General features: G+C 39.2%; 5 protein-coding genes across 6 annotated transcripts in view; 3 read left to right on the top strand and 2 right to left on the bottom strand.

Annotated features, from left to right (window-relative positions):
* QDPR (quinoid dihydropteridine reductase) overlaps positions 1-707 on the bottom strand; it is a 9,106-nt gene extending 8,399 nt beyond the window's left edge. The window contains exons 1-2 of the mRNA XM_066317192.1: positions 594-707; positions 395-487 (exon numbers count right to left, since the gene is read on the bottom strand). Of these exons, the coding sequence (XP_066173289.1) occupies positions 395-487; positions 594-677 (177 nt within the window). The 5' untranslated portion in view covers positions 678-707. The remainder of the gene's footprint in view (positions 1-394; positions 488-593) is intronic.
* Positions 708-1,063: 356 nt separating this feature from the next.
* Positions 1,064-6,690, top strand: CLRN2 (clarin 2). Its single transcript, XM_066316787.1, has 3 exons — positions 1,064-1,889; positions 5,681-5,860; positions 6,269-6,690. The coding sequence occupies exons 1-3, from the start codon at positions 1,637-1,639 to the stop codon at positions 6,532-6,534; spliced, it is 699 nt and encodes a 232-aa protein (XP_066172884.1). The 5' UTR covers positions 1,064-1,636; the 3' UTR covers positions 6,535-6,690.
* Positions 6,691-13,142: 6,452 nt separating this feature from the next.
* Positions 13,143-27,406, top strand: LAP3 (leucine aminopeptidase 3). Of its 2 annotated transcripts, XM_066317190.1 has the most exons (13): positions 13,143-13,311; positions 13,758-13,873; positions 14,216-14,270; positions 15,936-16,041; positions 17,088-17,247; positions 19,828-19,989; positions 20,994-21,152; positions 21,886-22,010; positions 23,351-23,439; positions 24,556-24,658; positions 25,954-26,033; positions 26,671-26,783; positions 26,892-27,406. In XM_066317190.1, the coding sequence occupies exons 1-13, from the start codon at positions 13,189-13,191 to the stop codon at positions 27,088-27,090; spliced, it is 1,590 nt and encodes a 529-aa protein (XP_066173287.1). In that variant the 5' UTR covers positions 13,143-13,188; the 3' UTR covers positions 27,091-27,406. The 2 variants fall into 2 exon arrangements, with proteins under 2 accessions (XP_066173287.1, XP_066173288.1); XM_066317191.1 differs by lacking the exons at positions 13,143-13,311; positions 13,758-13,873; positions 14,216-14,270 and adding an exon at positions 15,042-15,131.
* A 1,067-nt stretch (positions 27,407-28,473) lies between these two features.
* MED28 (mediator complex subunit 28) lies at positions 28,474-30,477 on the top strand. Its single transcript, XM_066317188.1, has 4 exons — positions 28,474-28,629; positions 28,715-28,781; positions 29,592-29,704; positions 30,143-30,477. The coding sequence occupies exons 1-4, from the start codon at positions 28,480-28,482 to the stop codon at positions 30,338-30,340; spliced, it is 528 nt and encodes a 175-aa protein (XP_066173285.1). The 5' UTR covers positions 28,474-28,479; the 3' UTR covers positions 30,341-30,477.
* Positions 30,478-31,890: 1,413 nt separating this feature from the next.
* Positions 31,891-69,037, bottom strand: FAM184B (family with sequence similarity 184 member B). Its single transcript, XM_066317189.1, has 12 exons — positions 68,867-69,037; positions 55,411-56,169; positions 48,127-48,237; positions 43,474-43,686; positions 42,067-42,220; positions 40,799-40,911; positions 40,194-40,378; positions 36,902-37,048; positions 35,314-35,431; positions 35,026-35,130; positions 34,136-34,335; positions 31,891-32,638 (listed from the first exon to the last, which is right to left on the bottom strand). The coding sequence occupies exons 1-12, from the start codon at positions 68,999-69,001 to the stop codon at positions 32,548-32,550; spliced, it is 2,331 nt and encodes a 776-aa protein (XP_066173286.1). The 5' UTR covers positions 69,002-69,037; the 3' UTR covers positions 31,891-32,547.
* Between the last annotated feature and the right edge of the window lie 1,585 nt (positions 69,038-70,622).

The raw sequence follows: 70,622 nt of genomic DNA, 5'->3' as shown, positions 1-70,622 counted from the left end.
TACTCACCTGATTCAGTTTGTAACTTCTAAAAGCCAAGACAAAAACAAAGCAAAACTGCTTTGTGTGCTGAGCCTCCAATATCCCGGATCAAGCTATTTCTGCGTATTCAGTTAAAAGGAATTACAACAAACTGAAAAGTGAGGAGCAGAAGCTGAAGGCCCTTGAGGTTCGCGGTACGGCCGCACGACCGCCACCGACCGCGCTCTTGCTTCCTCTAGGGAGCCGGACCCATCCCTGCAGCCGCCTTGCTCACGGCGGGCGGCAGCCAAAGCGATGCACACGCCGCGGGAAGCTCCGTGCACCGCTGGGCCCCAGGGATGCACACTCCCGGGGAAACTGGCCGCCGCCCCGCCTCACCCGGCGCTGGCCGCCCCGCGCCCGCCGCCGACCCACCTGCTCGGCCTGCTCGGGGAAGGAGTCGGTCGCTCTCACCACCACGTTGGCGCTGGCGTCCGCGTTCTCCGCCAGGTCGATGCTGGCCACCCACTGCCGCGGCGACAGGAACGGCGCGTTAGCGGCCGGCGCCCCCGAGCGCACGGCCCGGCGGGGCTCGGCCGCTCCCCGCCTCGCCACCTCCCGGCCCGGCGCTTACCCAGCTCTTGGACTTGAAGTACCGCACGCACTGGGAGCCCAGCGCCCCTCTGCCGCCGTACACCAGCACCTTGCCCGCCGCCATGGCCGCTGCTCGGCGCCGCTCTGCCCGGCGCGGACAGGCCGCCCCACGGGGCGGGCGAGGGGCGGCGCCGGCCTCCCCCGGGCGGTGTGAGGGGCTGGGCTGCCCGCGCCGGTGCGGAGCGGGGGGACATGCCTCGGCCAGGCCGCGGCGAGGGGCCACGTTACTGGTCCCCAGGGCTCCTGCTGCTGCTAATTAATTCATTAATTAGTGGTTCTGAAGGTCCCCCCAGGGCTCGGGTGGCAGTAATCGTAGAAGTGCAGACAATTACGGCCGGTTTTCTTTAGCGCTCCTGGCTCGCACCTGTCGCTTGAGTTAGACCCCATGAGTGCCGTGGGGTACAGCGCGGCGGGCCAGGCCAGCCCGGCTGCGAGGGGCTCCGTGCTGTAACCCGGCAGATTCCAGAGCCATCGTTTCTGTCCCTCAGATAACTCTGCCTGCAGTGACATTTACAGGCTGGGTGGGAGCAAGCGCCGGGAAGCTCAGCGCAGCTGAGACGACAGCAGAATCCTTCAGCCAAATTATGCTGTTCTGACGCTTTGTCTCTTGCACACAGATAGTTACCCACCTTTTAAAATAATCTAAGAAACTAGATTCTTCTCCAAATTTTCTTCACGAGGTTGCAGTTAAAAACTTGATGTCATTTGAGCAGGACAATTAAACCCCTGAGGAAATATTAGACAGGCCATAGAGATAGGATTACTTGCTGCAGAAAGAAGCATCACTGCACTACAATGTAATGAAGCCGTTACCTGCAACAATTTCAGAATGTTGTTGCAGCAAAATGTATTTTTTGCCTTGATTTTTAACCAAACCGATTAATTACTGGACCTTCAAAATACAAAGAGAAGTATTTTGAAATGCCTGTTATTCGGCTGTGGATTTTGGAGCATGATGAAAAATGGGAAATATGTCTGACTACTGCGGAGAGGCCTTCGAGATGATCTCTTGAAAGCACTAGGATGCCTGGCTGCTTTAAAAAGACATTATTTGCCTTGGCTTCTCTAATAAGTTTTGTGTCTTTTATCTTGATTGTTGTTGCAATGGGGACTCCGAAGTGGATGACTGGAAAGATCCTTTGCAAAACAGGGGCTGATTTGGTCAATGCCACAGATCCAGAGCTGGTCAAATTCATTGGAGAAATTTACTACGGACTGTTTCGGGGCGGCAAAATACGCCAATGTGGCTTGGGCGGGCGGCGTTCCAAATTCACAAGTAAGTACAATTTTGGTTGAATATTTAGTCTAATGTCTAATTCAAGTTCAGCACTTTATTATTTTTGTTTACAGAACTTCAGAATGCAAATTATTATTATTAAATAAATATGCAGTCTTCATGGTTTGAAGTTTTGAGTGCGAATATAAAATTTCTATCATTTCCGGAATGTTTTTTCCTACAGTTACGTTCTGTAATCCTGGAATCAAGTTGGGGGAAAAATCCCTAAGGCTAGATGCAGAGTTTCCTTTCAGCCTTGTGAAGAGGTGAAAGTCATTGGCAATGACCCTGTAAAATCATACTTTCCCCTTGAGTGACTTTTTCCTATGCCAGGTTTTGCTTTGCCATCTCTCTGCCTCTGTCCTTACCTTCTCTGTTGAACTCTTCCAAGGTTTTTTCCCTTTAAGAAGCAGGGATTTTTTTTTAGCTGGACACATTTCTGTATTTCTCTGGCTGTCCTAATGCAAATGTCTACCATAGCACATATCACTAACATTATCATCATGAAGAAATTTTTACCTTCTTTTCTATTAAGCAGGGAGACAAAAAATTGCTGAACTCTTAACAAACTCTTTTAAATATATTCCTTTTAACATAAAATATTTTCTTGGAGTCTTGAAAGCACTGAGCTGTGCACTGGAGGATTCCCAAATTTCACTTATTCTGTTCTGTAGCGAAAATGGTAATTTGCATTGAAAATTTTTAGTTCAGTGTATGGATTTACTGAAATTTAAATCAATGCAAGTTGAAGCTGTTGCAGTCTCACCCTCTCCCTGGCCCACGGCAATGCTGTCCTGTCCCATCCTTTATAATGGCTCTTGTAGTTGAGATGAGGTGAGTTGAGAAGTTAAATGGGCCAAAAAATTTAACCTACAAAAATAAACACTTGTTTTCCCACACAATCATGTCTGACTACACAACTGCACAAGGACTTCTCTAAAAACCTGAAGGCAGGTGTGTCTGTGGGACTTCAGAGGGAATGGAGAAAAGAACCAGAGCAACCTCAACTTAGATCAGCATGACCAGTTGTTAAACTGGATGAATTTGGACTGGTCACTTTTACAGAAACCAAATTATGGCTCGTGCTCTGATTGAAACTGCAACTTCATGACATGGACATAACAGTCACGCTCATCCACTCCCAGTTTTTCCACTCCATCCTGGCAGAGAGAATGAGAAAAAAATAGCCAATCTCCTTTAAAACACTGTACAACTTTCTGGACTATTTAATGAATTTTCTGATTCTTTACTATGCAACCTGAGAGGAAGGCATTATGTTCCAAAGTCACTCTGGAGTACATCAGTATGCAATTGGAGGATGTGAGCTGGCACTCTTTAGACAAACAGAGCTCTCTCTCTCACTGAAGCTAGCAATAATTCTCTGTTAGAACTGTAAAACATTAAGTGCAGTAGGCACAAATACTCATTTTGGTGAACAAGTGTTGCAGAGATTTTCCCTTTTAAGTATTTTAATAACTCTCTGGAATTTGATATTTTCACTGGTTTCAAACAACAATACACAAAGCTGTTACTTTGGCACAGTGGTGAGCAAGACTGGTGGTTGTGGGTTTGACTTGGCTTCTTTTTTTGTTTGAATGTCCCCCTCAATCTCCAAGCATTCTGAACTTAGCAAGAACCATGAGACTTTTCATGGGGAATGTGCTAATGTAAATGGACTTCACTAGCACCATAGGTCAAGACAAAGCTAACACATCATATGGTGCAGTACTGCAGTACCTTTGACACTTCAGAATTCCAAATTTCAACAATTTACTGCTATTGGTACATCCCCTTTCACTCTTAACATTCAGTAGAGTAGACTTATGGCTGGCACAGTCAGTCTCTTTTAGCTGGGACAGTGACAGCATGATTCAGTTGCTATAATAGGTGTCCACCGCTCTTTTGTACTCCTCAAGTTATATCATCTGGCCTCCAGCTGCAGATTCTGGAAATGTCCCATCTATGGTCTGCACTATGCTATAGTGCAGCATGTACATTAGACCCATGGGGTTGTTATGATGGTCCTAAGGCACCTAAATTGGCATAAGATGCTTCAATTGAGACAAGCCCTGAGAACAAGCTGGGGAAGCCACACTTTTTTCCTGTGCATAGCAAACACTGCTGGATTGTGTCAGGAGTCCCCATGGCAATATCGTTCTCATGGATTCTTATTTCTGTGTACTAGGAGTCACTGGGTAGGTCATTGGGACTTGGCTGCAATACTCAGAAAAGAGACCAAACAATCCTTACAACTACCCTAAAATCTCTGATGATTTGTGAGGAGGCTTAATTCCATCTGCTTTGTTGTGACACTGCCAGTTATTTTCCAATGCAACCTAGTTTTTGAATTCCCATTCCTCCTATATACTTCTCATTCTCATTTACTCCCCTCATTTCTTCTTGTCATAGTCTTCTGCAGTTCTTCCGTGCACCAGGCCCAACTACAACCCCAGAATGAGCTACTGAAAGGGTAGATCTGTTGAATCACATAATTTTAGTATGGGATTTGTATAGTATGATTTTTTTCTACAGAATCTACAGTAATTCTGTCATGTCATGATCAAATTATATGCCTGAAGTTCATGGTGACATCTACCAACTATTGCTGCCTACTTTTCAGGTGGCCTGTTTTAGACTTTGGGGGTTTTTGTCAGTTTTGCAGCACAGGGAGGAATTTATTTATTTGTTTATAACATAGTAGACTTCTTTGTAGTAATTTTTTTAGAAATTAGGAAGTGAGTTCTTCAAAACATGTATTAGTGAGCAGTGCTATGCTAGTTAAAGGTCTCCTCTTGACCACCTTGTACTTTAGGGATCCTCTCAATCAGCCTCTCTCCTTCCTATCACTCAACATGTCACCTACAATTCCCTATCACATTTCTTCTGATTATTCTGTTACTAGAGGGCTGCAGGATAAACTAAACACTCAGGTGTACATTTCCTGCTGCTGGCCAATCTGGCCCTCCAACAAAGAAATTGTGTCTGTGAGGACAGAGCCAAGAAAATAACTGTTCCCTAGACACAAGTGAGCAACAGACTATTGAGGGAGAGCTGTGCCTATAGCAAAATGTGGGAGTGCTTCACCTAAAGCCCACCTGACTGCAATACTTTACAAGCTTCCTTGATCTAGCTAAAACACTGCCAGATGCCCAGAAAAATATAAAGGAGCCATAAACACTAGATGAGAAAACCAAGAAGGGAATCTTAAAGGGCAGACCTGTGGGATAAGGACATATGAAATCAGGGCAGATCTTACTGGAGCCAGCAGTAAACAGAGGACTAGAAAAAAAAGAAGAATAACATGAGAAAATAAACACAGAAAAAAGTGATACTATTTTAGGCAGCAAGGGGCTGAACAAGAAAATGGAGACTATCAGACTTCAAATAGATGAGATTAAAAGCATGAGACAGGAATAAGAAGCTCAAAACCAGGAGTTTGGTACACAGAACAGTGGTGAAAAAGAGACAGGAAAGTATGTAGCAGACAACACAGCAGCAGAGATAAAGACATTAAAACCCTAGATAAATAAACAGGACTTAAGCCTAAATCCTTATTCACAGATCCCGTGTAGAGGATTATTCCTGTAGCAAAATATCCCTGGTTTGTCTGATGTACAGAAAAATAAAGCATCAGAAACGGAGATGTGTGCAGCTAGCTGAATTCCACATCTCCGTAAAAAATCATCTTCCTTAAATATAAACTGAATTTGAAGCATCAGCACAGTATGATGTTTTACCATCATAGAGAAAACCTATACACTGAATAGACAATTTATTTTTTTTCTTGACAGTTTTCCCACACATGGTGAAAAAGTTGAATACAGGTCTGCATGTGATGATCATAATATTCCTCTGTGTGGCCATTTTCTTTTCTCTGGTCAGTTTTGGATTCTGCATTCTTAACGCAATAAAAGTTCCTTATCGGGCTATTAACGGTCCAGCAGGAGCATGCCTTTGGAACTTCCTTGCAGGTAAAGTAATTTTCCAGTGTTTTTCTCTAGCCACATTCATAGAAAATTATACAAGTTCCTTCTTATGCCTTACTAAATACCTCTTTGACTTAAATAGTTGTGAATGCCATGGAGTTGATGGTGAATTCACACCTTTTAAAACAGAACTTCCAGGTGGCATCTTGGCTTATTGTGCCTAGTCAACATTTAACAGGACCTATGAATGCCGGCCTTTAGGCTTTATGTCACAGATTAAAGTATGTTTGCCCATATAATAAAGCCTAAGCATTTTGAAGGTATTTAGGCCATGCCTTTGTCTATCCCTACTCTGTATAGTGCTCACTGTTGTATTTAGTAAGTCTTTTGAAGCATGATCAAAACATCTGTCTTGATTTGATAACGGTGAATATTTATTTCATTTTGTTGCAGGTGGATTTGTGGTACTTGCAGTCACCAGCTTCATGGCTGCTGTGAAACTTCATCACCTCACAGAAAGAATTGCCAATTTCCGGGAAAATGTCTTTCAGTTCGTTATCTTAGAAGAACGCTTCGAAGACTGTTTTTGGATTTGTGTGGCAAGTGCCACAGCACATGCTGTGAATTTGCTGCTAATAGCCATTAGTGAGATTCATTTCCCTGAAATTAAGACTAAAACAGAAGAAGTGAATGTTACTGCAGAAGATATCATGTACTAACAAATCTATACAAAACTATTTTGGTCAAGTGAACTGTTGTGACAGGAACAGTTTCTTCGCTCCTCAGCCTTTGTTTTGGATAAACAATTTACATATAAACCCGAGTAAAGATGTCATTCTACAATACCAGCATCTAATATGTCTGTGAGAAAATAACCCCCAAAATCTATAAATATCATTATTCTCAAAACAGACTAATATTGGCAGTGAATATATGCGGTTTCTCAGTTTTTAGAAAATTTGTACTTTGGGGTATTTTAGAAAACTAAGGAAAAATATTTCATCAAACCAAATGTCTTCTTTATTTAAAAAGACAACATGTTTATCACAAGTCTTTGAAACTATAACTTTATTTCAAAACAGAAAGAATGTATATTTGGCATTTACTTTTGCAGAATTATGCAGAGCATATTGAGAGGAACATATATGCTTGATGATGTTAGACAGTATTGAAAAAGAAAACATCACCTGCGAGGCTAAAGTTAAGGGACATCAAAGGCTTAGTGTGTGCATGAAATGTTTTTAAAACAGAAATTTCTAATACCACAAGACAAAGAAGTGATAAATGTAAAGTATATGAGATACTGTTAGTCAATGAAAAAAAATTATTAGCTGCTAGATGAATGTTTCATTGCAGCTTCTGGAAGTAAACACATTAAAGGTAGAAGATAACCTGGAAAATATTAATCTGACAAATTTTCTTCATAACTGTGTTACTTGTTAGGTCTATCTGAAATCAAGTAAAAGTGATGTATGATGAAGCAGTATTGAAATTAATAGAACTGGCTAAATGGATGGAAAAGTTACTTTCTTAGGAAATACCATAATTTTGACATGGATTCAACCAGTTCATGGGTTGCAAGGAGTGAATATTTTTGAGAAAAAAATACGGTATATATCATTAATAATGGATAGAGTGGCCTCCACCATCTCTGGGTTTGGCTCTACAGAGGTTAACAGGATTATGAGTGAAGCAAAAATTTGTGAGGGTACCTCTGCAATAGGCCCTGCTAACCTTCAAGACACCATGACCCACATTTTTTTTTCAGGAGCACTAAAATTATTTTTTTAAAATTTAAAAGATAGAGGGAAAATTATGAAGAATCTAGAGAACTGTTACAATTGTAGCACAAAAGGAGACTCAATAAAGCAGAAAGAGTTCCTATTTTATACCACCCTCTTACTTCACTGTTCTTCTAAATTTACTGGTGCTTTCACTCAGACTGTACCCCGGGCCACAACTCCAGAACGATGGTGCAATAGCCAGTACATGGATAGGCAGCAAACAAACCCTGCCTCTGATGGTGAAGACACAGTACTGCCCTGAAAACTGTTCTCAGGGCCCTTTGTGGTACCACCACCTTACCCTCCCAGAAAATTCTGAGTGGCTTTAACATAAAAAAACTTGAAGCACAGCATAATTACACAGATAGAAAATGTAATACTTGTCATTTGTAATTGTTCTATGAACATGTATAATTTACATGTAGTTACCGTACAGAAAGATTTAAATTGTGGCATGTAACTTAGCTTTTACTATAAATAATTCTCTTCAGGAGGTGAAAAGGAAGCAGATTCTCACATCCTCTATACGGAGTGATTGCTTTGAAAATCAGTAGTATTACTATGCATGTATTGCAACACATTTTCATACTGATAATAAACTGCTGGACAGCCCCCAAATTTCCACCCCTTCCAAAAATTTTATTGACTAAGAATCATGGGACTATTAAGGCAGGAAAAGATTAAAGATTTGTTGGAGCGGATTCCTAGATAGGTCACAGTGTCTCTGAAAGAACCTGTAGAATGCACTGTATACATGAAGTTAAAAGGAGGTAACTGGGCTGATTAGCATTGTAATTTCTTGGTTTGAGTCAATTCAACTATGGAGCATACTCTGCAGAGTAGAGTTCAAGAGAAGATTTCTCTTACAGCAGACTGCAAAGCATCATAGTGGGATACTATGGCTGCACAAGTTGAATGATCAAATAACATTATCACCCAATGACTGTGTTGTGACCTGTGAGAAAATAGTATTTTTAGTTCATAGCAAACAGCAGTATCACCATGTATGAACTAAACAAAAGTGATGTAAGGCCAAATTAAAACTTTCAGCTGCAAAGGTTTTGTAACCCTGGGATGTCCCTGGGGGCAAAAGGGGCAGCAGCAGACAAGGGATTCCTGACTGATTTCTGAAGAGGTTTCACTTCCAGAGAAATCCTAAGAAGTCTTCTAGCACTGGAAATCAACCCACTAGGCTTCAGCCTGTCCTTCCAAAGTTTCCATCCAGCACAGCCTAGACAGAGAATGTTCCACCTCATCCACTCTTGCATGCAGCTCCAGAGGAGCTCTTGGAAAACAATTTCCTGTCCAAATTCCTGATTTGGGGAATGTGACATGAGCAAACACTGGGGACCAGAGTGAGTCCTCTGCAGGTAGAGCTCATTATCAACATGGGGCCAGCCTCATTTAATGTTCATTAACTTCCAGAGAGGCAGGGAGGGAGCAGCAATTATTGCCACAACCAGGGATAATGGCACAGAACTTGGACACCACAGAGTGGCATCTATAGAGCCTTGGTGGCCCCATACAAGGGCCATGATCACTGAGGAGAAATTCCAGCAGCTGACAAAACTCACCCTCATTTATTCCTGGATTTATACTTCCCTTTTTCCTCTGCAAATCTTTTTTCTGAAGTTTGTACAAGGGCAGAGCTTTGAGAAATATTCACATAGTAGTTCTATAGACTGTCATGGTCTCCAAACTCTTCATGAACTGTACAACTTACAAGCATTCCAAATCCCTTATTTCCCCTTCACAGCTGGTAAGTTTCTTAATTATATTCTGTTTAACACTAGTTACTTCATTATTTAGCTGAATAATCTTTTCTTCTCCTAATGCTTGAATCTCCATCATTATGTTCCCAGCAACTCACCTGTACTGCAGGTGTCAAAATCAAGCCCGGACTGGCAGCTTCACCTGCTGCTCTCAGCTTCGCTGGGCTCCATCTCTGCTACACCTCACCCTGCAGCCCAATTGCAAATCACACTTGGTGTCACCATTATGTCATTGTAGAGATGGCCACAACACACAGAGTGCTTCAGTAAAACTGGAGAAGGCTTCAACCATCAGCACCATGTTATCTAGAACTCTTTCATACCATTTCTACATAGCCTCCCATGGGCAGCTCCACACAGCTCTGCCTCATTCTCTCCTTCTTCTCTCTTCTTTCTGCAGTCCCAGCTCACTCCTTCCTGTCCCTAGCACAGCCACCTAACTTTGTCTGTCCCTCATAGAGTAGCTTACCTTATCTATCCCTCACACAGCCTCCTGTCCCTTCCTCCTCACAGCACGGCCAGCAGACTCCAATTCTCTACCACTGATCCACTCTTTTCTCACACCCAGCTGGGAGGGCAAGGCTGCTCCCACTCTTTGGTAATTAACACAGCAGCAATATATTGGAGGAAGGATTGCCTTTAGCACGATCTCTAGCTCTTCCCACAATTCCCCTGTTTTAATTATAAAGTGATCATCTCTAGAAAAACATAGTTAGGTAAATTGACTTCACAACATATTTTCGTATTTCTCTTAGGACTAATGTTGTAGTGTACCCCTGACTCCCCTTCATTTTCCCTCACAGTTGGTCTTGCCCATAATGTTCCTGTCCATCAGGTTGACCCTGCCCTTTGTTCCTGACCCTTCTATGCCAATCCTCAGTTGTGCCAATCCCCTGCCTATCCATCAAAGATCACCCCTTCCCCTTTACCCAGAATGTTCTGTGTTCCACGACACTTGGGGCCTGAGCTTTGTATCCTCCCCTTTATGTACCTCATTGATTGTTGCTACTTGTACCTCCCCTTGATTTCCCCACCCGCTGGATATCCATTGGTTGTTGCCTTGTTCCACCCATTGTTCCACCCCCTGTTTAAAAACTGCAGCACAGCCCCACCTCTTGCTCTTCTCTCCTTGATTTCCTTTCGTTGATAGGTCTTCTGGAGCCTCACAGAAAGAGCCTCCCTCGCACTGCATTGTTCAGGTCCTTATTAGTGTCCCTGTCTGGGTTGGGGTTGGATGCCCCAAAGGTTTAGCGTCACCACTGCTAGTGCCCGCTGTTCCCCACACTTGCCAGTTTGCTCCTGGAACCAGCCAGAGCCTTGGAAGAACCTAAAGGAGCAAACTGACAGAGTAACAGTTATATAAACGTTGAAATACAACAAATGTTTTACTAGACTATCAAATAAACACATTGTACAGAGTAATAGAATTGCTCTGTCTCCAGTTTCTTCTGTATCTGCTGCTTTGATTACTTTTCTTCTTCAGCTTTGTTCATTTATGTGATGTTCTCTTATCTTCCACAAACTCATTTCCCTGTTGCAGGGAATGGTTCTCAGCTTCTTTCGCTGTTGAAATGGTTCTCCTGCAGACCCCACAATTTGGGATCCCTCTTGCAGACTTCAAACCTCAGAGTCTAGATGGGCTTTAGGGTCCCTTTCAAACCTTTTCAGATTCCTTGAAGGAATCTTCCCAGCAGGAAGCATGCCAGTATCCATCCCCCAGCAGCAGGCAGGACCACACCAGACCCCAAACTGGGAGTAGTGGCATTGGGTGGAGCTTGGAACAACCTCCCTGTCCACAGCATCCCAGGATCCTCTGACACCAGCAGGGATTGCAGGAAGGGAATGGGAGAAGGGGATGAAAAAGCAAATAATGATCCTGAACTGGAGCAGCTTTCCAGGGATGGCATTTCCTGGGATGTCTCTGTTTAAGCACTGCTAAGATACACTGATAAGTCAATGCATAGAATATATGCCCTGGGAAATTTTGTCTGGAGAAAAAAAGGTTAAATGCAGTCATGCATATTTGAAATGTACAATTACAAATCCTACCCTGGGGTTAACAATATTTATCACTTAGACGTTTTCAGCTTTCTTTTGTACCTCATAAACTAATTTCAAAAATGTGCAACCTGATGTATGTGGTCTACTTTATTTATGCATTTTTATTATGTTTCCCATGGTGTATCCGATCATATGCGTGCTCAACATGTGGAAATGAATACTTCTCTGGGGGCACTTCTTACTTTGGATGATCAGAAATCTCGGATGAGAACATTTATGAGTAATATCTGCCCAGAACTTTGAAATTATGGGTCCAATCCTATCTTTCTATAAAATTAAAGACAACTTCAGGTATCTCAAAAATACCCACTTAATTTCTATGTGCAGAATAATATATAGAAGCAACATGAATATAGAGAAGCTGTGGAGCTATGGAGTTGAAAAAACTGTTCATTGTATCCAAGAGCCTTGCCAAAATAAATTAAGCTAATTACCACTTTGATTCTTTAATATTATGGTTTCATGTTAAAATATATATTTTTACAAGATAAATCAAATTGGATGCAATTTCCCTCAGTCATTGTTTCTGAGTGCTGCTGTCCTTAATAAAATATGTTATTTGTCTCTGTACCACTTCATGGAAAAAGCTGTGAGGTAGGAAGTGCAGTGGACTCCTAGAGAATAGGCCCAGCTTCTTCTACATCATGTTCTGCTGGTCTAACAGTGGAACTCCACTTAAAGGCGCATGGAAAAGCCAACACTGTTATACATATTGTCATAAGGTGTCTTATTCTCACGTATTAAAATGAATTACTTAAAATCTGTGCTTCACATTTCAGGGACAGGGAAGGAAAAAATGGCTGGATCACCTGAAATTAAAGTCCAGTGCATGTTCAATACCCTTCAGACTGACAGTACAGTAACTGTCAGCAAACTCCAGTTCTTTTCCATGCAGTACTTTTGCTGAGTGCCAATCTACTTCTGATAATACAGTGATGATCCCATATTCTGTTGTGAATTACACAGTCATTCTCACTGTTTTTTTTTTTAATTTCCCACATTTTGATTTATTTTTGTAATTTTAGTCTGAAATCGTTACTGCTTTCTCTAGAAAATAACGTGCGTTTGCAATATAATTTTATTTTTCCTAACTAATTTACATTTTAATCTTCAATATGCAAAATAAGTATGCAGTATCCAGACTAGGGCTGCCTCAGTCTGTGATAAACCCCCGAGAGAAGTGTGATCACCTATACAGAGCATGCCAGAGAGGGCAAAATTCCACCGGGAAGCCGAGCCGCCCCGTCGCTCGAATCCTGGTCCACGCTCAGGAGCTCGCAGCTGCCGTCCATCGGGATCTCCGCTCGGGGAGCGCACCGCGCCTCCCTCCCTCCCGGCCCGGCCCGCCTCCCTCCCGGCCCGGCCCGGCCCGCCTCCCTCCCGGCCCGGCCCGCCTCCCTCCCGGCCCGGCCCGCCTCCCTACCGGCCCGGCCCGGCCCGCCTCCCTCCCGGCCCGGCCCGCCTCCCTCCCGGCCCGGCCCGCCTCCCTCCCTCCCTCCCGGCCCGCCTCCCTCCCGGCCCGGCCCGGCCCGCCTCCCTCCCTCCCGGCCCTCCTCCCTTCCTGGCCGGGTCCGGCCCGGCGCGGGCACCGCCCCTCGCGGCGCGGGCTGATGAGGCGCCGTGCGCGCCGAGCCTGGCCACGCCGCTCCTTTCCCTGCTGCATTCCCCTGCTGCCCGCCCCTGCTGCCCGCCCCTGCTGCCCGCCCCTGCTGCCCGCCCCTGCTGCCCGCACCTGCTGCCCGCCGTGCTCGGTGCCATGCTGCTGCCCTGCGTGCGGAGCGGGGCTGCCCGCCGCCTCGCCCGGGACCTGCCCCGAGCCTGCGGCTGCTCGGCGCAGGGCCCCTCGCCGCGGGGCTACAGCCGCGGCGCGGCCGGCAAGGTGAGGGGCGGCGGGGGGAGCCGGGGCGGGGAGTGCCGTGTCCCTTCCTCCGCTCTCGGCTGAGCCCCCCGTGTGCCCTCCGGAGCTGAGTCGGGAGTGGGGCGGCTCTCTCTGCTCCTCCTGGGTGTACAAGACTGGAGGTCTGCACTGACGGGGAGAAGGTCTTTTGTACTTAAAATTACTGATCTAGAGAGTTTTTGTCTTTATGTGATCTGCATAATTGTTGTAAGTTCAGTGATGTATCTGATTTCTTTTCCACGCATGAACGTACTTGCAGTAGTTGATCCTGGTTTACTGAAGTGTTACTCTGTGCATCACGTTAGATAAATTCAAAAACTGAGATAAACACATACAGATGTAGCAATAGTTTGAACAGTGTGCTTCCCTGCCTCTCTGATGGGTCTCGAAATTTCGTGCTGTTTACATTAACGCCTGTCCTTTTCTAGGGTCTTGTTCTGGGAGTCTACTCTAGTGAAAAGGATGATGGTGCTGCCCAGTTCACTAGTGCAGGAGATGCTTTTGATAAGCTTGTGTCTGGAAAGCTGAGAGCACTTCTGTCCCTGTAAGTGTGTGATAATCTTCTGAAATGGACTAAAGTACCTACAAATACCAGTAGGAATGATTTTTTTTTTTTTTCATTATTACTCTCTGTGTCCATATCACTGTCTGGCTGATACTTGCTTTGACAGTTTGGAGGGGAACTCTCATGATAAAAACAACCACAGAGCAAAAATTTGAACATGTAACAATTCCACATGACCCGTTCTCTGCGCTGAATAAGTACAGGGCCAAGCATCCCAGTGCATGTGTGCCACACTGTGTGGTCATGGAGTAAATGTAGTGCTGTAACTGCGTGTATCACGAGTGAGGCCTTCTGCATTGAAAGACTCTTTTTGTGTCCTAGATGTGGGCCACCTTTGAAGAAAGGCAAGTCGCGTGTATTTCATGGTTTGCATCAGGTATGAACTCTGTGGTTTTGTGTGCTAGTTGGTTGATGTGTGGTTTGTCCTTACGTCTGATTTTACGCTGTGTTTGCTGCTGTGCTTGTATAAATGGCCTACTCTTCCTCCCTCTTCTTGACCATTTCATCTCCTGTTCTGCATGCCCCATGTTTGCACAGCGTTTTGCACAGTCCTGTACTCCCTCCACTGTGGTGCAAACGGAGAGGATGTGAACAAGTCTGCTCCAAAAGTGCTGTACTCACAACAGCTGCTTCCTGAATGAGCTAAAGCATGGCAGGTTTGGATCTGACTTCAGTGCCTCCTGTGTCCAGGAGGGGTGAGTGTGTGAGGAGTTATTGATAGGTGCAAAGACCTTCCAGACCTGACCATTCTAACACAAGGTAGTCCCTTCATAGGCTTCAGGTGTTTGAAACCTGTGAAAACAAGATATGGGACTGTTCTTCAGGCAGGACTTTTGTCTGCACAGACATGATACATCACAAGGGTAGGAAATGAGGAATCAGCTGCTCAAAGTCAGGCTATTGGTGCCATTTGAGAAGCCAGGATAGACCTAATACACATATGTGAAGCTGACCGATATGGAATGATTTGTGCTTTCTTGGACTCCTAAGGCTTAGGCAGGCATGTGATGTGATACTAGGTGTTCCTGTGAAAGTAACTGAAACTTACATTAAGGCTATTTAAATGATCTGAAATAAATCCATTTGTAGTGAGAATTGCCTACCATGTATAAACTCCTGTGTGGACGCCCCATGCAGGTGACACCAGACTTGGTATAAAGGCTCTCAGAAATTTCATGGAAGTTGAGTGCACTGAAGGTCCCATTATCCCAGTTCTGCATACAGGATGGGCTCTGAAGTGAGTAGCAAATCTCTGCAAAAGAGGACAGGAGAACGTTAACTGGTATCACTGGTTTTCTGGAAAGCTAACACAAGTTTTAACATTTTGTGGACTAAAAGACTTCACAACAGTGTAGCACTATGAAAGCTCATTGTTAGAGGCTGACAGAGATGGAAGGGAAAGCTTAAGACTAAATTAATTTAGTCTTAAGAGCTATAGGAGCATTATAAATGTTCACATACATAGCTTTGAGTTTTACACAAATTTTACTTCACTCTTAAAAGGCTCCTTTAATCTTCATTGCTTCTTTTTATCCTTCCACTTGCATGTGGCTTATAAGGCATGCATGTAGTGTGCTGTGCTGCATTCTTATTTCTGAGTTCTGGAGAGGTGTACCTCTGTGCAGCTTTGGTTTGCTACCTGGCTAATCTTGCCAGCAGAGCTTCTGAGATGAGCTAACACATTGAGCTTTTGAAGTGATTTTATTTTCTTGAATGTAGTACTGTGCCAAAAAAGGTTACAATTCTCCAGATAAATTCTGACCTTTCTTACACCTTGATAGCTGGATCTACTTTGTGCAATGCACATGATTATTAACTGGACAACAGAATAACTGACTGCATGCCTGTGGCAAAAGATTGGGAGCACAGGACAGCAGCACCATGCGGGCACTCTTAATGAAAAGTGCCTCATATAGAAAAAGTACTGCATGTATTTAAATGCCATGCTTGGTTTGATTTGGAAAGTAAAGTCTTTTTAACAACTCTAGTGTGGCTTTAAGAATGAGGAAAGTGAATCCATTTGTGTGTTTGCTTCATCTAGGACTTTCCAAGTGTGGTGGTAGTTGGCTTGGGTAAGAAGAATGCTGGAATAAATGAACAAGAAAACTGGAATGAAGGCAAAGAAAATATTCGTACAGCTGTTGCAGGTTAACTATTTTTAAAATATTTTAAGCATTCTGTCTGTAAAGCAATTGTAGTTCTGCAGCATGTTCCTTTTTTGAAGACCAAGTCTAGGTGTGCCTTTGTTTTGAAATGCACAAATGACTTCATGGTTTGGTAAATGCATTTACTTGTCACTAATAATCATGTAAATTTTTCCTTAATGAGCAAGGAGTTACCAAGAATGTAAATCAAATCTGAAGGCAGGTAACTGCAGTTATTTATATCAAATAACTTTCCTAAACAGTTTGATATTGAGAAGGTGTTTGTCTAATTAGTATTTTGAAGCCAGGGAGCATCACCAATTCACTTTATGGTCACTCTGTACTTAAGTATGCAGGTATATTTACTTCTGCCACTTATTTCATAATTAAGATATTTTATCTTAATCAAGGCTTAATCAAGGATGACTGCTACATCTAAGTGTATAAATAAGAATTAAGAGTTCTCGCTGAAGACTTCATAGTCTGTGATTGGAAGACAACTGTAGCCTGTAGCTGCCATTGACATTGTTAATTAATGTTCACTTTGTAGCTGACATAAAACATTGTTAAATTACTTTTTAACAAAAAGTATAAAAGAACAAAATAGAATTTATGGAATGCATTGTTTATAAAAGGGTATTTAAACAAATCTAGAAGAATAGAACAGTGATATTCTTGGCAAAAAGATAAATTATGACAAATTTCTGATAACTGTAGATAGTCATAATTCATAGGACTCCAGAATAATAGAGCCTTGCTTTGCTATAGAATGAGCTTTAAGGAGTCAGAACAACTGTAATCTTTCCTTTTTTATTCTTGCAAAGCATTTTAATAATTATAATTCATCAGCTGATATCTTCTGTAAAAATTTGCCAGTCTATGGTCATTAGTATTTTTAATTCTTCTACTGCATGATCTCTTTGACTGACTTATTTATAAACTCAGGTATCTTGAGTTAAAATTATTTTTTCCTTGCAGTGTCCCATTGATCACCTTGGACACCTGTTTTGCTGTTCTGTGTAATAGTTGGTCTTCTTGGTATTTTTCAGTGGGCTGTAGGCAGATCCAGGACCTGGAGATCCCTTGTGTGGAAGTAGACCCCTGTGGAGATGCACAAGCAGCTGCAGAAGGTGCTGTCCTTGGGTTGCATGAATATAATGAGCTGAAGCAAAAAAAGAAGCCTGTAGTTACTCCTCAGCTTCATGGAAGGTGATGGCAAAGGAAAGCTTCCTATTTATTCATCTGTTTGTTTGCTTATTTATAAAACTGTGTGCACAGCATACCTGTGCACGAGAAAAACAAAACTGAAAGAATAGGGCTAGCTACAGTACTCTCCTTACCTCCTACTCATTTGAATTTCCTTAAGTATTTTACATCTCAAGTATATTTATAATGTTTGTTCCATGTGTTTTGTTGCCATATTCAGAGGTTAAGGGTAAATAAATGCTGCTTCACAGAAAAGAAAGACCAGGATAAAAATAAAAGCTACCTGAAGAGAAGTTGTGGTATACTAGGACTTCTGTTGGTATTGTGTGCCAGAATAGTGGAGGAGAGGTATTTCAAAGTCCATAAATGGATAAATCCTTTGGAGAATCAGGAATTGCTAACTGACACCAGACCATTGCACTGTGGATATATTTTACATAGTTCATTTGTTAGGTTTTAATTCACAGAGTATAAAGCAAGAAGAGAAGCCTGCCTTCTTCTGGTCTCTAAAGTCTCAGAGAGGACTTTGGCTTTTTTGTGTAGGATATTCTGTCATGCAGGGAAGAAGTATTTCCTGTATATACTTTAAACAGGGACAAAGAAGTTAGAGAAATAAAGTGGAAGCCTCTTGATTAAGCATGTCTTGATAAGTTATATGTAAAATAAACACTTCCTATTTTGTAGCATGGCAGATAGTTTAGAAATTTGTATTTGAATTTGATTAAATTTGTATTAAATACACATTTCCTGAAAACATAGATGGTCATACAACCAGTTATGGAAGCAATTTTTTAATATAGTAATTTAGGTTAGGAAAGACTTCTAGAGGTCATTCAGTCCAACTCCAACTTGGATTAGGGATAACCTGGACGTTACGTACAATATTAAACCTTGGTCAGGTTGATCGGGCCTTTTAGTTCACATTTTAGTATCTCCTGAGTTGAAAAATCCACTACCTCACTAGACATATGTTCTAGTGTTTATCTACACTCCTAGTGTTTTTTTTTTCTTTGTGTCCTATAGCATTTTTCCTTGTTGAATCTTGAGATTGTTGTCTGTTACTGTTAATCTGCAGCTCTGAGATGTGTCTGTGTTCAGACACACTCCTGCTTCAGTTCATGTTTTCCCAACTTGTCTGCAAGCATTCTGTGTGAAAACCTAGCTAAAGCCAAGAAAAATCACAGAGTTGTTTAGGCTGAAAAAGACCTTTAAGATCAATTATATCCACTGTGGTCCTCTGTGACAAACCCTCTCATCACAGAATTCAGTTAAGTTGGTCAGGAATTTACCCCAAATCTAAAATGATGGTTCCCACTGACCGTCTTGTAATTCATATACCTAGAAATGGCTTTCAAAATTACTTTGAAATTACTCTGCAAGCTTCTGAGGAATTAGTCTAGGATAACTGGCTTGTAGTTCCCTATATTTGAGCCTCCTTGGCATTTTTAAAGATGTATGTTTATCCTTTTCAGTCATCAGGGATTGCATTCAGTTACACCTTTCAAACTGAAAGAGCCTAGGCTTGCAATGATGCCAGCCAATTCTCTCAAAATTGTGCTGCCTGCTACCAGGGACTTGTGTATGTCCATCATCCTTAAACTAAGTCCTAAGTCTTTCTTCCTGTCATGAGGGGTGCCCTTCTTCAAACTCTGTTGCTGAGCACAAAGAACTGGGGAATCTGGAAGCAGATCTTATAATTATTAAGGCTGATGAAAGCCAGCATTGAGAACTTCACTCTTCTCAGTGTTCAGTAGGTTGCCTGCACCATTTAACAAGTGAACAGTGTTATTCCTGCCCTGCCTTTTGCTGATGGTGTACCTGTTGAAGTTCTCTAGGTACCTGTCCCACTTGGCAGTTTCAGTGTCAGCTGACATTTGGCTTCTTAGTTATATCCTTCCATATCCAGGCAATATTCCTATATTCCTCCTGCATTTCATTATCATTGTCCTGCTCTTTTTAGGGCAAAATCCAGTTCAATGCCTTGCTTTGTGATAATTTATAAAGCAAGTAAGTTGTCTCAGTAAATGAAAGGTTTTGTAGTGGTTGTCTGGCAAAGTAACCAGAGAGACTTCCCCATTTCCTGCACAGGCAGCTCTGTGACTGTTTGCTCTGTCATTTGTTAGTGCAGTGTCTTGCACTGGGAAATGAGATCCATGTTCCACTTTTACTGCATAATCATGTTTCAGTAAAGGGAAAACAGAATTGGGAGACTTTATATGGCAAATAAAAACTTTCAAGGCTGTTAAAAGTTGATTACAAACTTCAAAAGGGATATTAAACCTTGTGTTTAAGGATTTAAGCCAATCTTTGATAAATAAGGATTAGGATTAAGACCTAATGAATTGGATGGATGATTTTACATCTATCTACTCTTGGATTCTCCTAGCTTTCTCTGAAGCATTTGGCACTGACTAGGATGAGAGATGAGTTACTAGACTAGAGTCCTTGTAGTAAGATAACTGTGATATTCTTAGTTGCTCCAAATTAATGATACTGCATTTTAAAAAAGAGAATATGTGATTGCTGACAACATCTTACTTTTGCAAATGTCTATAATCCTGATTGTTGTGTGTTGTTGTTTAGTGCTGAAAGTGAAGCCTGGCAAAAAGGTGTTATCTATGCTGAGGGGCAGAACCTCGCTCGGTACCTCATGGAGGCTCCAGCTAATTATATAACTCCAATCAAATTTGCTGAACATATTGAACAGAAGCTCAGAAGTTTCAGCAATGTAAAGGTCCACATAAGGTAAATTCCATGGAAATTTAGGGTAGAGGACCGTAACAGTAGGGTAGGGGACCGTAACAGTAAGATAAGGTACCTTCCAGGTTATTCAAATCTGTAAGTTATTCAAATCTCATTTTCCCTTTGCTACTTCAAATGACAAAAGCAGGGGAAGTGTTTGGGGAAAAGGTGTGAGGGTTGCCCAGACTGCAGGCTGTTGTCAAGGATTAAGTGAGCTGCTAGTTTGCAAAGGAAGCAAGTTACTGTGATGCAGTAAAATCATTAGCTGTCAATTAGTCATGCAGTCAATTACTGCTTAATTAACATGCATGCTGTGAAAAGAAACCTTAGTGAATAGAGGGCTAATATTAAGTACCTTTTGTTTTCTTCCCAAGTGGGTTTTTTACATACCTTTGCTTTTTTGTGTGGATATGGTAATAAAACATCTTCTATTTATTGCTGTTACTGTTGGGATTTTTTAATAGTTTTAAAAAATGTGAGATGGACCCATAAAAGCCCTTGTAAGTGAACTTGCACAGCTGGTGCTTCTTGCCCCTGAATTTCTACTTTCTGCTCTATAGTGGAAATGGGCTTACTGGTTGTACAAGTGTTGGAGGCTATTTTGTTGACAAGCAGAAAACTGGGGGATAACTTGATAGCAGAAAGCTAAATGTAACCTGCTTCAATATTGTTACCTCACATTCCTTTAGCATCTACAGCCTCATAGGCAAGTGAAAGATCAGTGTTTCTGTCTGATGCAGAAACTGTAGACAAGCTGTTGTTTTGTTGGGCTTTTTTAAACAAGACAAAACAAATATCAAAGAGCCACTCTGAGGAAATATTTTTCTCCTTCACCAAAAAAGGTAGTAGTGGTTGGATTTAAACTGCAGTTTCCAAAATAACTAACTAAAATGAAATGGTTTGTGTACAAACCTTCAAGAATCATGATGTCTTAAAAAAAAATCACCTTGGTCAAAGTGTCCTGTTGAAAAAATAAAGAACAAAACTAATATGTATTTCTATTCCAGACCGGAGTCTTGGATAACAACACAAGAGATGGGAGCATTCCTGAGTGTAGCTAAGGGTTCAGCTGAGCCTCCCATCTTTCTGGAGATTCACTATTTAGGGGGTGCCAATACCGATGACTCCCCATTGGTATTTGTAGGAAAAGGAGTTACATTTGACAGGTATGTATGCTTGTATACCAGTATTTTTACTACTAGGGGGAGAAAATGCTCTCCTGCTATTCGTGTTCAACAGGGAGATGCTTTTTCTTTGCTCAGCACATCTTCCAGTGCCATTCTGCTGAACTTGCATTACACAGTAGCTTGTGCTGCCTTTTCTGACAATGCAATAACATCAATTGTCCAGAGTAATTAATGGGAATTAATGTGCCATCATCTTGTAAGGAGAAGAAGGAAATTCAGAGGGGAAGAAAATAAAGAAGGTGGTCTTTTTTCTTCTCCTGAACAAACCTGTGGGTGAAGAATTTGCTTGTTTAGAATTGCAGTTAAGTCACTGGACATCCTGATGATCCTTAAAGGAATAGAAAATAGATCATTCTTTGCAGCAATTCCTTATAACTACTTTCCATGTCACATACTACTGAAGAATTTATCAGTCAGTTCCCCATCCATATGCTGATTTTTACCAAATGTGCTATTTTGATTGTCTTGTGCACTGATTATGAAGACCAATGAGTTACTCCACTGCAGTTTACCTGGATTTTTATGGCCTCCTAATTATGAGGAAGTAAAATTTTATCTGAAATGAAAACCCAGATACCTTGCTTTCAGTACACTTACTAGGGTTGCAGAAGTATTTGGAGCATCAGGTCTAGCATGTACTGATATTTGGTGTTAACACATACTGATGGACAGAACATCATCAGTGTATGTGACCTTGAGCTCTTTGTTCCAGTGGTGGCATTTCACTGAAGCCGTCATCAGGTATGGATGCAATGAGAGCAGATATGGGAGGGGCAGCAACTGTTTGTTCAGCCATTGTGACAGCAGCAGCTCTAAATATGCCTTTGAACATTATTGGTAAGTGTTTCTGTGTGGAGATTCAAAAAATCTTAGTTCTACAGAGTTTTGTGAGAGAGTATTTTTTCTAGTGTTAGCAATGGTAAAAGTCATTTACAATCACCATGGACTCTTGTACACCTACTCTCATTCCCTTGCTCAACCTCTCTTCCATTTTCACTTGCATATCAAAAAATTACTATTCTTTACTTGAATGGAATACCAAATCAAGGCTTTTAAGGTATGATTTTTACATCTTTTCAATCCTAAGTTGGAAATGTTTGTCAGAAAAGATGCTTTGAATGAGTCTTTGAAAAGTCCCAATCCTTCATTACAAGGAGGAATGTGCATCTCTGTATAAGCAGTTAGAATGAAAAGGAGACAGGAGTGCCGAGCTACCTCCATGAGTGTGTGTCACAACTGAACAGGGAGAGGGATCAGCTCCAGTTTCCTTAGGTGAATATCTCAGCAGAAAACTACAACAGATCAAACCAGTCTGCTGATACTGTTATGCATGTGCAATGATTTTTTTTTTTTAGTTTTTTTTTTTTCTGCAGAGGTAAAATTAAATGAGCTGATTCAGACACTGTGGGAAGACCAGTTGGCAGTGACATGGAACGTGGTCTAGGATAAGTTGTAGAGAAGCTAGACTTTGAGTTAACTGGTACTTCAGTCACTTCTGTGCTTCAGCCAGGAGAGGGCAGCGATGCCCACACACATCCTCCTCCGGAGTGTGCGGTGAGGGCTGGCAGTCTGTACATCACGCCACTGAAAAGTGGTGCTCCACTAGTGGACCTTGTGCCAGGTGCAGGTTTTCCCTAGGAGTAGTGAAGCCTTTCATTCCATGGACCCAGTCATAGTTGCAGTTTTGACGCTGAGCCTGTTTTTTGCACATTCCTCATTATTCTTGGTAAGGCTGGAGTTACGTGACAAGTCCTTGGACCGCACTAGACATTACATGATGAGCAGAGCTTGAATGGCTCAGAGTGCTTACTTGAGAAGTTTTTTTATTTTAGAAAGAATGAAGTTCCTTTACATGTGAATAATACATGGGAGATATAATATAATATTTATATTATATCTCCCCTCGTATCACTTGTCTAGGAAAAATGTAGAAGAAAACCCTAGTGGTAAGTAGTGTAGGTGAGAGAGTCTGGTAGTGCATCATGCAGAGGGAGTTTCCCTGATTGAAAACTGGACCATGTGTCATTCATTAACTGAGAATTTCAATTTTGAGCTTAATTTCAAAATTACACTTGTACTGTTTTCTTAAGGAGGTGTTTGGAGTTTATTTAAGTGGGATTTTTCTGCAGTTTTTCTGAGAAGAAGACTAATAATTCACTTTTTTTTTTGTCTCTGAGGTTTGGCACCCCTCTGTGAAAATATGCCCAGTGGTAAGGCAAACAAGCCTGGGGATGTAGTTAGAGCCAAGAATGGAAAAACAATACAGGTATGCATGTGAAACTTGGATTTTGAGTACTTTTAGTGAAGTGGTTTTATCAACCAAGTTGGCTGCAGCCAGAGTACATTTTAAAAGAAACCCTTAAAGATAAGCAGTGCAAATGTGCTGTTTTCAAAAATGTAAGAAGGATGTTACTAACTAGAAGTTGCTATTGTAGGAGTTTTTCAAATACAGATACAAGAGATGGGACATGTTTTATAAATTGCTAGGAAAAGCTGCAAAGTAAGGTCATTTACTGAGCATGCTAGAAAAGCTTGTTTGGCACAAGAGGTTGTTACAGTGCTCATAAATAGTGGCTCTAAGTCCAAACAAATAACGTTAATTGCTTCTAGCAAACCCTTCAGGACAATTCCTTGCTCTCTGGGGTAAAACATGAGAATAGGACATCAGTTTCCTGCTGATGTAACCAAGGTCTTTACACTGCCAAAATGCTCAATACAATCAAAATTCTGAGTCATAGGGGCTGTTGGTTCAAAGGAGCTTGCCAAACCAGATACATTTCATATTTATTATAAATGGTTCCACACTCATCTAATAGATTAAATTGTACTGGAAGTCACTGTGCTGTAGATTACTGATTTAATGCGGAAAGTAGATGGCTTTCTTGTTGTCTGAATTCCTGTGGTTCTGCCACTTCTGACTTGCTGAACCTTCCATTTCTTTGACATTCATCTCTGAAAACTGACTTGAGTCACCCTCTGCTTTGAGGGAAAACGACTGGGCATGTATTCACCCACCAAGAAGAATTCTGCAAGAAAGTGCTGGTAGCTCCAAGCATATGATGCAGCCTGTGTGCTCCCCTGAGACACCTCTGCAGTCTCCAGGCTCTTCTGAGGAGTCAGCAGTACAGAGACCCAGCATGCAGGGAAGGTTGTAGTGCTGAAAGATGACTACAGATACAATTTTACTTTATAAACATAACTGTATATCAATACTATATTTTTTTCTTTCTTTTTATCAGTGTAGTTTGAGTAAATTTTTATTACGTGAAGTTTCTAGGGCCTCTATCCAACAACTATTTTACGTAATATGCGAGAAATACATCAGTAAAAGAGATGTTTATGGTACTTTATCTGTTTTTTTTACTGATTTTTGCCTTTGAAGGTAGATAACACAGATGCAGAAGGAAGACTGCTGTTAGCTGATGCTCTCTGTTATGCCCACAATTTTAAAGCAAGGGCTATTGTGAATGCTGCAACATTAACAGGTAAGCAGTGTCCCTTCCCTGCTCATTTTGAAGTCAGTTTTGTGTTGGGCTGTGGATTGGTTGTGCTGTGCATATAAACCCATTCAAAGGCAATTGAGATGATTTTACACATTTCAGGATAACAGCAAGCACAGCTTGTGTGTCTCTGGAGTAGGGAGGGGACATGCAGGGTACATGCTCAGCAGTGGAGATGAAGTTGGATTGGCCCAGCCCAGCTGGAACCAAGAGCAGGAAAACCTACACAGGCTTGAATGTTTCTGCAGTGTGCTTTTTCCATCTTTTTCCATCCCTGAGCTGAGCTCTCTCAGCTGCCAGGCCTGTGTGATGCAGAGGTAGTGACATGTGCCTGGAAGAGTCCTGCCCAGTCCATCTGGCAGACAGGTTCCTGAACTGCTGGGTGCCTGAGCTCTGACCTAGCCAGGGCCATTCTCCCACTCTGAGCTAGCTCAGGCCTCCATGATGACAGGAGAGTCATCATCATTCCCCAAGAACTCGTTTGACTAGAGTAGCTCCTCTTTTTTGTGTAGTTTGCATACTTTTAGGCATTATGAAATGTGTTTTAAGTGACTGTAGCTGAATTAAAAGCAAACACGGAAGAGTAGTTCAGACAGGACTCCACTGTGTTGCTTAATGAATATGCTAAGCAAAATAATTATGCTTATTTAGATTCTCTGCTAATGCTTTAAATTATGTTCCATCAGTTTTACCAGTTCAGATGCTGTGGAACATTTCAACAGACAGAAAGGAAACTGATTTTAAGATTGTTGGCTTGTATAACAGTATTCTAGCCTGGGATCCTTGGAAGCAGGAAGAAGGAGGGCTCCCATAGAAATCTCTTTGACATGTTTTGCTAAACTACTTTTTTTTTTCATCTCACTAAGGATTGAGCGTTGGCATGAGAGAAGCAGTTCTGGGACATCAAATAGAGAAATATCCAATCCCATGGTTTAATATTTTGATAAGGATTATTATTATTAACTAGGGGTGTTTTAGAAGATACTGTTATTATTTAATACATTATCTTGAAACATTAGAAATCCAAAAATATAGTTTCATGGGAATCATTATCTAATTTTTGATTTCTTGTGTTTATTAAAATATATAAATGTTTTAGAAGTGTCCAGAGTTTCAAAAATGTCAGTGTATTAAAGTCGTCAGGTTTTTGCATTCTGATAAATTCCTGTTACTGATAATGGGAATTAAAAATGGAAAGTTCTGTGAGGAGTCAGGATGCAGGGAATAGCTCAGGTCCACCTTTGCCTTTGTCATACAAACTTGAAAATGTGTTTCTTTAGGTGCCATGGATGTTGCATTGGGATCTGCTGCAACTGGAGTGTTCACAAATTCATCTTGGCTTTGGACTCACCTCTATGAGGTAGACCTCATATTTTTGTTAAATCATAACAGTAATAATACAGTGATATATCTTAAAGTTAGTCCATTACTGAAAGCCTTTATGCAAATCTGAAAGATGTTATTACATTTTGAAGTTTTAGAGGAATGATGTCACTATATTGACTTGATAATAATGTTGACTTAATTACTAACTCTTCAGTGAGATGTAATATCATACATCAAATATATCAAGGATCTGCATGTTCTGATAACTCACTGCATATGCATAAACTCTGGACTACTGGCAGTAATTAGTTCATGTTAAAAATATAATTGATCTTGCTTTAACAACATGGAGACAGATTGAGAGAGACCTTGTGAGTGGCTGAAGTGTATTGGCTCAAGGAAGCCTCTGAGGGGAAGGATTTCTGTTGTCAGGGAAAAGGAAACACAGATAAAAAAATGTGTTTTTTTGATGTTGCCTTTTGGCTAACACTAAAGTACCTACAAAGCAGGATTGCCTCTTTTGTTTTGCAAACAGTGTATTTCCAAAAACCTAGTATCTTGGGCTCATGATTTTTAGACTGATAAACCTAAACAAAATGAAAACGGGACTTAAAAGTGCAGTTAAAAAAATGGCTCAAAATATTACTGGGTTGTTTTGGTATTTTTTTCAGGCCAGCATTTTGACAGGGGACAGAGTTTGGAGGATGCCTCTTTTTGAGCATTACACAAAACAAGTCACAGACTGTCCTCTTGCAGATGTGAGTAACATTGGGAAGTACAGCAGGTAAGACGAACCAATACCTTCCATGTACCCCTTCCTTTCTACCTTTTTGTTTACTATGTGTGCTGTTGGAATTGCTTTGGAAACAACACCTCTTTCTGTTTCCCACAGGGCTGGAGGAGCATGCACAGCTGCTGCATTCCTGAAGGAGTTTGTGAGTGCCTCTCACTGGGCTCACTTGGATATAGCTGGGGTGATGTCCAATAAAGATGAGGTGCCATATCTCCGGAAGGGCATGGCAGGGCGGCCCACAAGGACACTCGTAGAGTTTGCAGCTCGATTAAGTCAAGACAGACACAACGCCAAATAAAAATACTTGTTCTAAAATCATCCACTCTGCCTTAAGGAAAAAAACCCTTAAAATGTATCATTCATAAATTAATGTCCCAAGTGTATTTTCACTATGGCAATTAACTAAAAATGCATTTTATAAATTATTATTTGGGTAAGTATATCTCAACTTTGAAATTTGTTATCCCATACCACATTATGCAGCTTAAAAATTACTTTGTTTTAATGATTTGAAATATTTAATACTGCAACATGATAATGGAAATTATTGAGATGCCTATTTTATATGTAAAGTAGGCATAATTGTAAACAATAAATACCTTATTTGGATGTGAGTTTTGATTGAGAGAATAAACAATCTGATAGATGTACCTCAGGTTTGGTTGAACTGTGGTGTCAACTCTGCAATGTTGTTCATAAAAGCACCATTCTGGCTTTTTTTCCTTAGAAAAATTAAACTGCGTTTGGTATGTACTGAGGCAGAAATTACGCAGTGTGATTAGCATTAGCATGGCTTCAGTGCAGAATTATGTAGTAAGTTGTAAACATGTCAAGAAGAGTGTATATTGTAACTTTTTTGTAGGAAGCTAAGAGTGCAAGTTAGTGTTTGTGTGTTTTTTAAGGGAACCTGCCCTCATCTCACGTGGTTTTTGTCATCCTTACTGTTCGCCTCTTTCCTGGTATGAAGTGGCCACACTCCAGGCAGGGACATTATTCCCAGAATCTGTTCAAACATCCTGAGACTTAAAACGTGATGGTTTCTTGATAATTTGGGGGGTCCAAGCCCATAGGGTGGGGGTTTATTTTGGTTTAGGGTGGGTTTTGGTTGGTTTTTTTTTTTTTTAAATGCTGGTGTCGGAACAAGTGCTGCTGAAACAGTGCTTACGCAGGCTCGCACCTGTGAGACAGAAGGCTGGGCAAAGGCTGCGTGAGGAGGGTCCCTCTGGGCAGGGTGGCTTTGCTGTCTCTGCTTGCCTTGTTCCTACAGCACTCTAGTGCTGTCCTGGGGTGGAGTGGAAGTGTGGCCAGCAGCTTGAGAGAGGTGAGCCTCCCACCTCCTGTGCCCGAGTGCGGCCACTTCTGCAGTGCTCCCCCCGGTCCTGGACTTGTCAGCGCAAGACGCGGAGCTACTGGAGAGGGTCCTGCAGAGAGCAAGGGGAAGGATGGAGAGCCTGGAACATCTCTTATGAGGAGACACTGCATGCTTTAGTCTGGAGAAGTCTAAGAACTAAATCAATGCACTAAAGTATCTCCTGGACAGGTGCCCAGAGAACGGTGGCAGGCTCTTTCAGCGCTGCGCAGTGCCGGGACCGGGAGCCACGGCCGCGCTCAGACCCACACAAAGCGCCGGCCCGAGGCGCGGGCGCTCAGCCCCGCTCCCGGCGCATGCGCGGCGGCCGGTGCCGCCATGGCGGGCGCGCTGGGCGGCATGTTCGGCTCGCAGGCGCCGGGGCCGCCGCCGCCGGGCCCGCCCGGCCCGCCCGGCCTCATCCCGCCGCCCGCGGGGCCGCGCAACCCCAACAACACGCTGGTGGACGAGCTGGAAGCGTCCTTCGAGGTGAGGGGGGCAGCCGCGGCCGGGCACTGCCCTGCCTGCGCCGGGCCCCCGCAGCCGCTCAGCGCGGTGCTTCCCTGTCCCGCAGGCCTGCTTCGCCTCGCTGGTGAGCCAGGACTACGTGAACGGCACGGACCAGGAGGAGATCCGCACCGGTGAGCCCGGGGCAGGGCGTCGCCCCTTCCGGGCTGGGAGCAGTAGCAAAGAAACCCGCCCGCGAATGCCCACTTGTGCTGGGAAGGGCCCGTTGGCTCCGGGGCTTGGGCGTACACTGGCGTGCAGTGAAATGCGTTTCGAGCAGAGGGAGGTGGTGCGGTGTATTCGGGAGCTGTACGAAGCAGCAACGGGAAATTGGAAAGGCCAGGCTAGGCAGCTCAGTAGCGGTGCTTTAGGGCTTGAGTCACGCACCTCTGTGGAGGTGGAATAAATAATGGTATGAACAGAAGTTGGAAAAGTGGCCCTTTGACTACTCCTTAAAAGTGCAGTTGTTCCTGAAAATTTTCTGAAACGTCACTCAAATGGCGTTTCAAAATCGGCATAAATGCTTTTCAAAGCTCCTTTCTGGCTATTTGGTCATATTTATGTGCTGGCATGGAACAGCTTTTATTACCAAAACAGTAGTGTGTAGTATATGAGGGCAGAATATTCTCCTCAGTAAGTGCATATTTTAGAACCCTGCACTGAGCTTGTTGCTTAGGCATGTAACCAAGTTCTATGAATTACTTTATTACTCACTGTCAGAAGTAAAAACCTGGGAGGAAGTGTTGTCCTGCACTTCTAAAATAACTTGAAAGTTTGTCTTATACAGGGACTTGATAGTTTATAAATACATTATTTTAGATACTCTGAAGATTTTTGTTCTAGAAAGTACTGTGAAAAGTGTTTTTAATGGACCACTACCATTACCGACCTGAAATCTTGTATTTTTGAAAGCTGTTCTTTGAATCTTGTTATTATATGTTTAGGTGTTGATCAGTGCATCCAAAAGTTTCTGGATGTTGCAAGACAAACGGAATGCTTTTTTCTACAAAAAAGACTGCAGCTGTCAGTCCAGAAACCAGAACAAGTAATTAAAGAGGTATGTTAATTTACCTGTCTTGTGCTAGATCAGATAAGGTATGTACCTTAATCAACATATTCTTAATTTTGGATTTCTCAATATGATGCTATGCCTTAAGGTGGTAGAACTTGACTGTTATCTTAAGTCTCAACGTGAGCCTGGAGAAGCTGGGTACCTGCTGCTGTGTGGAGTATTGGAACAGAACTGATAATTCACTGGAAGAGACAGACTGCTTAGTCAGATTTTGCTGGGTCTGAAATACGTGGAATAGATGAGCAGCAGTAGTGCATTCACAGTGCTTTCCCTCTGTATCATTAGACAGTTTTCCATTCCATTTTTCTACTGTAAGATCAGCTTGAAAGCTCAAGGTCTGAAAAAGTTACATGCTCTTTATGCAAGGTGGTTATCGTTTTGAATAGTCTCTATTTACTAATATACAGTTTTTTTCATCCATAGGATGTTTCAGAATTAAGAAATGAATTGCAGAGAAAAGAAGCATTAATTCAGAAGCATTTGAGTAAACTGCGACACTGGCAACAGGTCCTGGAAGACATCAGTGTGCAGCACAAAAAACCTGCAGAAATGCCTCAAGGTCCTTTAGCTTACCTAGAACAAGCATCTGCGAATATTCCTGCTCCAATGAAGCAAACATAACCTTCAGTTTTACATAACTGAGTATTTTAAAAGCAGTGGTGCTCTTTGTATGCTTTTTGTATAATGTAATATGTGCTACAAATAGAGTTAAAACAGTTAAGCCAAATAAATTATCTTCTTTTCTTTTATTGCAAAAATATGGATTGGTTTTGTGTTTCAATGGAAAGTATTCAGAGTTGCCGTTCAGGGTGTTTTCTGGTAGAAGTGTGTCTCCCAGAATGTATCCTGTTCCCTCTAGAGAGGGTGCCTCTTGCTTTCCCCTCTGTGTTTTTGGTATTATTAAAATAACCTGCAAAGATTAGTGTTTGATTTTACTGGAATATTTAAATGTTTTGTGATCCAGTCATTATCGTTGAGTACCATTGCAGAAACACCCTTAGAATTGTCTGTATGTAGGTCAGATTGCTTTTTTTTTTTAAGTGAACTGTCACTCTCCACTGGAATGGCTTGCCTCATGGAAGGTGTCTTGATTCTTATAGGATGAATTGAAATGGAAAAATGCACACAGAAGGGTGGGATTTGTAATGCAGGCCCTCATGTTACTGATGTTCTGACTCTTAGGCTACTGAAGAGGTTCTAAAATACCTATCCCCAGAATACAGGCCACTCATTGTGGAGGTAGGATCATCACCACTGTCCAGTATACAGAATTATGTTCTATTGCAGTGCTCTACTTAGTAAGTTAAATGTAGCAAAAAAAGATTTTGGAAGTAGAAATTGCAATAGAATCCTGTCTGTGTATTACTAAGCAACAAATTTAATCAATCCATATAACCACTTTTCTACGTACACATTTTTGTGGACAGAGTGGAGTAATTGTTGTAAGCCTGGAAATAACAATTGGTAATTATGTATTGAAATGTCTTGGGGCAGCCTGGATGAAAAGTGATGAAAACAGCACTGTACATTTCGATCCTCACATGGTACCCATCAGTGTTACTGTACACTATTTAATCTCTTGGTTACAAGTATGAAAAGTGCCTTTTTGCCAAATCTACTGCCAAAGTTACTTTTCTAACCAAGCCATTTCTCTTGGGGAAAAAATACTAGGTAACTGGGATGAAAAGTACTGGCATGTTGAAGTGTTCTGCCCTTCCTTCCACCTTTGCACCACCAGTGAGATGCAGTGGCTGTTTTGTATGAAATGTTTGCATCTGCTGGTGTACCTCTTGCTGGCTGTTGGATGTAAGAGGTTAGACTGGAGATACACTTCTTAGCACATGTAAATTTTTTTTAGGTAGTTGGGCCCTGATGGTTGAAACTAAATGGGCATTCAAAGCAATTGCAGAGAAACTATCCTGTCTTAAACAGCAGGCTGCTAGTTGTGCATTTCCCTGCCTTTCGCACCTACTGGGTTAATTGCCCAAGAGTTGTTCATGGGTTCTTTCCTACCAGCAATGAATTAGCATGAGCTGATAAATGCAGTCATTCCCCTACTTTGCTTTTATGTGGGCATAGAGCTACTATGGAGTTAAGAGGTACAAGGGTGCAGTTGCCATCACTCTGGAACTCGATGTACGAGTCTGACTTACTTCAGCATAACAGAACTCTTTGAAAAATACAAATTGGATAATTTACAAGCTTTAATGTTCATACTTACACATCATCCTAATTTATCAGGCTGATACATATATTGAAATTCAATGGGAATATTACTTAGTAATGCTGACTATACAAAACAGTTTATGAAGCAAACCAAAAATTATTTCTAAACCAGCCTGCTATAAACATGCTATTTTTGAAGGCATACCACATGCTGTACAGCTTAAAATTCATTTAACAAAAAGCATTAAAAACTTTTAAAATTACATTATTATATGCAGAACTTACTTTAAACAGCTGATGAAGCAAGCATGTAAATGTACAGAAGGAAGATCTTGTCTCAGCTGGTGCCAAATTGACAGAATGCATCAGAGTCCAAATTCTGTATTTAATAAAATTGTGAAGTGGTACAGTCTCTTGATTAGAAAGTCTTTTTGCATAACTGTAACCAAACTTTTTCTTCATTTTTTACAGAAGTTGTTAAAAAATGCATTTTCCTGAAATTTATGCCTGTAACTCCATAGATGTAAGAGAGTACAGGTATTTCCTAACTTTACTTAGAAATTACTTTTTTCTTCCCTTAAATCATCTATTGGATTATCATTCATAAAAGGAAGCAGGAATTATTTTTATAGTAATTCTGAGAAGTATGGAAATAGTTTGCTTTAAAATGAAAAAAACTTAGTAAACCATTCTTGATGCTGAGGGTCTTGTTTTTTGTCATCTTTGGTTTGTGGTGGTTCATTGCCATGTGTCCTGTGCAAACAAATAAGCATTAGCATCACTGACCTATTTATGCAATCTTATCAATATGTAATACTTTTCCCAGAAAAACTCATCACCTATGAATGGTTCTGTGCTCACATGAATAGATGAGGCCAAAAGGTGCCAGCTACAGTTTTGGTGGGATCTGTGCCAGCCAGGTAACTGGACTAGCAATACTGGTTGTAACATGAAGAAAAGCTTGAAGCAGAGCTTAACAGCTATGGAGAAACGTTTGAACATAGTTCTTAACTTGACAGCCCCCAAAAAATCAAACAAGTCTGGAAAAATGAGAGAATGGCAGCTGCAATTCACTCTTAAAAATACAAACTACAATTCATGCATTAAAAATGTTCGGTACAAGTTCTGTTTGAAACTGAAAGATTTATCTGAATGCTGCTTGGCATTCATAATCAATCCTATTACACAGGCCCTAATTTTCCATCATTCAGGATTTTTTTTAAACAATGATAGCAAACAAAACTTAACTTATGATTGACTGATTTAAAAGACTTAAGCAAGTAGCCACCTAGTGACCCTCAGTCTCTCTATAAATTTGTTTCCCTTAAAAACAGAAATCCCATTTGCCTTGGCAGTCATCTGGCATGACACAGCATGTTTGTATCTTTAAGAAGTAGGAATTGCCAAACAGGATCTAAGCCTGTTTTTGTCAGCAGTCAGCACCATCTGCCCCCAAGGAAAGAACTCTCTTGCACACAATTTACAGGATAACCAAATCTCCACCAGGAGATAGGCGAGAAGGCTGGATTTTGTCCTGAAATACAGTGGTAAGGTTTGGAGACTTTTAAACTGTATATTAGCTACATACATTTTTAACTATTTCTTGAAAAGAGAGTTCATGTTATAAAACACTGAATATCATTTACATAACTCATAAATTTGAAGAATTGAAGCTCCTCAGAGACAAAAAAAGCAGACATTAAGTGTCTGCTAATCAGTTTTCAAGTCTCTAACCTTTGCCAAGTGATCAGCCTAGATTCATTCAGATATCTCCTAGAATAAAAACATGCCATCTACATCTACCAAGTGGAAGGTGAGGCAATAAAAATAAGAAGGAAGATACATCCTTACCAGAACCACTGAAAGATGCCACATTCACAACTAAATACATTCTTAGTTAAATACTTGCAGCTCCTATTTATTTTAGTTTTTATTTTGTTTGTGTATGTGTCTGTGTGTGTGTGTCTGTCTCTGTGTTTGTGTGTTGGCTGTTTGGTTTGGTTTCAGTTGGTTGTTTTTTTTGTTTTCTACCAGGAGGGGTTGCAACCATAAAGTCTGCTGGGCAGGGATTATAGCGCAATTTTGCAGCTAAGTTCTGGGTCTGTCTGCAGAAAACCAAGCACACAGAGTTCATTGCATAGTAGGAGCCTTACATCGTTGTGTATGTATTTCCACATGTCTAATATGTTTGAATTGCCTACAAGATTCTAAATATGAATTCATTTATCATCATGCAAAACAGACAAATACCTTGTGGCAGCACTGCTGTCTGAGGTCTGTGTTGATGGAGAGCCCACCCTGAGGCAACCAGGACTCCGGTCTAAGCTTGTAGATTTTGTTATTTGAGGAGCACTTCTTTTTGATCTTAAGTCACAGCTCCAAAAGCTCTTTGCGTAGGAAGCTAAATTCGGAACACTGACAACACGACTGGGCACTTCAACCATCTTCTTCTTCTGCTTTTATTGTAACAGAAAACTTCATTACATACATTTTTTTTACACTTTATAATATAAAACGTCAACAATACCTCATTTCCAAATATCTTCTGAGGAACACCGAAATAGAAAGATTTCTATCTTTTTCTATAGGCATTTAAATGAAATTCTCAGGTTATGCTGCAATTCATGGATTTTGTCATCCAATTAAAACAACTTATGTATTTGACCCTGACATTTTAGACACATCAAGGTGCTTTCCACCAACTTGACCTTCCTTCACAAATATGGCTATTTGTAGACAGTATCATGCAGAGGGGCTGGAATGACAGAGGGCAGATACCAAGAAACTCAAACAGAATCATAATTTTCCTCAATGCTTGCAATATCCCGATTATCTACTCCCAAATCTGCAAGGAATGGCCATGCTTATCCCAGTGGAAGACAGAACTGACTCTGACTCGGATGTCAGAGTCCTAGTGTTTTATATTGGCTTAAACACCAGTTATCTATGTTGCATATATACTTCTACTGAATTTCTCCTGGGCTCAACAACTGACTGTAGGTTGGCACTGGAAAGAATTCCACTGAATAACATTGTCATAAAAAAATTGATAGCACCTTTATTGTCCTGACTGTCTCTATGATTCAAATAGTAATAAAAACTATCACAATCTGTGATTTTAATTGCACTGCTCATCTTACCTTCATGGAGGGAGTCAGGCATGCTGTTTTAGGGTTGAAAGAAAATGATCGATTCCTGTAAGATTCAGTGTTGGCTGAAAGTGAATGCTGACATTTTCTTCCCTCCTGAAGGGAAACAAAGTTATGTGTATGGAAACATGTATTTGTGGGAAGCTGATATGGAAAGATATATTTGTCAAAGTATTCCAGAACAGAAAGAAACAACCAGTCTAAACAATGTGTGAAACACTGAAGAGAACATCACAATAGATTCCAAAATAAAAATGTCCATACAAAAAGCAGTCTTACCACCAGCTGCTTGATAATCTCTTCTCTCTCACTTAATTTGTCTTGCAGACAGTTTATAAGGTGTGTATCTTCAGGCCTGGACTCCCACTTTCTTGACTTTTCTTCTAATTCTGTAAGTCTGTACCAAAGAAAATGCAGACCAGAAAAAAATTTCCTCAGATTAGGTTCAAGAGACACCTCAGATGTACTCTTCCCTATGTTCCAAGCCTAAAATACAGGGACATAGCCAGGCCTTTCCAATAGAACAGGATTTAAAAAAAAAATGGGCATCTGTACATGGTTTATGTAGAAGTACAGAATCTTCTGGAGTTCCAAAATAAATTGCCAGGGTTAATCCACACCACCTGTCCAGTGTAAAATCTAGCCCCTTGTGTAAAATACTAACCTTGCACATCATGTTGCTAGTCCAGTTTCCTAAAGAAAAAGATCAGTGTCACAGTACCTATACATATCTATATTCAGCTATTTCTTCTCCTCTTTTCTGACCCAGTAACTTTGGAATCCTCAGAATTACCCAATTCCTGTAACTTTCATGAAGACAGGCTTGAATATACATGCTGTTTTAGTAACCCTGCTAAGTCAAAACCTCTAGTCTGAGTTCAGCTTTTTAAATTCCTTTATCAGGGGAAAAGATTCAAATGCTTATTACACTTTCTTAGGTATAGTGTGGAAACGCACATTTGATTGACCCATTGAACACAAGTCATTATTTCATCAGCCAGGTTCATGAACTCTGCTGCTTGAGAAACTGAATGCTATTTAGTTTACCTGCCATAACCAGGATGCATACTGGGAAATTTATTACAGAATAAAACCCACCATTTTCTGTTTTGTTTTTTAATGTGTGGGTAAACATTTTTGAGAGGACCACCTGCACTCTTCTCATCTTAGAGTGATCTCAGAGTTAAAATAAAAAGATAAATCTTTACATCTGAAAGGTTTAGAGGTTAGAGGCCTGCTTACATGCCAAGTCTCTCCTGGACTTCTGCTGCACAGTTGTGATAAGAGAAAAGAAGAAGGGATATATATATATATATATCAGACATAATCATATATATACATAAGGGATTATTTCTGAGGGGTCTCTCCTGTACAATCTGAAACACCGCAGAAATTCTCAACTCCACGGGACACTGAAAACTGTGTTTATTTACATGAGCATAACTTTCCTTGGAAATTTTTAAGGAAATGAGAAGGAGGTTAAGAAGCTTTTACTTAACAATGCTGCTCTGCTGAACAAAATTAAGTACAAGATCATGTACAAGGCCTCTGGTATCATCTGTGACATCTGTATCATCTCTGGTATCAAATAATTTAAAAGATGATTTTAAATTTCATAATATTTCTAGATCCTACATGCAAGTTTTAATTTAGCGTTGTAAAACTTCATGTATAATGCTTTAAACAATGTCCAGAATTTATTACAATGTATCTGGGTCTTTTTGGTTTGCAGAGACAATACCTATTCAATTTTATTTTAATGCTTATTTTACTTATGATTAGTAAAAAAACTGTACATACTAAGTATGATAAATACAAACAGAACTCATTGCCAGCATGAGCCAGAGTTTATTTTTAAATTACTTACGCAGATTCTAAGGAGAAAATCTTTGCTTGGAGATGTGCCTGAGTGCTGCTGAAATCAGATACTATGTTTTCAATTTCCTTCCGGTGATCTCCTTTCAGTATGTCCAGTTCTTTTTTATGCTTGATACTGAGGTCTTCTACCAGTAGCCTTTCATTGGTATCAAAATATGTCTGAATGATCATGTTTTAATACTAGTTTATTATCATTAATCAAAGCATATAGTTTTGAGGTGTTTTATTGACTGCAAAGGTAGTTAACTGGGCAAAGATCTGGCTTCTGCCTACTGATTTGACTTTGACATTTTGGTTGCAATCTGAGAAAAAACATTTTAACACTGAGGAAGAGAAAAATTCTTTGGCAAAGTACTTGACTTTCACCCTTCAGAAAATGGAAAGTCTATTCCATATAATGGTGCTATTGATATTCTGTCTAGGCTTAGCTTGTTCATCAATCTTACTTAATAAAACATGACAGTGAAGTATTACAGGAATTTATTTGTATTAAGCAAAATTATGTTGAAATATCTGGGATTTTAACTTGGCTCTTGTGATAGATTTCACTGCATCATGGCACCAAAAACATTTAATACTGCCTATCATCAACCTAAAACCCAAAAAAAAAAAGTGAAGAAATGTAACAATACTTTTAACTACATTTATCTTTTTCAGACCATATATTTTGCAAGATACTGATATTAGAGAAGATATATTAAGAAACAAGAGATATATCAGAAAATATGTATTAACACCATAAACTGAAAACTTGAAAATGCCTTACATTTTCTCAAGCCTAGCCACAACATTGCATTCTAATATCAATCCCAAAAAGCAGTAGACATTTATTGAAGAATCATAGTTTCATTTTTGCTATTACTTTACTAAACCTTCAGGAAACTTTTTCATTAGCTCTATTAATAGAGAGCCTATGTTCTATGCTTTACTGATTTAAATAGACATGCTCATCTCAGCATATTAACAATTTCACCTTTCTCAAAAGACATTCAGTTTACCTTTTGCTTTCCCCTATTTTCTTTTTAATGTATTCCCAAGCCTGTTTCACTTGTTTCTGAAAGGCTTCAGGAAAGACCAAAAAGGTCTATGAAAGGTTTCTTCCCTGATTTGGCACTTAGCATAAAAATAAGCAGTGGAAGAATAAGGGTAGAAAAGGGAGAAGAATCCCTGAAATCAATCTTCAGGAGTAGAATATTCTCCTTCAGAATAGCCATTTTGGGACTTCTTCTTTCTTCCCATAAAAATACTTTTGCCTGCTCTCATCCTAAAACTTGTAAAAGCTTTCTGTACTGGAGGTGGAATTCACACAATTCAAGAGAATGGAAAGAGGAGTTATTACTTCAAGCAGATTACTGGTTTCATTTACTTGGCAAGAGCAGGACTAGTAACTTTAAGTAATTTGTTACAAAAATTTGTCACATGCAAGTAACAAGCCACTATCAGCTTTCAAAAAAACAGAAACAAAACGAAACAAAACAAAAAACAAAACAAAATAAAACAAAACAAAACCCAAACTGGCATAGGATAGGATCACTATTGTTAAAAACAGCAGTTACTTATATGCATCAATGTAACCATTCTCCTACAGAATTATCAGTCCTGCAAAAACAAAATGAGAGCTGCAAGTTTCAGGTCTTCCATGGGTTAATTTCAGAGCAGCCTGTATCAGGTGCCTCCATCCACCCCACTGCTTTGGTCCTACCTCTGGTTATTTGCAGGATTTCTCATTACATAATTTCCATTAATGTTTCCTTCCCGAATGCTTACTGTAGTAGAGCTACACCATTTATTCCCTGTAAAGAAAATCCTCCAGCCCAGCAGCCTTAGAATTTGAGGCCTTTTAGACCTCATTGCTGACACGTGAATAATTCTTCTCTTCATGAACAGAGGCTCAAAATTCCTTCAAGGTAGCTTGAGGGCATTAATGAAACTCTCTGGTTTGCAATTCTCTCTGTTGATCTTGCTTCAAAAGCTTGAAATGAAATTCACTTTGAAGTAACTCTCCAAAGAGTGTAATGGCAAAAAAAAAAAAAAAAAAAAAAAAAAAAAAAAGTTACTCATTCTTTGAATATCTACTGACTGGTAGACAGGAATGGAATTACTCTGGCCACTCTGACAGTCTACAGAGACATATTCTATCCATTGAGTGCTTTTCTCTGGACTACATGGGGCATAATTTTAAAGATTCCTTTAAGGGCACACTCATCAGAAATCCTTTTATATATACAGCTTGTGTAGTTAGGGGAATACATTCTACACCATTGCAAAATTGAATTGAAAGGTTCTCACACACCAGATCTCTCAGTCTCTCTGCAAAGTTAAGTATGTTCATCCAGAAATTTTAGAGGATTCAACAGCCATACAAATGCAGTGGGCAGTGAACCCAGTCTTTCCTCCTTTGTAAGTTATGTCAGGGGAGGTTTAGGTTGGATATTAGGAAGAATTTCTTCAAAGGAAGGGCGATTAGAATTGGAATGGGCTGCCCAGATGTGTTTAAGGAAAGACTGATGGTGGCACCAGTGCCATGGTCTAGTTGACATGGTGGTGTTTGGTCACAGGTTGGTCTCAATGATCTCAGAGGTCTTTTCCATCCTTATTGATCCTGGGATTTTGCACTTTTTCTGCACAGAAATGGAAGATCCATTTGCACCACATGTGGTGAGCCTGTGGCTACACTGAGACATGGTTTACCTTCTGCAAGATGGCCAAGACTCAAGTCACCTTGCCCCTCCTGTGCCCCTCACAGTGCCAGGCTCACCATCAGCCCAGAGGCACTGTCAGTATCCAGTGGCACTGCCCTTACTTCCCCTGTGCAAAGCTGGCTGCTACAGCCAAAGCAAACTCTTACAGGGTATATATGGCATTCTCAAGTGTCCCCTTTGGAATTAACAGTCCATTGGTTTCAGCTACAGAGACTATGTAGACTTGATATTTATTCTCAGAGACTTCTGTATTTTTTAAATAGCTCGTTGGTGAGTTTGGGATTTATGTCTTCCAGTGCCTTTGAAAGGCTGACATTATGCACATTTTCTCAGGTCACTCCTGTGGGGATACACTAGACATACTTTTCTGTGACATATAATGAACAATTAGTTCAAATGCATCTATTATGGCTGGAGGAAAATGTGAAATTAACTAAGTCTTTTGCAGAATTTCTAGCTTCCAAAATTAGCACTTTAGAGAGGAAAGATTCTGACATGCATCTCACTGAGAACCCCTCTCACAGTGGTATTATTATTGAATCTCTAGATAACACTGTCAAGTGTGAATTCAAAGCAAACCTTCTATGCTGTTTATCTCTATCCTGAAGCTGCGCAGCTTCTTGCTTCTGTGACTCCAATTCAGCACTGAGTAGCTCCATTGTGTCCTTCAAAAGTAAATTCTCTTTCTTGAGTTCAGAAATTTCACTCTGACATTTTTCCAGTTCACCATGAAGAGATCTGATCTGGTTTTGGCTACTTCCTTCCTAAGAAAAAGGCCAAATTCAGTTATTCACTGCCTCTTATTTTTAATGTTAACATCCTCCTGTAACTGTGTGCATTGAATTTTTGTGATATGATTTTTAAATTATGTGTGCCATGCTATATACATGCAAGACAAAATCAGTGATCAAAATCTCCTGAATATATTCTACAGTCTCCACAGAATTTATTTTATTGTAACATTCATTCATTTACTTCTTTTGTAGATTCTGATCTTTAATTGGAAAGGAAAAAGCCTGCCCGTAGGGAAAAAATTATAAACATTTAAAGCGAGATATAAAGGCAGAAAATCCATTCCATTTCTGGAAGAGACTGTATAATTTTATCATCACTGGAGAGAGAAATTTGATACTATTGCTTTTGCTAAACATAACATTGTAATGAGGTACAAACTGGTCCCTTGCCTGCTGCTTCTTCAGTGTCCTCACACTCCTCAGCTCCATTTGTAGTTCTTCTATTTGTTTCTTTAGGTTTGTGCATGATGTCTGTTGCTCAGAGAGTTCTGTCCTTAGAGATCCTAGTAACAATCAGACAGACAATCATTTCAGCAGTCAGAGGCCAGCTGGACAGGAAAGCTAGATACAAGGAATGTAGATGAAAACATTAATACATTACATTTTGCTTTGCTCCTCAACTCCTTCCCCATTAAGCATAATGGCCTCCTATTACTAGAGAGGCAACAGCTGAGCAATAGTAAGATGATATGGAGCTACAAAAGCAATGAGCAAGATCAGAGTCAGAGAGGTAATTCTGTGGCAGTTGTATTGCAGACTACATCGTCACTACTGTGTCTTCTAATCTTGAACTTTAGTGGAGCACCCCTCATCTTCCTTGTTTATTCCACTGGTGTTTTTTAGAGGGCTGTAAGGCAGACAGAGGAGAGCTCTGGTTGTTGTGTTAGAGAAGTATAATGCTTATGTAAGCTCATCTGTCATCTACTGCAACTTTTGTGTATATTAGGTACAGGTTTTTCAAGTACAAGAAGAAAAAAGGTTTTTTCTCTGTTGTCTCCCTACAATTTTTCTTGAAGTAGAGAATCGATCTATTGAAAGTATAGTAAGAGAGCAAGAAAACTTTCAAGCAAATTTTAATTACTGGTGTAAAAAGCCCCAAGAATAAAATTCAGTTTGTATGTAAAAGGCTTTCAAATTATTCTTTATTTAAATAAAAAAAAGTATAGATGAGCTTTAATACCCTGAGATTAAACCTGGTGATATTATGCATCTTCCTAGTGCAGTGTTCTGTTTAGTTCTAAACAATTTAGGGCACCTTTTAAACTGACTAAACAGTACATAAGAAGCAACTGATCTCCACTGCTGAACTCTAAAGAACAGCCCTGAACAGACATATAATAATTCATCTCAACATTGAAAAAAAGAATGAAGTCATATAAACTAACTATAATTTTCCAGTTGAATATACCCAATATTACATACTTGAATGTTCCACACCAGACTACTCTCTCAGCAACATTTTGCTGCTGACAATTGAGGGCTTGGTTAACAAAGAATATTAAGTCTATATTGTTGAAATTGCAGGGTATGAAAAAGAAGATTAACAAAGACCTGAGATCCCAGAAGATGAGAAAGAAAATGAATGGGATGAAAATCAGTGGTTCTCAGCATATATATAATCAAGCAGTAGGAACTGTGCATGACATGAGACACTATACCTAGCAACAGGGTTTGCTGCTTCTGTATCTGCTCAAGTTCATAATGTAATTCTTTCTTTGCTTTCTCTTCCAAGGTTTGTATTTCCAGTCTATGAGACTGATGTTGGATCTTGATAGTCTCATTAAATTCCTTTTTCAAACGTTCTTCTGCCTCCTGTAAGCAAAAGTCCCCCCGAAAACAAAGTAGTTGGAGCCTATTTTTCAGCTTGTTGTTTTACCTGTAATACTAGGATGAATCTGGCCTTTCATTGCAGAACTTTACTTTTTCATCACCACTTTATAAGACATATTATCTATGCAAACATAAAAATGAGCTGAAGTGAAAAATTAACACTTAATAGGTACAAGATGAATTATGTGTATTGCTTCTTAGATTTGTTGTGCATGATGAAATAATAACACTGGTATCTTTGCACTATTTGACATAAGACAGAAAGTTTTATTATTCAACATACAAAGCCTCCCAGAATGGACCTGTTTGTCATTAGTTATCACAGTGTGTCAGAAAAAGGTGCCTATCTTTCCTTGTGTCATTGTTGGGTCACGCTTCCACTGTCATTAGAAGTACTGCTGGTACACTGTAAATGATGGAGCAGTGGCTCTGTAGTGGTTCTGAAAGCAACTCCTGTCCTCAGTTTCATTCTTAGCAACTCACTTCCTTCAGCTTGGTTTTGTCAAAACTGGAATTTTATTAGGAATATATAAACAAGATATTAAATTCTACTTAGGGTGGTTTTATTACCTATGTTTCATAAAGTTCTTTAGGCTGTGGGAACCAATAGGGACATCTGAACTCCATGTCACAACCACATGTACATTTTCCAAGTTGATTTTTTCTCAGAGAGCAACAGTCTAGAACTTCAGTATATTGCATTAACATTCTGTCACTGAAATTAACTCACTTGAACCTTTAAAAGCTTTGGTTATCCACTTACTGAATTGATTTCTTGAAGGTATATAAGGCAATACACATCACTATATGTGTCTATTAGATTTTTCTAAAGTATTTATGTATAAATTAATCACAGATGAAAAATAATAAACCTGAATCTTGTTATTAATACACTCAGGAATTCCCTTGTATTTCTGAAGCAGGTGCACAGATAAAGGAGCTTGTATTCATTGCAGCCTAACTGCAGGATATATTATATTCACACTGTAGTCTAAGTTGAAATTATACAAAAATGAAACAAAAATTCCACAAACCACCAACCAAACCACACCTCCCAGCCTGATGATAAGGTTTCAAAACCACAGAATAATTCATTATGTGCAGCAATAGCAACCCATCATTAAACTAATTGGAGGTAACTGAGTTTTGATAATTGGATCTCACTTAGATGGTTTACCCCGAAAATATAATTTTTTCTAAAAAATTTTTTTTACATTACTATGTAGTAAACTGACCTTGAGTTCCTGATTCTTGCTTTTCTCCAGCATTTTTAAGACTTTTTGATGTGATGCCTCCAACTGCAGTTTAACGTTTTGGTTTTCTTTAATTGTGTTTTGAAGATCCTGCAAAAGCTTCTCTTTTTCTTTGTTGGACTGTAGATTATGTTTCTTCAGTGACTCCTTGAAATTATTTGCCTGTTGTTCTAATATTTGCTTCAGCTGAGCCACCTTCCAGAAAAGTAAGTCAGCAGGATAAGATTAATGGCTACATTCACAATGGAGAGGGATTATGTAAAGTTGACTACATTTTATGAGCTTGTGTTGCGCTATGAAAAATAGCAAGATGCTTGTTTTGTGCTCCTTTTTCAGTGAAGAATGACAACCTTTTTGCATAAACTGTCTGTTGCTCATCAAGGGCTTTTAAAAATTTCAAATCGTCTCCATCTCATACATGCAATCCATAGTTCAATTTGCACAATAATATGACACAAACCAGAAGACAGGCCTAAGGCTCTGCTGCAGCTATCCAACAAAACTTATATATTTAATTTGAAAGAGCACCTAGCTTCATCTGCCTCAAACTGAATTTAAGAGCACTATTCATCCAGTTGTTTCTTGGCTTCTTCTGTTGTGTCATCCAATGAAACACACAAAAATATTGTCTGATCAAGCTAGTGAAGAATAATTGCCAAATACTATCCGTAATGAAAAACATTAATTGTCTTTAATATATCTGTGTAATGGGATCTGTCTGTGGCCTGGATACACTCCAAGAATAGGCAGATGCCAGAACCACTTGCCAACCGTACTTTTGTTTCAAGAGATAATGGAATTTTTTAAATTACTTTTTAAAGAAATATGTGGTAAATTGTAAGATTCAATCAAAGGGGAACTTTGGTTTCTGGTTACAGGTGAAAAAATCTACTTTGTCTTTGCACGTATTGAACTCAAGCTGATGTTTTCCTACACAAAAAAGCACTGAAGTTTTTAGATACTGCAGTTCCTTATAAAACTAACCTTTGATGTGAAAGACTTATTGCTGTAGAGTCCCTCCTATCAGCTGACACAATACGCATTAGCATCACTACACTCAAGTATGCATTTTTTTATGGGCTTCCTGAAAATAAAGGGACTGAAAAAAATGTGTCAGAAGAATAGGCTGTATATTTTATAACAGAAAAATTTGAAACAGGAAAAATGTTACTTGGAACACTTCTTAATCAAGTTGATCATCTAGACAGGAAAGATGAAAAGAGGCCTTCATAAACTTCATCTGTGGTCACAACTTTATAAACTTCCCCAACTCTTCACAGACAATTACTGGCGCAAAGCACTTCTAACATGAAACAAAAGATCATACTAGCTAGAAACAGGCTAAGCTAGGAACACAATTAATAAGAAATCAGATGGAAAAGTAGTTTTAAAGCCATTATTTTTCAGTAATTAAGGGGGAAAGCCCTACAGAAATGTATCAGGCATACAAACACATTTCTCATGAATCCTGGTACTTCTAAGATACTGGTTAAGAAACAAACATTTCCATCCTATCAGGTTTCCTCCTCCTGTCTTGCAATTAAAAAGGCTTTCAAATCCACCAGTGAAAAATCCTTCTCTGGAATGTTTTGCAGTGCCCAAGTTCTTTTTTTTTTTTTTTCTGCACTTCTTGACTTCTAAAAAGATAGCCAGACTCTCAATTTGCTTAAGTTGCAGCATTTAAAAAAGCAAATGAAAAAGTAAAGCAGCATTTAAGCAAATGAAACTATGCCAACTCAAATCAGTTCAGAATCTATTTGGATGTTTTGATTATTAACAAAGCAGCAACACAGTGGGATTTTGTGTTTTATAATGTCCTCCTGCTGGAAAACAAAAGTTCTTGAAGAAACGGTACTTTAATTCCATTAATAATTCACTTTTGTGAATAAAAATTTATTTATAAAAGTAAATTTTTTGCATAAATTGATCTCAGAGATGCAAACATTACCTAACATAACATAAACAGTAATATGGCATAAGAAGTAAAAAGAAAACAAAAGTAATTTTATTTTACTGGGTTGTTTTGGCTTATTCCAGAGTTACTTCAATTAAGTTCAAAGTAAACTGTAATTCCTGACCATAGGAATTCCTGACTGTGTTCTTTGGCTGCTATTTGGTGGAATCGTCAAGATCCATAAAAATTCTGGGCATTGCTGTGCTAGCATTGTTCAAAGATGTATCATGACAAACTGATGTTTGCACTTCCATTTTCTGTATCTTCCAATTCCAGAATAGAACAGAATCATAGAATATTCTGAGTTGGAAGGAGCCCACAAGGATCACAGAAGCTCAACTCCTGGCCCTACACAGCACCAAGGGGTGACACCATGTGCCTGAGAGCACTGGCTGAACGCTCCTTGAATTCTGCCAGGTTTGATGCTGTGACCAATTCCCTGGACAAACTGTTCCAGTGCCCAACCACCCTCTGGGAGAAAAACCTACCTCTAATATCCAACCTAAACCTCATCTGACACAACTTCAGGCCATTCCCCTGGGTCTTGTCACTGGTCACCAGAGAGAAGAAATCAGTGTCTGCCCCTCCATGAGGAGGTTCTGGACTGCAGTGAGGTGTCCCCTCGGTCTCCTCCAGGCTGAACAGACCAAGTGACATCAGCTGCTCCTCATACAGCTTCCCCTCAACACCCTTCACCATCTCTGTAGCCATCCTATGGACACTTTCTAATAGCTTCATATTTTTATAATATTGTGGCACCAAGATCCATTAACACATACAGAAGAGATCCTGTAGTTCAAAACCAAGGAACTGGAGGGCCCTAATGAATTAGCATTCAACCCACAAAGGATCTCACATCCTTCCTTCCAAATGACCAAACAGTCTGATGGCAAGTCTGATTTCTTTATCCATAAAAATCTTATTAATACAGAAATACTGCCACTTTGAAGTGCAACCCCAGAGAGATGAAATTATCATGCTTCTGTCTACTCTGCATAATGCTCCAGCTATGTCAGCCCAACCAAAAACGGGTCTTAGGCAGCCAAGGAAGCTATTTTTAGATCTGAAATTGTATCCAGGTTAGAACTGGATTAGTAACAGCACATTACCTAACCTTTGAGGCGGAAGCTCTGGGCTGAGCCATTGCAAAGGTTCCCAGATGGGAAACATGCCCTCAGTGAAACATAACATTATATAGTAAATGGTGCTTTCTTGGCTGTGAATATTCATGTACCTATAGCAGGAAACTGTTACAAGATGAAACAACTTCACTACCCTGGCAATACTACCAAGCAATTACTTCAGAAAGTATCCTTGTGACTAATCAAGAAAAATGCAAAATTTCTCTTTAAATGGGGCATTTCCTTCTCTTTGACAGCAGTCAGATTCTAAGATACAATAAAATGTTTCTTAGTGTACCTATTCATATTTATCACGACACTGTCAACATAATGTATGGCATGCTGTGTACTACTTGATATTATTTATGTTTATTTTTATATTGGCTATATTTTCCACCACTCTTTGCTAATTTACCATGATCTTGTGATGTGAGTGGATGAGCAGCTAGGAAACAGAAGTTTCTTTCATATTTTACTGTTCTGAACATGTGATTTCAGAAAAGTAATCTGATGACCCATGACCTTATTTTTTGCATTCCTGCAAAACCTGAGGAATAAACCTTCAGGTCATAAACTTTTCACTCTGAATAGGCCAACGCAGACTGGATTGACCTGAAATTCTCTCAGAGAATAATCTGTAGGAAACAGTGGCAGGCAGAAATGTGTAGTGAAACTTAAAAATAGCCAGAAATTTCAGAACATTAAACTACACTTAAATTCTGCATTTTAAACTGTATATTAAACTACACTTAAGTTCTGTGTTTTAAAGACTGGGAAATAGATAGAATGTCAGGATGTCACTGTTTGAAATCAGAATGTATAAATATGTTTTACAGGAGAAATGAAGAAAAGCCTATGCTGCAATCATAACTAGTACAGCCAGCATGGCACAGATGGGAGAAAAACCAGGCATTGTTTATTGTAAATGAGCACAACACATGCCCTGATTGCTGGAACATGCACACCAAGGGGTACTAACAGCATGTGAGAAAGTGGAGGCAGTAAAGAGAGGACAACCTTTTGCACAGCCTCCTGATAAGCCTATCTGTCCTTCCTCTGTCTTTAAACACTTAACGAGAGCTCATTATGGCCACTGAGAGTCTACAAATGTCTGCTGAAGAAGATCTAGGTCTTCACCTTTTGCAAAGCTGTTGCCATGCAAACTCCCACTGAACTTGAGGGAAATGAAAACTGGTTAGAATCAGTGAAGATACATCTCTATGCATTAAAAAAAATCAGAAAGTTAACAGGAGTTGTAAGGAAGATTCTAATCTCACTTTGTCCTGTAAACAAACAAACAGAGTCACTCTGCAACCTTGATATAGCCAAACTTCTCACCTTAGCACATCTCTGAAGAGTAATGTATGAAATAAATAGGCTTGTCAAAATCTTCACAGATATTTAGAAGCAGCTATTTCTGCTATTTCTATCTAGAGTCCTTGCATATTTTATTGAGTGGTAGACACAACAAATAGCATTAAAATCTAATCCAGAATCTCTCAGATGGGGTGAAAAATGAAGAGACATTTTATTACTGCATTATATTTATGCCCAGTTTACCTCAAGTGAAGAGTTTTGAAGTTTCCCAGTTAGAACTTCTTTCTCTTTCTCTAGTTGCTTTAGTTCACACTCAGATTTTCTTTTGAATTCATCTAGCTGTGTCTGGAGCTCCTAAAATTAAAAAAAAAAAAAAAAAAAAAAAAAAAAAAAAAAAAAAAAGACAGGAGCATCCAATACCTTGGACAAAACATGCACCATGAAAAATAACACATTTCTTTTACATTAACCTAGATAATACAGCTGTGTACACAATAGTTCATGCTACTGTCACTTAATGTCACTCGTGTTATTTAATTTAAAATGTATAAACATTTTGGTTTGGTTCTTTCTAATATTAGTGTGAAACAATACAGTTCACATTATCCTAATCTTCTACTCAAAGCTTCCCTAAGTGTAGAACTGTACAGCATACAGAGTCAGACTGTTTTGCCTTGAGTGGTATTAAGGTTCAAAAATAAAAAAGGAGCAGATATAACTGTCTTTTTGATTAAAACATGAAGATCAGGTGTAACATTCCCACTTCAACTCTGTCAACTGACTTTATTCTATGTATCTTAATTTTTCCATCTGGAAAAATAGACATTACACTTCCTTAAGAGCTGTTACAGACCTTAGTTGAATGAGAGGATGTAAACAGTATCAATAACGAAAAAAAAATTGTAATTTTGTTTTACTCAGTATTTTTTTATTAAATGAAAATGAATCTCTAAGAAGATATTATTATAAGCAATAATATTTATTGTCTATGAAAAATAAAAGTCTACTACTATGCCTTTTTTTTTCTAAAGTATGATATGTTTAATACTTAAATTCAATCTGACTCACATGAAGAGCTTCAGCATGGCATAATTTTAAGAATACCTGGACAAGCTAATAATAAGTAGAATACACCATATAAAAGGCAAAGTCATTTCCATAAGGCTTCACTAGTGTAACTATGTCCCTCACCTGGATTCAATTTTGAGAAATAAGATTGTACAAATGTATTAACTCCAGCAATTTCATGGAAATTATTTCTTTTGGCAAGCACTAAACACAATTCCTAGCCTCTAAGACTGGGCAGGTACTATGAAGCTCAACATTTAGGGGACAGTAGCTGCTTGATTTTTTTTTGACTTCACAACTTGTCAGCAAGTGTTTGATTATTCTCAAGTAAACACTGAGCTCAAAAAGTTATAGCAGCGTTAATTGCAGAAAATGGGTAGAAGTTCCTTCATAGCACCAAGAAGGGTCTAGAAACCACCTGGCCAGTAGTCTGATTGTCCCATTCTACAAACTGTTGAAATTAATCTTCTTTTTCTCTCTAGAGTATCTTAGATGAAGACTGAAGTCATTAGGAGTCAGAAACCAACTTCCCCCTTAGCTCATGCTCAAATTTGGCAAATCACTTAAATATACACTGACTTGTGAGCTCCACTAGTCACTAAAGCACATGCTTAAAACTGAACACGTGTTTCAAGGTTATCCTCCCTCTGAATAGAATTCAGCTCACGTTTAGGTTCCTACTGCACAGGAACATTAGAGACTGCAGATTTCCTAAAGCCAAAGGATTCAGTCACAGACAGCAGCTCTGATGAAAGTGAAATTCTTTGAAGGATCTCTTAAGCCAATTGCTGCTAATGCGTATCAACAACAACAACAACAAAAAAACCCCAGCTTAACCACTTAAAACACACTGGAAAAAAGATATTGCTCAGGTAGGATGTTTAGATCTACAAGAAGATGAGCCTTCTTTCTGACTAAAGTTAAATAAGGACATATATATGTATGTATGTATGCATATATTTGTAAATAGTTGTCATTTCATTGATAACACATGCAGTCTGAATTAATTTACCAACACATTGCAGAATTAGATCCTCTGACTAAACACTAGAAAATTCTGATTAAATCAATTTATCTGAGTATTTCCCAGCAGTGTTCCATAAAAATTTAACTTGGAAATCATACGTTCCACAATACATTCTTCTTCAGGAAGGATCATATATAAAACACTCCAACTGCCACATGCAAAGCATGCAAGGACAAGTATTGCTTAGAATGCCATTTACATCAAGGATAAATTCACCTTCCTCCCTTTGGAGCTTTTCCCAGAAATACATTAGTCAGACCTTTTTTCTTTTCTTTTCCTGTTTTTGGGGGTTTTTTTCTGTACAAAGAAAATCCTGGCATTTTATGTTAATTTAAAGTGCCTACAGTGAGTATAATTCAAATGATGTTTCTGTGACCAATAAGATTAAAACCAGATGAATTAAAGCAACCATCAATAGAAGAATATTCCTACATTCTGCTTTTTTTTTGCTTTTTCTTCTTTTCTTCCTTTTTTTTTTTTTTTTCAGATACCATGAAGTTTTAGACTGGCCTAATTTCCTTTGTATCCTTCATTACATTATCTACCACTCCTTTTATCAGCTATTCCTTTAGACAAATCTTTTCCTTATTGGACTGATGCTTGATTTTACAAAGAACGTTCTCCTTTATTCATACCCTCCTTGTGAACAGCTATAGTTTCCATAGTCTATAAAACACACTAGACATAACTGTCCAAAAAAAAACCCCCAGGATAGAACTCTGGGGTCACAGTAATATATTTTGTAGTGAAAATGCTATTTACGTGGTAATACTCCATTGAAAAATATTTGCTTTATTTTAGTTAAAAATGCAGAACTGTACTGATTCAGGATGGTAAGTCTCATTCCTGAGACTCATTCCAATCATTCCTGCAGTGTAGGAATGATTTGGGGGTTTTTGCTTGTTCTGGTTTGAGCTTGGATGTGTAACTCACTTCCAACCACACAGGCTGCCTCAAGGACAACTTTAGTCCTGCAAAAAAGTACAGTAGACTATCTGCTGACTGATGCCAAGTCTAATCTTCCTGAATGGTAGCTTAACAATAGTTTAAGAGAACTAAAAAGTATAGAAAATATTCAGGGCTGAACAGCTGACTTTACTGAGTTTATTCCTGCTATAATTTCTGCACAGCTTTTCAGAATAACTATTTTCTGTATTTCAAAATAAACAGATCAGTATTCCAACTTGACTTCAGCAGAGAAAGTCTGCCTTATACGTTGCTCTCTGTAAAGATTAGGTTACAGAAGCAGTTGAACACTACACCCTGGTCTAGCCCAAGGATGTCTGTAGCTCTTTTGCTGTCTTTGCAGAAACTCATGTACTTCAGGTAATGAACACAAATCAGTGTTGAACTGAATGACCTAAGAGATCGGGGAATCTTATCGGATTGGCTCCTGTCCAATAAAGACATCAATCTTATAAAAAAAAACCTATGTTGATTTCAGTATTTTTGGTATGCCATGTCTTTGAATATTTAAGAGCAAATCACCTGTTAAAGCTCTTGCACTTCAGAGTTGCTCTTTTTCCGACTCTCTTTGGTCCAAGTCATTTGCTGCAGCTGCATTATTTAATGTTTCAGTTCATCTACTTTATTAACAGCTTTGCTTCGGGAATTCAATGTAGTTCCCATATCTTCTGTGGTACCAAAATTTACATTTCAAGTAGCATAAATAACTTGCAAAATTTCCAGTATCAGTGACTACTAACATGGGAAGTACTTCAGAATGACATTAATGAGCACCTTACCTGCTTTATGCAGGATTTCCTTTTCTTGGTGTGAATTTCTCTCTTCGACTACACTTAGATCTTCTTCCTCTTTTTTCACTATACATTTTGATCCAAGAATTTCTTGCTGTGTTCGCTTAACCTACACTTCCAATTCCTAAAATATGCGTGACATTACTTTCATGTTTATTACATATGTAATTTCTTGTAATAAGAAATGAATGGTCATTTTCTATCTTGGTGTTCCATGATAAAAATCACCTACAGAGCTGTTTTAAATGCATTTTTTGCTCTTCCATACCTGTAAATTGTTTCTGCTGTCGGAATATTTGTGATGTGGCATAGTTGGCATAATTTTAAAATGAATACCCATCAACAGTTACCATCTAAAAGATGTCTGAGATTATCTTAAACTTGAAATAGGTCATACTTATAATAACCTCACGACAACTTATGCCAAAAGTTAATGACTATTAACTAGGGTTTCTTCAGTTGCTGAAATACAACGGTTTGTCACATAATCTATTATACAGGTACCTAAACTCAGAAAAAATTGGGTCCTACAGACTCTGCTGGGAATTGTCTTCCCATTACCAACAGAAAAAATCTGAACCATATTTAATGCTCTATTTCTGGAGGTTCTAGCTGCAGTTCCAAATGTCTAGTATAATACTGCAATACTCACTCAGATAAAAATGCCATTTTTTCCTGTATGAATGTCAAGTAAAACCTCAGGGTTAAAACTAACTTGTATTTAACACTCTCTGTAGCTCAAAACTTCAAGGTAAGCTTGTTACTTTTATGTCTGGCATATATGCCAGAATATTTCCAAAACTAGACTGAACAGATCAGACTTAATGATTTGTCAAACTTTGTATTCCCCCTTCTACAGTAATAATAATAATAAATGTGTACTAATGTAATGCCTTTCATCTAAAGGTCTCAAACCTCTTGGCATACACTAAGGAGAAAACAGGAAAATTCATCTTGTTGAAACAACAGTCCTTTCACCTTTCAAGTCCTATAATAGCTTTTCCTGCTAGTATACTAATGCTCAAAGCTATTTCTGATTAAAAAGATGTTTCTATTTCCCTGTCTGCCATTGTCCACAGAAGTCAGAAAAAAAATTATTGAATTGCACCTTAAGAAATTGTTAATTTAGAAAGGAGAAACTTTTGGGGTTTTTGTTCAAACTGTAAAGAAACAGAAAACAATATCATGTCTAACTCTTTCCCTCCTTCCAGATTTATCCTAGTCAGAGAGTATCTCTTCAAAGATTCAAGGCAATATGCTCCAGTGGTATGTAAATCAGCCTCATTCCACAGACTTAGAGGATTTGAAATGTACAAGTTGAGCATACGTCCTTCAGAAAATATTTCAGTTTATATCCAGAAAATTCAGTTTATTCAGAAAATATCCAGCGGATGCTGAATTTAGAAAATAAGTTGCTAATGACATCACCCTCTTACTTCTACTTCCTATCATATTTTACATTATTTATTCCTAAATTACGGCATTTCTTATACAATAAATCAGAAGAGTAAACCATGTGCATAAATTTTCATGTGTTTTTTCTTCATTTTCTCTGAATGTTACCTAAAGTACCCACAAAAAAATCATAATCCTCTTTTCCCCTCTAATGCTTTCAACTTCTACAGAGCCAGAATACAGATTGACTCAATTTTAAAAAAAGGCTTATCTGCATCTCTGCCATTCATTGTACCCTCTCCACTCTTCTGTAAAAGACAGAGGTTGTTCTGCACACTGAGACAATGAAATCTGAATAATGTTGGGGAAGGTGCATTCAATTCATCCTCTGATCTTGTGAAACGAAGAGGGAGTGACTGTATTGTAGGCTGAACTCCCTCTAAGAACGTCCTCAAAGAAGTAGCTCAGAACTCTGCATCATCAGCAAAACAATAGTGGCAAGCAAGATGTGAGGCCAGACGGTGAAAACAATTAAAAGCTGCCTTGGAAGAACACAGCTGACTTGACTGACCCTGCTCCCTGCAGAATTCTGGGGCTCTCTTCCTCTAAAAGAAGAAAATCTTCTTTCCCATTAGGGAACAATTTTTGTTATTCTGTAATACTCCAAGTCTAAACCTTCAAGGTGTTTTCTTATCTAATATACAAGATCGCTGTCATAGGCCTGGGGACATGTCTGGTAGGTGACTTTATGTGATGTAAAGCACCAAAAGTATCAGAAGAGAGTTGAACTGTTGAGCACAGAGCATGGCTGGCTGTTTTGATCTCAGGACTGTGCATCAGCATCTCTCCTGCACTCGGACCTTACATAACAAAAGCAGTTGTTCGGCAGATTTCCCATGACATGCCAACCTCTGAAACTGCATCTGACAAATGATGCAATCAGGAAGGGTCTGCAGAGCTGCGCTGCAAGTGTGTAAGACACACAGCAGTGAGGGTGGGCAGGCAAAGTGAGAACCAATGCAAGGTGAGAACCAATGGCAAAATTGTCATGGCTCAGAACTGTTGGAGTCCAGGACATCCCCTTGGATGGCCTGGGACCCGAGGAAGGGAATTTGAGCCTGGACAGGGGGGTGTGGAGCCACTCCAGGGGGCTCGGAGACCTTGGCACAGAGCCCAGGAAAACACCGGGTTTGATTTTAATCCATGGGAAAAGCTTCCAACATTGCAAAAGGAATTACAAACCATCGGGATGTGAAAATAGTAGTTTAGCACAGTAGACAATACAGAATTCAGTAGTTTAAGAATTTATAGAATAGAAGTAAATGGGGACAAGATGGTGGAATTTGGGTGGTACCTCATGTACTTCTCCTTCTTCCTCATCCTCCATCTTTTGGGGTGGTGATGGCACAAAGTAGTTAGAGTGGATTGGAGCAAAGTAGAAATGACACTTCTAGTGTGGGCACTGGGCATTGGCACAAACTAGTAAATAACCAATGCGTAGTTATCTATATAAATGTCAGGGAACATCCCATCTGTGGGGCAGTCGCCTCGTGTCCCAGCTGCTGTCTGGACCTCAGCTGGGAGCAGAGAAAATTCTGAGATATCGAATAATAAACAACACCAGAAACCTGAAAACAGACCTTGAGGACTCTGCTTTTTTACACCGACACAACTTGGGGCTTTTAGAGGGCCAAGGACTTTAAACCACCTAAAGCTCAGGTGAGGAAACCCCTCCAAGACAGAACCTAAAACTTCACAAGAGTAAAGGACACTTCATTAAATGGCACTTGTACAAGCCACTGCTGCAAGAGTCATACAGAGAACTTGATTCCTAAACTGCCAGCTCAGGTCTCTTATCTAACCCTCTTCATATCCATGCACTGAGCTATTGGCAACCACAAGGAAAAAGGAGAATGTACTCTGTAAACATTCATTGGCAGCAGTAGTGCCTGCTTACTGCTCTCTTGGCATTTCTGGGCAGGAAAGGTAAAAAATTCTGTTCAGCCAACAGACAAATTTTACTTCACTCCTCCCTCAAGGAATACAAAGTCTAGTGTTCAAAGTGTTTTCTTAATGGGTTACTAATCATCTTAACTCTTTCTTTAAAGTTGTAAGCATTATATCACTCCTATTTCCATTCCAAGCCTCTAAAACTGCTTTAGTACCTAAAAAGCATTTGAATCAATATGATAGTTAAAAGACCCTCGTCTCCCAAATTTTAAAGAATTGATAATTTTCACTTTCTCAGGCAGAGATAGAGATTACAGTCTCATACCCTACCTGTATTTGCTCCTTCAGCTTCTGGGAATGCTTCTTCCTCTCATTTATCTTCTGGCTTTTTTCCTCTAGGTCTGCTTCCAGCCTCTTTACCTGCTGCAGCAAGAAGACTTCCTCAGTCTCTGAGCTCTTCTTTTGCTCTGTTTCTCTTTGCTGGCAGTTTGTTTCCATCACAGATTGCTGCATGGCTTTTTTCAAAGTCTCTTTTTCTGTCTCACAAGGGGCTTGCAATTTTCTTGTTTTCTGAGTATATTCTTCAGTTATTTTCTGGTTCTCACCCTTCAGGTCTTCCATCTCATTTACTACAGTGTGTCTTTCCACACTACATTTTTCATCTAAATTTACTTTTTTATCTAGATTTTCTCCTCTAAACGCTTTGCATTCATCTAGCAGTCCATCAAACTCCTGATTTAAATGTAGAAGTTTGTTTTCAAAGCCTGCATTGATATCTACTGTGTCCGTAGAAAGGCCCATCTGTGTTTGTTTCAGCTCTGTCCTTGACTCCTTCTCTTCTGCTTGCTTTTTACACAATATTAATTCTGCCAAGGCTTCTTCCTTCAATCTCTTGTGTTGTGCTACCGCAAGTTCAAGGGCCTGAATATGCTTTCTCAGTAACTGTTCCTCCTCAACTTTGCTTTTACACTGAAGAATTGTCTCTCTTGTCTCAGCAAGAATACTCTGAATTTCCGCTTCATGAGCCTCTCTCAGAGCCTGTATACTGTCCTCATGTTCATCATTCTTGGTGTTCAGGGCATAAATCACCTATCGAACAAGAAAAATAGAAAAGTAAAGTATCTTGTGAACAGTAGCAATTAACCCAGTTACTGTATTTATCAAGGTGTTAAACACTAAAAGACAATTACTGCTATAATTTTTTTTTTTTTTTTGTGGCGGTGGCTCTTTGTGTTGTTTGGTTGGTTGGGTTTTTTTCAGGAAACTAGGAACAGAGGGGAAAATTATGAAAATTATGAAAATTATGAAAAGAAAACTCCATAGAAAAGGAAGACAATACTATGACAATTTTTTTTCACTTCTTGTCAGAAATTTCTTTTTTATTCTAGGTAAGTTGTCACTTCATTTCACTAGTTTGATCTCTAACACAAAGGAGGAAGTTGGATCCATTCTTTAGCTAACTAACTCCTTACTTGAAGTCCTATTCATCTCACCTTCAGTGCAGCAGGACTACTACTAAAGGCAAAACTGCCTTTAGCATGACAAAGTGCTGGGAACCAGTATCAGCAAATCTCAACAATGAAACCTGAGGTCCTGACATCCAGTCCATGTGGACCAAAATCACTTCTGGACGTAAATGAAAGAATGAGAAGTGGATTAAAGTCTGCTCTCCTGGCTCCAGTTAAAACACCATGGAAGATGCACTCCTGGAATGACATTCCTGACAGGCCAGTTTGGTCAGCTCTTCAGGGTAGCTATTACCTAACTGCAAGCATCTTTTGACTTGATTCTGAGAAGTGTTCAGCCAGTGTGTATCAGGGGTATTCCGCCATAATTTCAGTAACAGCTATAAATCTCAAAATGGCTTTTAGCAGATTCAAGCAGGTCTCTGATAACAATAAGTAATTTTTCCAAACAACTGATTTAAGCCCGTTAATGTTTTATTTTCTTTTACAAAATGCAGAATAATAATTCTCATGATGTAAGACCTTGTCACCTAAGGCTTCATCTGTTACCATAAGATACACCAGGCATCTCTCACAGAAGCTGTTGTACAAGCACCATACCATTCCTTCAAAAAGAAAATGCTATTAGAAGCCCACAGTAGCCTGAAACAAAGAGCTAAGGCCCAAGTTAAATTTACAGCTAGATATAATTGCACGACAGAATAACTGCCTTGAAAAGACACATGCTTGTCTTTTCAGACCTCCACTAGGACATACTGGGCCTAATCCAGTTTCTACTGGACACAGTTATCTAACTCAAGGAGAGCAATACATTATGTATGAAGGTTTTCGACTTGCTTGGTTGGTTAGGGCTTTTTAGGAACAAATTACTGCTCTAAAAAACTAGATTTGGAATTTGTACACAAGTTCTGACAGATATTTGCAGTCTGGCCTGAGCTCACAGAAGTTAATCAAAAGACTCTTATACAGTGTTTGAGAAAATCATAGCCTTAAGTAAGTAGATAAATAAATACAGAAACAATGTCACAAATAATTCTTTAACTATGCTAGAGTTGTGGCCCTATAATCTTCAAGCCTTTATCAGGGCAAGTCTCCATTGAGAGTCCAGTGAGTGTCTTGACCAGAATAAGTGTCACAAGCCTGGAACGTGTTATATAAGTCCAGAAGATGTCTTCAGAATTACTGAATTTGCTTATCTATGTCCAACCACTTTTTGTGCTATCTGTATATGAATAACATATTGAATTTCAGTCAACCATAAATGAAAGCAAATACACAAATACATCTTGTGTATAGCCAACTTCCTCCCTGGCAGTCATGAATAAGGTACAGAAGCCTTAAAATTCACAAATGCAAAACACGTTCTGAATATATTTCTCGATAAACATTTGACAAAATAGAGTAACAGCATCATATTTCAGAATATCAGACAAGAAATTATTGTCTACATTTAGATAGGTATATTTTGGGGCCTTAGATTACAAGTCATTAATTCTTCTCTGTTATTTTTAACCATTTTCCTTTGAAATGGAAAGAGTTACAGTATCCTGAGCAGACTTCTTCATCTCACTAACTAAAATCATTCTATGAACAGTTATTATCCATTACGGAGGCAGACGTAAAAACCCCAGGAAAATAATTTTTGCCCATATTTTCCACACTGCCCAGTAATGAATGACCAGTAATTAGGCTGGGTAACTATTCAGTTGATTAGGTCAGATACTGATGATAATTTTCCTGTATTTCATTCCACCAGTAAAACAGAAATTAACATCTAGCCTTTGTGACTCAGACTTTCACTCAATGATGAATTTATCTACTAAATCACCATGGCCTGTCTCATACTATGCTGTGTTCACGATTCCTCTAAAATTGGACCTAATCATACAGGTTTCCCAAATTCCACTAAGCATTAGCCTACCACCAGCACCTTAGGTGAGTTATCTAAAAAAATGGAAGAATCTGGCCTCCCTGCCCATCTATTAATCCTACACTTCTGTTCAATACTGGCTAGAACCACAATGAAGCATTTTGATTTGTATGCCCTTAAATTTAATCTTCAAGCTTGAGTGCTGAAACTGACCCTTTCATATCTTAACCTTCTTAAAAGATTTAATTTTGAGACGGCTGCTGCTCTGTACTTCATGAAATTTAAGCTCTTCACATGTGCCTTTCACCCCCTACTGAATACAGCTCCTATATTCCTATTCCAGATACCTCATTTTGAAGACTGGAGTTATGTGAGATGAGCCAGAGCTTTATGTGCTGGAAGGAAAAATATTGAAAAATTGCTTGAGACCTGTACGTTGTGAGTGTACACTAATGTGGTATAAATCCCTTAAAAGCTGTGTTGATAAACAGCTTTTAAAAAGTAGCTCTAAAACTGATCATTTGACAGTACAGACAGAATAGCTTTCAAATCCAAAGAGCACATTATTGCTCTTGGAGTCACTACCATCATACCAATGGCTCCTGCCTCCCTACAGTTCTCCAACACCAAATGGATTGGGGAACACTGCGCTGAATTTATAGCATACAACTGAGTGTTGTATGGCAGGTTGGTAAAAACACTACTCACGTACACTGGAATATTAACAGTGCAGTGAATGTGAATACATCTTATTTTTCCTATTTTATCCTCCAAATGCTGCAAATATAAATAGCATTTTCTTTCTCCTTTTCCTTATGGTGATATAAAACAACAAACAAACAAAAAACAAAAACAACTAAAAAAACACATTCGACCGCACCTTAACAGTGAAGACAGAATTCAAGCATTCAAACCAAAAATTACCCTCTACCTAGAGTAGTGTTAAATACTATTCTTAGAGGAATCTGACTATCATCATGAGAAAAGTGTTTCTAGAGGTTGCTTTTCTAGTGGAACAAGAATTAAGACAATTTGGTATGGAAGGTGAGAAGTGAGGATACTAAGACAAATCAAAGAAAAGCAAAATATCATAAATGTTCTTCCTTCAGGCCCAAACTAGTAGACACAAAACAAATATTTTCTGGCAAAAAAGGGTTAAAAAAAAAAAAAAGCCCTTCAGACCCTGGAAGACTGAGGTGGTGCAGCACAGAGGTAGCCAATGGCTCTGTATGAAATCCACCTGTGTTTAGATGATCTAATGTTACTTTGGCAAAAGCTCATGGTGCAATGTCTCACCCTCCTGAAAGCCTCAGGCTTCCCTCATCTAGAGATTCAGAGTAGAAGAGGGCAAGTTGATTTTACGTTCGTCAAATTTGACTATATCCCCCCTTTTCCTACACTACCATGTATTACAGTCAGTGCAAAAACACAACTTAATACTAAAATGTATCAAGAAAGCATAAGCATAAAATGTCTACAGGTTTCTAATATATTCTGGTATATTTTTGATTCTTTCTGCCACTCCCTTTATTCCCCCCCTCCCACTTTAGTTTAAATTTAATACAAGAAAATAACCCAGGTACATTTATTTGATTCCATTTTTTTACCTTTTTATTTTTCTGCTTGGTGTTGCATAATACTGAACACAGAAAATGGTAGTTTAGTGTTTTATGTATTGTACCCAATCTCTCAAGTGTCATTTAACATAAAATGAGCTCTGGCCTAAATTTTACTAAAGAGACATCCAGCTGTCCCTCATTTGTATTTTACAGTTTCTGATAAGTTACGAGAATAAATGCCAGGCAACTTATGAATTAGGAAAGTAAAGCTATATTGCAAGAATATTTCCACAGGCAGAGCAGGCTTAAAAAAGGCATCAATAATTTCAGCAAAGAAAAAATATGCTGTAGAACCACAAAAGTTAATTGGGAGTCCAGGAAGTGTCTTGACTGCAGTGTCACAAGTCTAATCTGTGTTTCATAAACCCCTAAAACATCTCCAGAATTACTGAATTTGTTTGTCTATGTCTAACCACTTTTTGTTCTATCTGTATATGAACAACATATTGGACACCAATACTACATCCCAACAATTTTAGAAAAACAGAAGTATATTACAGAATCACAGAAGCTAGAAAGAGACTCCTCTGCACTGGGAAAATACCAGGCAGTTTATTACTGAAATTTCTTCTGGAACTGTTCAATAAAATCTATTCAACTTTAATCCCTTCTTTTTACACTGGTCACAAATCCATCTGCTACGACTCATTGCAAGCACTGCCTCCCCAGCACGGCAAGAAGTAGGTCCTCCTAAACAGTAAAGGAAACATTAAAGACTTCTTCAGATCGGACATGGAAATTCTGAGAAACTGGTTGTTCTGAAACACAGCTACCACATAAGGAGGTCTGAGGTGGCCACTAGCAAATTACCACAAGGAAAAGTCTAAAAAACCCCTACGCATTACAGTCCCAGGAAGATGTTTCCTGCACATGAGATGGGATTCATCTCACCCAACATTGTCCATTGCATCACCACACATCTAATCCAGGTTAGCCAAAGGAGAAAGGCAGGTGACTCCAAAGGACAATATTTCCCTTCCCAATACAGGTGTCTCAATCAGGTGACATAAGTGAAATTGATTGCTTCACGGGTTTATATAATTTCTGCACACCCCACTTCCAGATTCTCCCTTTTCTACAGAGCTGAGAAAGTCCTATGCAAAGGGAAAAAAGTTTCCATTCTCAGAGGCTGAAACTGATAAACTGTCTGCTCTCTAGGGTTTCTCTCCATCTTGCACTGATGTCTCACTTCATACTGACTCCATTTCTATACACCCACTTCATGCTCTTTTACCAACTATTTACAAAACAAAACCAGATACTGGGTGTTCAGTAACTGGATGCAGTTTGTCTTCCATCTATATTCCTTATTTCCTTCCATTATGTTTAGATGTTTATGTCTCCCTTTGAGTTAGTATTATCTATTAATTTTAATATGTTTTTTCTTTTTACTTCCAGGTCATTACTTAATAAGTGAAACAATGCAAGATGTAGCCTAGATCTTTGTAGTACCTGCCTCCATACATTATGATGCTGTAAATCTTTTTTACAGTTCCTGGCTCATGTCATATCTTATATTTCAAAACCCTTTCCTACATAAATTTGAAATAATTTTTCAAAACCTAAATAGGAAACCCACCATTTTTTTTTAGATTCTGTGTGCAATTAAGAGCTAGAATAAATAAAATCAGTCAGCATGACATTTACATGAAATACATTCCACTACTTTGTTATCCCTGAGGTGATTCAAATTCATCTTGAGCATATTTATCAGGTTAAGCTCTATTCAAACGTTGTCAGAGGATCACATTATTTTTCTGTAAAAGCTGAATTAGGTAAAATGTCTCTCTATTAAAAACCACAGAACTAGATGAGAGATTATGCTTAGACACTGAAAAAGCAGTGTCAATCAACACACACACATATATAGGCAAATTACCAGAAAGGTCAATTTGTTTGATTTCGGAGTTCTTTCTCTTCACATTTTGCAATCTCTGTCTTGGTGAAATACTTAACTCCTTAAGATCTCAAATATCCCCGTAAACCTTAGGCTAGTACAGTCTTGGATGAGTTCAACTTTATCTTAAGAAGCTCCGTCAGATGCATAACGTGCAAGAAGTAGAGGATCTGTCTGACAAATTTATGTCCTCTGTCCATTGTTGTCACTGTAGACCAGGTGAATTTTTAGCATACAAGTGAAGTCACCAGTTGTGTCAATAGAAGGGAAAAAAAAAGACCTTATTTGCATGAAATTCACAAATAATTCAGTTCTGGTTATTGTTACATATTAAGCTCTTCTAGGATACAAACCTATCTAAAACTCATAGAAGTTTGATCTAAATTATGCTTCCAAGATATGACCTAATGCATTTCATCAACCAGATTTAAACACAGTGGTGACAGAATTCATCTGCCAAAATAACACTCTATTTTGTGAAAGGTTTCATTACATCCCAGACTTTTAAAGAACTTTAAAGAGGCTAAATTGCAGACATATGTTCTTTCAAAAGTTTTGTTTTTTAAAAAAAATTATTCTAGATATTTACCTAAAATCTTACCCTTCAAAAATACCTTCTGATTTGCAGATTACAATAAAGCAACATTGTCCAATTTTACAATAAATATGGTACCCAAAAAGACTTGTCAAGTAAGCTCTCACTTGATTCCCATCTTTCCAAGTATTTACTATAAATAAAGTAGAATTTGGAAGTCTTGCAAATATAAGTTGTAAAACTGATGATTTAATTACAGCTTGAGGGGGAAGAGATTTTTCCCAAACAAATACATGATTTTGTAGAGACAAATAATATGATTTATTCAAAACACATTATTTATTGTAAGTTTTGCCTCTATTTGTAAATCTGTGAGAAGCATAGATAAAATGAGTCCTGTTTCTTTCTAATCCAAACTAAAGCATTATACAGATTGGATCAAATTCTTACTCTCCTGTAGTGTGCATTCTCAGAGAGGATTTTTTAAAATTTAAAAGATTTCTTCATACATTCTAGATACTTTGCTTATTAAGAAAAGAAACCATCAGAACCCTCAGATATCACCGAATTTATAACACCAGTTTCTGCTACAACAGGCACCAAAATTTAAGTTCTTGCTGCTGTAGGCAAATTCAACTAAAAGATCACATGGATTCAAGAAGTGATTGCAAAATGTGTTGAGTAAAAATCCAGTTGGAACAAGGAAGTATTAAGATACTCTGCCAATCTCTGGAAAATCTCACAGATCAATGAAGGCAATGAAACTTTAGAGAACACTAGATGGATGCATACTCCTGTAACTCTCTGGGCACCATCAGAATCAGGCTATTGCCCCAGACAGACCTCAGCATAGTGTTTTCTAAAAGATATTTTTCTTTCAGTTTCTCTCCTCATTTTCAAAGCAGCATCACTGGACCCCAAGTCAACATAGTGTTATGAAGCTAAAGGGCTACGTAATAATATATACCATAATACTACACAATTACTTATGTACCCAGGAAATTTTTACACAAACATTTGTAAACATGTTTAAAATGGAGCTAGATCAAATACAGCCACTACTCACATTCCCATTTCAGGAAGATGTTCTTATTAAGCATATGCTAGACACCTTCTGGGATTGCATCAATGATCACAAAACCAAGAAAGTTTAACCACCATTTATCATCAGAAAAAGTTGAATCAGTCTGCAAAGGGTGTAGTGGCAATGCACCAAGTTGCATTGTAATGTCCTGCATTCTACAGAAAATTCATTATTTTTATGAAATACTAAGGCATATCAGTATTTTAGTAAAAACATTTCAACATTGTAAAACATGTAAAACTACTACCTGTAGTTCCAAAGAGCTTTGTTAATAAATTCTAGTAGTTCTCTCTTGCTGAATGAAAAAAAATGAAATAATCAACTGCAGGCTCATATTTACACTTAAAGAGGTTCTATAACCCTCTAAGAGGGTTATATAGTTACAACCAGCCAGTGCATAGTCACAGCCAGATGCTGTAACTTCCAAAAAGAATTAAAACAGAAGACTTCTCTGGTAGCAACCAGTTCTAAGTTAAAACTGCTTAAGTGCCTAAAATCCAAGTCAGACAATGTTCTGAATAAAAACCACATTAAAAACACACAATCTTCCTTCATAAGAATTTCACCCAGATCATTAAATTAGGAAAAAAAGAAAAAAAATCCCTATTTGAACACAGTCAGTCAGTTTCTAGTTTCTTTACAAAACAAAGGCAATATTTTGTCAGTAATAGAGTTGTGTGTGTTCTGCTGTCTCCAAGCTTTGGAAGAAAAATGAATATACAGTAAGTAAAACGTCAAGTTTGAACTAGCACAGTGAAGTTCGAGTTACTGTGCCCCACTGGGGGGTTGGGTAAATTAACTCAGATTTGGTGCTGCACTAACTACATTCACAGACCTCCTGCCAGCTTTAAGCACAAGCAAAAGAACCCCCGCCCCCCCAAAACTCACACGTCTATCTGTTCCTACTTAAAAACACAGGTTAAGTAGTTTTTAGAACCGGACTGAAGACAGTCTGGTTGTGTACAGGCAAGAAAACCAGTAAGACACTTATAAGATACAACTGTAGAGGTGGCAACAGAGGGAGTTCCACCTCAGTGTTACAGCTGCTTTAATAAAACACAGAAATTATTTTACCTAAGGAGGATGTGACTACTGAGGGAAAGGAACATGATACCTTATGGAAAAAGAAGTATTTTATATACAATATTCAATGTTGGAGCGTTCAAAAGCCGAAAACACATAGCTTGAAATATTTACAGAAGAATGTCTTCAACTGACTTGGCACTGACTTCTAATTTGGGTATAATTTTCACAATTGTAAAACATTGGCATGTACATACTAGTCAAAGGAAATATTAGGACAGAGGTATGATTACAGTGCCACTGAAAAAGGTCCTTTTAAATATTACCATTAAAAAAAGACAGAACATGAAGAAGCTATAACCTTGCAAAGTTTTTTTGTGCAATTAATGGATCATTAGGTATTTTATTGCCTATGGCCTGTAATTTGCATATTACTAATATGCAAAACATTAACTAGGATTCATTGGTAAAGAAACTTGAATCTATTATGTACTCTCCATTATAAAGCGGTTTTGAGTTGTCACTTGCTAAGACCATGAGATTTTCTGCAAACTTGATAAAATCAGTGCCAAATTTGTATGGTAAGGAAGTAATTCCATACATAAATTTCATTCTTTTCCCTTGAATTATTTTAAATTATGATTCCTAGCTATCCAAATAAGATACTAGGCTTTTTTTCTAATAGAAGTATGGCTTTAATACTGCTTTTGACCAGCTGATCAGCACAGTTTTATGACATTGCACACGCATTTAATAACCTATGAGTTCCTGTCTAGGGAGGAACTTCCTATAAGGAAAAATAAAGTAATGACAAGTTAAGAAATCTCAGCCTGCACATTCTTGTCAGCTCGTAGGCAAAAATAATGCTAGTTTTGAAATCCTGATAGCAAGTTGTACACAAAAGTCATGAAAACAAATACATCAGAAAGTACTTGGGGATACGGATGGCTGTTTTTGTTGGTCTTGTTAGCATGTAATTAAAGCAGTTTTATAAATAGATTCTCTCTATTTGACAACATGGAAATAATTCTTTTATATTCTTTGTCCTAAGAAAAAAATACTGTCCCTCTAAAAGCATGATCCTAGTTTTTATTCTATTCTATTTTGCTTCATTTTTGTAGAATATTGAATATGTCTCTAGAGAGCTGAGATCAAAAAGCTTCAAGCACAAAGGAGAGCTCTGGTAGCACAACAACTAACTGCACAACAGCTGAACCACTGTAAGCATTGGTTACTGAGTACTGTTAACACATCACAGCAAACAAGGTCAATAAACTTAAAACTATGTGAAAAAGGAAACATTTTTCAACAGGAATATGTGTAGACCACAGAAGTACTCTGTTAGAGTTACCGAGCTGTTAGGTGCTTCCAGAATAAACCATTAAAATTTGATCATATTTCATGTCTAAAACCAAGGAATGGCTGATAGCTTTATGGCAAATAAAGCAGGAAAGGTTAAAAGATCTAATATATGGCCCTGCTACAAGACACTGAAGTGGTGTAAAGAGTCTACGCCTTCACACATGTGCCAAGTCACTTGCTAATTCTTCACTACGTTTCCACCCCCAAGAGTGAGGCTAACAGAACTAAATTTTTTTTTTTTTTTTTTTTTTTTTTTCAGAAATCAGTCATACCTCCCTTAAACAATGAAGATAAGAGGGGATTGCTCTTCTGGCTGATTTTCCACTGAAGCTTATTAAATAATGATCATGTTTTCTACCTTGCTGACTGAGCTGAGGTGCTAAACGTCCAAGTGATAGGCAGTCAGAATGTGTAACATTCTGAACTGCTCCACACAGAGTCATTAACGAACATCTGCCTATGCTGCTGCTTCTAGAAGAGGAACACACTTGCTTCCCTTTGACATTTCTTTCCGCTAAAGGGAAAAAAGGGTTTGTAAGTGCGTTTTAACAGCAATTAACTTTTCCTTGTATCAGCACTCCCTTCCTCTGTTACAGTATCCAACATATGTACAGAAAATTCTTGTCAGACTACTTGAATTTTTTTTTTAGTAACAATCTACTTGACCAGTAACACTGCAATTTAAAATGTGCTTCTTACAAGACTTCCAGATTCGCAATACAGAGTCAGATGAACCCATCAATGGTATTACTTAATAACTACTACAAAGTCATGAATTCTGCTACAATCGAATACAATACAAATACACCCATTTCAGGAGAAGTGAACTACAAAAAACTAGTAGTCTGTGGTCCAAAGCAAACAAAACATTGCTAAAGGTTTGTAATTTTTGCAGCTACAGCCACAAATGTGCAGAACAGAAAAAAAAATGCATGACTGAAGTTATGAAAACTTCCTAGATTTTACCTTTTCAAAAACAGAAATAGCTGCAGAATGGGAGAAGCTCTCAGACTCTTTGTCCAGATTACAGGGATTACAGGGATTCCCTGCATCTCTGTATTCCTCTAACCAACACCTTAAGACAAAATCAGCACTACATGCAAGGACAGATATTCATCAGCTCATCCAGTTTCTGTCGATACCTTTACACATTTCTTTGCCTTTGAGAGTTGGAGGAGGCCCCTAATGACTATGTAACAAAGAGAATGGAAGTCTTAGAACTGTATCTTACACCTAATTTACATATTTTGTATTCATCTCACCTGGCACAACACTGAGTGGATGAATAATGAGATCATTATCTCCTTATCAAAAAGTCACTGAGACAGGAAGTTGCAGCTGGGCAACAACACACAGCAGTATTGCGTACAGGGTTAGAAACAAAAAGGAAAGTACTATGGGCCATTTAAATTTAGGAGGGATTTTATTATAATCATTCTGACTGTAATATAATGAAGGAAACAGTGCTTTAAAAAGAGCTCTCAAAATCCCTACATCACAAATTATTGTAACAGATTTCCCATAGAGCCATTTTTGAGCTGATCTGATGTCAGATTTTGCTTCTTACATGCTTGCTGTTGATACTGCATTAGTCTACACAGAATTCAGAAGTGAAAGTAGGTGATTTAAATTCCAGTTGTGCCATGAATTCACTTTAAGTGTGGTGTTATTGCAAAGAAAATTGCTTCTAAAAAGCTATATTCCAAAACAGAATTATCTGCTTTTCAGAGGTACTTTTTTGAGCTTCAGGTATAAACCATCTTTATTTCAGATAACTGAAAAGCATCTAGAGGGGAAATTTTACTAAAACTAAAGAAATCAATCTACACATACTTTTACAGTAGATATTTAGCAAAAAACATCTGAAAAAACTACTGCAATAAAATTATGCAATGTATGGGCAAAAAGTAAAGATCTTATTGTGTACCAATACTATCAAACAAACATACAATCACAGAACATGTAAAGTAAGTATGGGTATAGTACAGGAAGTATAATATAAGAAGTATATGTAATTAGAGGTATCTCTTGTTTATATATTGATGCACGTGATGTACATTATCACACACCGTTATCATGACATGAGAATGATGGCATTGTAACTAGTAAGCCGTTCTAACTTGAACATCTAAAGGACTTCTTATTCTTTGAGCTGTATTTTTAGTCAATGTTTTTCACTGCTAACAAGTCTCTATCAATTGCAGTGAGGTTACAGAATATGTAAAAGCTGTATTAGTAAACAAGGCTAGTAAATAGGTTTTGCTCACTGACAAAAATGCAGCCGAAGAAAGGTTTATAGATAACTGCCATTTCCTACATATTTTCTCTTATTTCTTAATATGGTGTGGAAAATAACGAGTAGTTCGGTATTGACGAAAAGTTTTAAGTACAACACACCACGTCATTTAGTCCTGTCTCTTCTTCAACTCCTTTTAGAAACGTCATTTAAGTAGCTCTTCTTATGCACATCAGGAACAATTAGCTGCGAGTCAGAGTACTAGTGTACTGTAGTACCACGCGTTGGCTGCAGCTTTGTAACAATATTACTTGAGAACTAGAAAACGCAAATTACATGCAGGCTTCCTAATTCTAGAAGAAAAGCGGATACTGTCAATCCCTCTCAGCAGCTCGCAAACAAACCCCGCATCTCCGCGGAGCTGGAGCTCTTCTCGTTATGGTCGCACTGTAATTAGTGCAGTTCGTGCGAGGCGTCCATCGCCTGCCATTAAGGCAACCCCTAAGGATGAGCTGCAGCCCCGGGGGGAACTGTGTGAAGTTTGTGCACACAGTTGATTTCGGCAACAGCCTGAAAAGGGAGGACCCGTGTCCCTTCCCTCCTCTCAGACAGGCGCATCAGAGGAGACAATTTCCGGACACCCCCGGCCAGGGCAGCCTCACCTCCTTAGAAAGACTGCAACAGCGAGACTTACCTTAGTGAGCTGAGCAATCTTCTTGCACATTTTCATGTGCATTTCCCGACTGCATTCCTCTGCCGAGCTGCTGCGAGCGGCTTTAGATCCATTGCAAGTCCCGGGCTGATGAAGGTTGTTTATGCCAGAGGCCATTAGGCTTGAATTTTAATCACGTCTGTCTGCGTACGCTCCGGGTAGCGCGATGCCGCTCGCCCCCCGGCTGCGGGCACCCACAGCCCCCGGCGCTGCAGGAACTTCAGCCCCGAGCAGGGCACGCTGCGGCCGCCGCTCCCCCTTCTCTGCAGATGTCCCACTCCTTCAGCAAAACACCCAGGCGAGCGAGCAGAGAACAGCATGTGCGAACGTCCTGATTGGGATTTTTTTTTTCCCTCCCCTTCTCTTCAAATGGTTGAGCTTCCGCCAGGAGAAGACGCCAGCGGCTGGGTGCTACAAATTCCCCACTGGAGACGCCGAGCCAGCCTAGAGGGGATAAAACAGGCATTGCCGCGGATCGGTTGTAGTAGAGATTGCCTGAAGATTAGATCATGCTGCCTTCCTAAGTGTCAAAGGACTGCAGAGGTCATCTGAGAAGAGAGTGTTGGCACCTTGCATAAGCTCTGTTATTTTGGCAATGCTCTCTAAACCAGGACGGGCGGATTTGTGATGAAGAAAACCTTTGTTCAGTTTTTGCTGCTGTGTTGAAAGCAGAATGGGAGCCAAGGGGCCCAAGAGCACAGCTGAGCCCAGGAGCTGTGTCCAGGATTTAGCCTGCCTGCCTTATCCAAGGAGACTCTGTTCCCTTCAGTTACACTAAATACACTGGAAAGGTGCCTGAAGAAAACTGACAGTATTACAGGTTTTTTGTTTGGTTGGTTGTTTGTTTGGTTTTATGTTCACACTGTTTCAAAGAGATCAGGCTTGGACATGTAAAATAAGGGACAGAAAAGGCAGAAAAATACACACAGACACAAGGCAAGCTATTAAGATAATGGGATTTTTAAAGAGAATGCTTCAGTGAAGTGTTATGCGAGAAGAAAACTGTTGGTGAACACGTTTAAACAAGTCTAGAAGAAAAGAAGTAGGAGAAGACCAAGTAGGTGAAGTAAGAGAGATAGAAAAGAGGGAAAGAACAGGTAAGGGAAGCCAAAAGCTGTCCAACACCCCTTTGATGTGTCACTGCAGCCCGCACAAGAGACCCCATGGACCTGCCGAGGGCTCCACCTCAGGCCGCGCTGACTTGCAGCCAGCCAGAGGGGTCATGTGGCTGCTTCTTCCCTGCTGCCTCACCTGGAAAGGCAGGCAGCTTTCCAGTCTCCTGGCAGTACTTGCTATCCTTCTGGGGTGAGAACCTTCCACTTTGCTAGTGCTGGGTTTAAAAAAGACCTTCCTGGGGACTATCAGAATTGAGGAGGAGGATTATCTGGAGTCAGTTAATGGTAAGGCAGAAGGAAAACAGAAAAACTTTGGTGAGGGCAAAGAAACAAAGAACTGTTAAGAATAACACTACTAAATGGGAAAGACCAGGGCAGAAGAATACCTACAAGGCAGTGGTGAGAAGGAACACTGTAAAGATGTAAGAAGATAAGACCTTGGGACAGGGAAACCAAACCCTTGACTGCCAGGAGAAAAGGTGAGACTGTAAATCTCCAGAGGCAGAAAGAATCTTCGCTCCAGGAATGAGAGGAAATGAAGACTGAGAAATGCAATGTATAAATGAAAATTATCACAGTTGCTGAGAGATGCTAAGAAGGGAAATGATGTTTAGCCCAGAATG

This window comes from Sylvia atricapilla, chromosome 4 (assembly GCF_009819655.1).
Source record: "Sylvia atricapilla isolate bSylAtr1 chromosome 4, bSylAtr1.pri, whole genome shotgun sequence".
Classification (NCBI taxonomy): Eukaryota; Metazoa; Chordata; class Aves; order Passeriformes; family Sylviidae; genus Sylvia; species Sylvia atricapilla.
The sequence above is the reverse complement of the archived record's forward strand: the minus strand, read 5'-3'. Positions and strand labels throughout refer to the sequence as shown.

Bases quoted from the DNA above. Each gene is read 5' to 3' on its own strand.
- CLRN2 (XM_066316787.1), top strand. From the start codon at position 1,637: ATGCCTGGCTGCTTTAAAAAGACATTATTTGCCTTGGCTTCTCTAATA. The intron at 1,890-5,680 runs GTAAGTACAATT...TTTTCTTGACAG, and splicing joins GCGGCGTTCCAAATTCACAA to TTTTCCCACACATGGTGAAA. The intron at 5,861-6,268 runs GTAAAGTAATTT...ATTTTGTTGCAG, and splicing joins CCTTTGGAACTTCCTTGCAG to GTGGATTTGTGGTACTTGCA.
- LAP3 (XM_066317190.1), top strand. From the start codon at position 13,189: ATGCTGCTGCCCTGCGTGCGGAGCGGGGCTGCCCGCCGCCTCGCCCGG. The intron at 19,990-20,993 runs GTAAATTCCATG...TTTCTATTCCAG, and splicing joins AATGTAAAGGTCCACATAAG to ACCGGAGTCTTGGATAACAA. The intron at 21,153-21,885 runs GTATGTATGCTT...TCTTTGTTCCAG, and splicing joins AAAGGAGTTACATTTGACAG to TGGTGGCATTTCACTGAAGC.
- MED28 (XM_066317188.1), top strand. From the start codon at position 28,480: ATGGCGGGCGCGCTGGGCGGCATGTTCGGCTCGCAGGCGCCGGGGCCG. The intron at 28,630-28,714 runs GTGAGGGGGGCA...CCTGTCCCGCAG, and splicing joins AGCTGGAAGCGTCCTTCGAG to GCCTGCTTCGCCTCGCTGGT. The intron at 28,782-29,591 runs GTGAGCCCGGGG...TTATATGTTTAG, and splicing joins CCAGGAGGAGATCCGCACCG to GTGTTGATCAGTGCATCCAA.
- FAM184B (XM_066317189.1), bottom strand. From the start codon at position 69,001: ATGGCCTCTGGCATAAACAACCTTCATCAGCCCGGGACTTGCAATGGA. The intron at 35,432-36,901 runs GTAAGTAATTTA...TCTTTGGTACAG, and splicing joins ATTTTCTCCTTAGAATCTGC to ACTTACAGAATTAGAAGAAA. The intron at 35,131-35,313 runs GTAAGACTGCTT...GTTTCCCTTCAG, and splicing joins AGATTATCAAGCAGCTGGTG to GAGGGAAGAAAATGTCAGCA.